We start from the raw sequence: 72,089 nt of genomic DNA, 5'->3' as shown, positions 1-72,089 counted from the left end.
TCTCTTAGTACTTGATAATACTAAGTCTTCTACTAGGTAGAGAAAAATCGTATCATGACTTGAGCCTAAGTTTAGCTGCATATGTGTCTCATCTTCTTTGCCAGATCATTAAGTTCTTGAGAGCAGGGAATGCATTTTAGTCACCTTTTTACATATCACAGAAATGAGTCCAGTGCCTAGACAACAGAAAGGCTCAGGAAATACTGAGCTGTATTAATAAAATTGATCATTTGTTTTTGAGTTTTCTGCAAGTTCTTCCACGTTTGCTAATGAAGCTTTCTTACTTTACATACATAGAATATTCTAACTTCATTTTCACCTAATTCACCATATCCTTTACTATTATATAAAGGCACTTGAATACATTTGTATTGCTATAATATAAAAGTTACATATATTTTAAATTATTATAATTTAATTTTCTATTGAAGAGATTTTATATTCCCAGATATATCTTATAGTTCTGACAGAGAAGAAAGGAGAAAAATGAAAAGATCTAAAACTCTTGGATATTTTGGCTGTAAGAAGGAAATTCTAGGAAATATTTCTGAACCACCTAGGTGACCTCAGCCACTTTGACAACACTAGCCAAAGAGCAACACTGGCTGTTTACTTCCTGTGGAAAATTGATAAATAGGAAGTCGTGGTTTGTGCTCAGCTTTGCTCCACTCAGGTTCTCATGCATTGAGCTGCTGTGGTCAGAGGTATTTCTTAGCCTCCTTCTGCAGGCAAAACCCATGCTTAAGTACAATTCTTGCTCAAGTGGCCTACACATCATTTTCTAAATGATACAATGCTCACCCCTTCTGGTATCCCACTCATCATAGCAAAATTACCTTTCTTAAATGTGACAACCACTGCAATGTTCTATTTTGGGACTTCGGGGAATTAGGCTTCACTTCCTTACTATAAGTCAAGGAACAAATGTAGCATTAATTCTCATCATTTAGTTTCATTTCATATGTATTAAATGCTTATTAAACAATGTGATTTTTAAATGCTTGCAATAATTTTATTGACTTGTCTTTCTTCTGATTGCCGTGAGGGTCATGGGCCTAGAGTCAGATACACCTGGGTTCAGGTCTCAGTTCCTCCACTGTAGAGCTGTGTGTTTCTAGGGAATGTCCTTTCATGGCTTCCTTCCTCTGTAGAGTTTTCACACAGATCTTAGAGATCCCAAATGTTGTGTTTGAGATGGAATCTTAATGGGTCATACGGAAGAGACAGAGTTGTGTAGTGTAAGCGCAGTTGAACTGGGCGTGAGGGAACAAGAGTCACACTCTGGTCTCGGGCTTTAGTTGGTCCTTTTACAGCGTAAGCTCTTTATCCCTAGTCCATCTTCCTATACTTGTCTGCATAGCACTGATGGTCAAACTTGCATTCTCAGGCCCTGCAGAGGTTTGAGTAAGGGCTACCACACAGACTTCTTAGATTCAAATCTAACTCCACTTCTTACTGAGTGATCTCGTACAAATAAATTATTTTTTCCAGACCTTACTCCTTGCCTGTACAATGGGGGTGTAGGGTTGTGTGGTCTATGGCTCTTTCTAGCTCCAACTTAAAAGACACAGAGGAAAAGTAGAGGTTAAATAAGTGGAAGCCCCAGATCCAGCCCTGCCTAGATTTATATCCATTATATTTGCTCCCTCATCTGTGTGGTGGGGATTGTATTAGTTAGGTAGGAGAACCATCAGAGCTCTCTAGATTACTTTCTGAAAATCTGTGGTGTCACACTTCCCTTCGCTGTGTAGTTAACAAAGAAATTCAGTGTTGAAGACCCACCTCCATTATTAGCTCCCCCTTCCTTCTCTCCATTCTAAGCCTCCCAGTATCCTCAGCTCACCCCAAAGTGCTCAATTTCCCTTTCAATCTCCCACCAGTGTCTGTTTTTCCCCTAACATAGTTCCTTGTTCTGGCACTTTCCACTTCAGTATGTTGTAATAATAATCATAATGATGATGATGATGATGATACTGTTCAGGCATGGTAAGCTGATAGGTGGGAGTATTCTGAAATTAAGTACTCCCCCTCCAAGAATTTCTTTCAGGAATTACTTTCAAGACTATGGAATACAAAGAAGATTTTGAATCCCAGAAGTTTAAAGGTACATTTCTACCCAACTCTTTATTTTGTTTTGCCCTTTCACTTTAAGGTTTACCTTATTTTAAAAATGCCTTCACAGGCGCCATCTTGAAAGCGAGAGCGAAACGGCTCGGGAGCCAAAAAGTGCCCAGCGGCTCTTTCTGCCGGTGCTGCCTTTTTCGGCGGTTCTCCAGCCGGTCACCCCCGGTGCGCGTCCTTGCTGGCCAGCCCCTGGGCAGTGGCGGTCTCCGCCTGCCGGGGAGCCGGCCCCCTCCGGCCCCGGAGCTCGGCAGGCGCCATCTTGAAAGCGAGGGCGGGGCCGCTCGGGAGCCAAAAAGTGCCCAGCGGCTCTTTCTGCCCCTGCTGCCTTTTTCGGCGGTTCTCCAGCCGGTGACCCCCTGGTGCGCGTTCTTGCTGGCCAGCCCTCGGGCAGTGGCGGTCTCTGCCTGCCGAGGAGCCGGTCTCCTCCAGCCCCGGAGCTCTGCAGGCGCCATCTTGAAAGCGAGGGCGAAACCGCTCGGGAGCCATAAAGTGCCGAGCGGCTCTCTCTACCCGGCGCCCTCCGCTGGTCTCTGAACCAACGCCAGGAGTACGGGATATGCCGGGGCCGCGCTCGGGGTGAAGGGGCAGAGCTGCGCTAAGGCAAAAAAAAAAAAAAAAAAAACCAACACGAACAAGAAGAATAGGCTCGCCGAACTGTATATTTTATTCTTGGTAAATTTCTTCTGGGTTTTGTTTGTTTGTGTTTGTGTTTGTTTTTGTTTTTTTTTGGGTTTTTTCTTTTTTTTCTTTCCTTTTCTTTTCTTTTTTTTTCTGGCGGCGGACAGCCTCGGCGGGCACCTTTGCCCTCTGGGCCTCTGGCTGCCGCGCCTTTTTGAGCGCGGAGGTTGGATCCCCACCACCCTCGGAGCTGTGCGGGCGCGCAGACGCCATCTTGAAATCCACTGCGAAACCGCCCGGGACCCAGCAGGGCGGGCGTGAAGGGGCGGAGCTGCGCTAAGGCGTAAAAACAAAAACATCTAATGGCCGCTCCGGACCCAGCCGAGCGGAAGTGAAGGGGCAGAGCTGTGCTAAGGCGTAAAACAAACAAACAAACAAAAAAACATTGAGTCGCTGAATTATATACTTCAGATTTGTGTATCTTTCTGCCTTGCGGTGTGGTGAAGTGCTATGTAGTTTGTTTTTGTTCATTTTTGTTGGCGTTTTTGGTGTTTTTTGGTTTGGCTTTTTGCGTTTCTTTTCTTTTTTTTTTTTTTTTTTTTCTTTTTCTTTCTTTCTTTTTCTTTTTTTCTTTTCTCTTTCGTTTTCTCCTCTTTCTTTTCTTTCTTTCCTTTTCTTTTTTTTTCTCTTCTCTTTCTCCTCTCTTTTCGCCTTCTAACTGGGGACCCACGGTGAGCTTCGGAACGGGCCAGGTCCCTGGCTCTGGTACATACTGGATCCTGAGCAGTCACCCCCAGGGCCGGAGATCTGCGGGCACGCAATCGCCACTCTAGGGCCCACAGCCAAGTCACTGCGGAGCAATAGGGTACCAAGAGGCTCCCTGGACGGCCCTCTCCCCTGGTCCACGGACCTTATATAGGATCCCTGCCCAAGTGTAAACACTGAATACTTCTCCAGAAGCGAGAGTGTGGAACCTGATCCCTGGGGACATTGGGCCAAGACAGACTTTTGCCCGTGGGAGCTACAGCAACTGGGGCGCTGAGCAAGCAAAGTCACCGTCCTCTCCCCATAGCTAGTATCTTGCCTGCACATAGAGTCAGAAACCTCCCCTATAGAGGAAGAACCAAAGGGAAACAAACAAATAAACAAACAAAGAGAATTTCGGTCTACTATTAGTGTGGACCCTGCCTGCCTTCTGAAAGACCATAACACAGTGTCCTAACTCACCAAAGCGGTCTTGGATCACTCCAATCCTCTAGGATTGGACCCATCGGAAGCAGTCCCCCAACGGAAACAGAAAAATCTCTGAACAATACACAACAGTCTCCCCCTCTTGCCAAAAGAAGCAACATACCTAGACTGTTTCACAGCCTAAGAATAGAGCACAAAGAGTCCTGTTAACCAGACTAAACCTATAAGTAAAGATCCAACGACAAATCTAGATGGGAAGGGCCCAGCGAAAAAACACGGAGAGCAAAAAGAATCAAATGGAAAGCTCATCCCCAAAGAGAAATACCAGCTCCCAACCATTTGACACAAACCAGACTCAAAACACCAACATGTCACAGGAAGAATTCCAATTATGGATTATAAACAAGCTGAATAATATACAAGAATCAATGGATAAACAACACAAGGAAAACACAAAAAAAATACAGGATTTGGAGGAAAAATTCACTAAAGAAATTGAAATATTGAAGAAAAACCAAACTGAACTCCTAGAAGTGAAGAATTCACTCAGAGAGCTACAAAACACTGTGGAAAGTCTCAAGAGCAGGGTAGATCAAACAGAGGAAAGAATCTCAGAAATTGAAGATAACTCCTTCCAACTAAATAAGTCAGTCACAGAGATAGATCGAAAAAGTAAGAGAAATGATCTGAGTCTTCAAGAAATGTGGGATTATGTGAAGAAACCTAACTTGAGAGTTATTGGCATTCCTGAGGGTGAAGAAGATAACAAGCAAGGGTTGGACAAGCTATTTGAAGACATAATCGAGGAAAATTTTCCAGGCCTTGCCAATACTCTAGACATACAGATTCAAGAAGCTCAAAGGACCCCTGGGAGATTCATAGCAAATAGGAAAACACCACGCCACGTAGTCATCAGGCTGACCAAAATATCCACTAAAGAGTCACTTCTCCGAGCTGTAAGGAGAAAGAAACAAGTAACTTACAAAGGAAAACCCATCAGAATTACGCCAGATTTCTCAGCTGAAACCTTACAAGCAAGAAGAGGTTGGGGCCCCATTTTCACACTTCTGAAACAGAATAATGCCCAGCCTAGAATCTTGTACCCAGCTAAGCTAAGTTTTCTATACGAAGGAGAAATCAAGACATTCTCAGATAAACAAAGGTTGAGGGAATTCACCAAGACAAGACCAGCCCTCCAAGAAGTACTCAAAAGAGAATTATACACGGATCAGCACAAGAAAGATCCACGAATGTAAAACTACTCAAGAGCTAAAGATGAAATTCCAGATACCACAATGGCCCAGGAGAGAAAAGATCACAATGAAGTTCTACCCAACAAGCTGAACAAAAAACTGTCTCACCTATCAGTTTTCTCAATAAATGTGAATGGCTTGAACTCCCCGCTCAAGAGACATAGACTGGCCCAATGGATAAAAAAATACAATCCAAGTATCTGCTGTCTTCAAGAAACTCACCTAACCTGCAAAGATGCATTTAGACTGAAAATAAAAGGATGGAAATCGATATTTCAAGCAAATGGTAACCAAAAGAAAGCTGGTGTGGCAATCTTAATTTCCAATAACTTAGCTTTCAAACCAACAAAAATAATAAAAGACAAAGATGGCTACTACATACTGATTAAAGGCACAATTCATCAAGAAGCCATGACTATACTCAATATATATGCACCCAACCTAGGTGCACCTAGATTCATAAAGCAAACCCTACTAGATCTCAACCAAATGATAGATAACAATACTGTAATAGCTGGAGACTTTAACACCCCACTGACAGTACAGGACAGATCCTCTAAACAGAAAATAAACAAAGACATAATGGACCTCAATAGAATGCTAGAACAAATGGGCATGGCTGACATCTATAGGACATTCTACCCAAAGTCCACAGAATATACATTCTTCTCATCAGCTCACGGGACATTCTCTAAGATTGACCATGTCCTAGGACATAAATCATGTCTTCAAAAATTCAAAAAAATAGAAATTATACCATGCATCTTCTCAGATCACAGCGGAATAAAAGTAACAATGATCACAAACAGAAACCCTCACTCTTACTCAAAGTCATGGAAGCTAAATAACCTTCTCCTGAATAATTATTCTATAAAAGAAGAAATCAAGATGGAAATCAAAAATTTCTTTGAATTAAATGACAATGGAGATACAACTTATCAAAATCTATGGGATGCAGCTAAAGCAGTCCTGAGAGGAAAATTCATATCCATAAATGCCTATATCAAAAAGACAGAAAACATGCAAATAGACAACCTAACGAATAGACTCAAAGAACTGGAGAAAGAAGAACAGAACGATCCCAAACCCAGCAGAAGGCGAGAAATTACTAAGATCAAATCAGAACTAAATGAAAAGGACAACAAAGAAACTATAAGGGAAATTAATAAAACAAAAAGTTGGTTCTTTGAAAAGATAAACAAAATAGACACACCTCTGGCTAGACTAACCAAGAGCACAAAAGTAAAATCTCTAATAACCTCCATTAGGAACATGAAAGGAGAAATCACAACCGATGCTACAGAGATACAAGATATCATCTATGAATTCTACAAAAATCTTTATGCACACAAACTGGAGAACGTGGAGGAAATGGACAAATTTTTAGAAACACATAGTCTTCCCAGGCTCAACCAGGAAGAAATAGAGTACCTGAACAGACCAATATCAAGAACTGAAATCGAAACAGCAATAAAAAACCTTCCCAAAAAGAAAAGCCCTGGTCCAGATGGGTTCACACCTGAATTTTACCATACATACAAAGAAGAACTGGTGCCCATTCTACATAAACTATTCTCCAATATTGAGAAGGATGGAGTTCTCCCTAACACGTTCTACCAAGCCAATATAACATTAATACCAAAACCTGGAAAGGACACAACAAAAATAGAGAACTACAGACCAATTTCCCTCATGAATATAGATGCAAAAATTTTCAATAAAATACTAGCAAATCGAATCCAAGTACTTATCAAAAAAGTAATCCACCACGACCAAGTGGGCTTCATCCCCGAGATGCAGGGGTGGTTCAACATACGTAAATCTATAAATGTAATTCACCACATAAATAGAAGCAAAAACAAAAACCATATGATACTCTCATTAGATGCAGAAAAAGCATTTGACAAAATTCAACACCCTTTTATGATAAAAACGCTTAACAAAATAGGCATTGATGGAACCTACCTAAAAATGATACAAGCCATATATGACAAACCCACAGCCAACATCATACTGAATGGGGAAAAACTGAAAGCACTCCCACTTAGAACTGGAACCAGACAGGGCTGCCCATTGTCTCCATTACTTTTCAACATAGTATTGGAAGTCCTTGCGAGAGCTATCAGGCAAGAGAGCAGAATCAAGGGAGTCCAAATAGGGAAGGAAGAGATCAAACTCTCACTTTTTGCTGATGATATGATGTTATATCTGGAAAACCCCCAGGATTCAACCAAGAGACTCCTGGAATTGATTAACGAATACAGCAAAGTCTCAGGCTACAAAATTAATATACACAAATCAGAGGCATTTATATATGCCAATAACAGTCAATCGGAAAACCAAATTAAAGACTCAATACCCTTCAAAATAGCAACAAAGAAAATAAAATATCTAGGTATATATCTAACTCAAGAGGTAAAGGACCTCTATAAGGAAAACTATGAAACACTGAGAAAAGAAATAGCAGAACTTGCAAATAGATGGAAAAATATACCATGCTCGTGGATCGGAAGAATCAACATTGTTAAAATGTCTATACTACCCAAAGTGATCTACAGATTCAATGCAATCCCTATTAAATTACCAACATCATTCTTTACAGACATAGAGAAAATAATTATACACTTTGTATGGAATCAAAGAAGACCCCGTATAGCAAAAGCAATTTTAAGCAACAAAAACAAAATGGGAGGTATTAATTTGCCAGACCTCAAACTATACTACAAGGCCGTGGTTCTTAAAACAGCCTGGTATTGGCACAAGTGCAGGGACACAGACCAGTGGAACACAACAGAAAATCCAAATATAGAACCATCCTCATATAGTCACCTAATTTTCGACAAAGCGGGAAAGAATATACTCTGGGGACAAGAATCCCTATTCAACAAATGGTGCTGGGAGAATTGGTTAGCCACTTGTAGAAGACTGAAACAGGACCCACAGCTTTCACCTCTCACAAAAATCAAATCACGGTGGATAACAGACTTAAACCTTAGGCGTGATACAATAAGAATTCTAGAAGAAAATGTAGGAAAGACTCTTACAGACATTGGCCTAGGCAAAGAATTTATGAAGAAGACCCCCAAGGCAATCACAGCAGCAACAAAAATAAATGAATGGGACATGATTAAATTAAAAAGCTTCTGCACAGCCAAAGAAACAGTCCAGAGAATAAACAGACCACCTACAGAATGGGAAAAAATTTTTGCATACTACACATCAGATAAAGGACTGATAACAAGAATCTATTTAGAACTCAGGAAAATCAGCAAGAAAAAATCAAGCAACCCTATCAAAAAGTGGGCAAAGGACATGAATAGAAATTTTTCAAAAGAAGATATAAAAATGGCTAACAAACATATGAAAAAGTGTTCAACATCTCTAATCATCAGGGAAATGCAAATCAAAACCACAATGAGATATCACTTAACCCCAGTGAGAATGGCCTTTATCAAAAAAACCCAAAACAACACATGTTGGCGTGGATGTGGAGAGACAGGAACACTAATACACTGCTGGTGGGACTGCAAACTAGTGCAACCTCTGTGGAAAGCATTATGGAGGTATCTTAAACAGATTCAAGTAGACCTGCCATTTGACCCAGCAATCCCATTACTGGGCATATACCCAAAGGAAAAAAGGTCATTCTGTAACAAAGGCACGTGTACCCAAATGTTTATAGCAGCACAATTCACAATAGCAAAGATGTGGAAACAACCCAAATGCCCATCAATACATGACTGGATTAGTAAACTGTGGTATATGTATACCATGGAATACTACTCAGCTATAAGGAATGATGAAGATACAACATCTCTATGGTTCTCCTGGAGAGAGTTGGAACCCATTATATTAAGTGAAGTATCCCAAGAATGGAAAAACAAGCATCACATGTACTCACCAGAAAATTGGTTTCCTTGATCATCACCTAAATACAAATCTGGAAACGACACCAATTGGACATCAGACTGAAGTGGGGGGTGGGGGAGGGGATGGGGGTATGCCTACACAATGAGTGCATTGCGCACCGTTTGGGGAGTGGTAACACTTGAAGGTGCTGACTCGGGAAAGGGGGGGTGGGGAAAAAAATATGAAACTATTGTTTTTAACTTGCACTGTTCACTTAATAATTTATCATGAACATTTCCCATATTATTTCATATCATTGTACAAGAAATAATGTATACATTATGAGGACATACTGTATCTAACAAGATATACTGTTAGACTCTTTGATTCTGTAAAATTAAATAAAAAAAATTAATAACAGAAAAAAAAAAAAAAAAAAAAAAAAATAAAAATGCCTTCATTAAGTAGTATCACATAAAAAGAAAAAAACAAATGAGAGGGCTGGAAAAACAGACTATGTTTTTTTAGAAGAGAATTGGATTAAGGACCACTAGTGATATCAGCAGGATGGCTCAGCAGGAGCCCCTAGCTCATGTCCTCCTTACAAAGACAGCCAGAGCAATGCATAAACAACTACATTTTAATGAAAATGTCTGAGGGAGAGTGCCAGAGTGCATCAGAGAAGTAACAGAAACTCTGGAGAGTGCAGAAACTCAGGATGGTGACATAGAGAACAGAAGGAAATGCTGGGCCTCCGCCACCCCATCCTTGAACTGGAATTAGCTGGGAACAAGGAAGAACTTCTCCAAGAGTAGATTTTGAATATTCTCAGCATAAATAAATTATAAATATTTGAGAGCATAGATGTAATAATTATCCTGATTTGATCATTACACATTGTATACATGTGTTGAAATATCACACTATGTTCCAAAAATATGTGTGATTATTGTGTGTCAATTAAAAATAATAATAAAAGCAAAAAATAACTTGAACAAAAAATGTAATCATAAAAAATTAAGGATCACTTAGATTTAATAAATTATTGTTAGATTTTTTTAAAACTAAAGGCAATGATAATACAGGTGAAAATGTGTAATGATTCATTCTTTTGCTCAAGGGGCTCTTGTTGAGCACCTTCTATGTACTGTTCATTTAGATAAATACAATAAGACAAAAGGACAGATAAAATATTGTCTTTATGTTTTCACAAAAGAATATGATACATATCTCTAAAAAGAATTGTGGTTATCTGAGAAAAACTAAAAGTTGTTTGGATTCCCTTCTGTTTGTTTTAGAATTTAGTAATATTTTATTTTGCATTATACATAGGGGAGGCTGCATATTTGTTTCATTGGTTGGGCCTTCAAGAGTTTAATTGAGCACTACTTGGTGGGGACAGCTAAGGAAAAGGTGAGGGAGAAGTACAGCTGAGGCTGAGATGAAGAAAGTCCTCCCAAAGGAAGTGGCATTTGAGATGTCTCAAAGGAAAAATTAAAGGTTGCCTGCCCAGTGGTGGGAAAGGAGAAGAGAAGGGAATTCCAAGTGGAGAACACAGAAGGTGCAATTTTGGAATTCTGAAAGAGTGTATGCAGCCTATTTAGTAACTACAGTAGTTTATTTCAGTATGGCTGGAACACAGGATACACTGTAGGGACCAAAGAAGAAGGGAGAAGAGAAAGGATTTCAAAGACATTCACCTTTCTTTGGTAACTGGAGACAGGGACTCTGCCCACATATAGTACACAACTGCTATGCCTACAAATAACTAGCAACTGAGAAAACCACCACACTAAGGATATCTATAACCAAAGTATCTGTCTAGGACCTAGAACCCCCCCATCCAAGTATCCACAAGCAAACCCAAAAGTTCTCACCCCACATGTGCTACAGATACACCCTTAAGAGTGAGACAGGAGAAAAAAGTCCCAAATAAACAAAAGAAAATCCAAAAACAAGAAGCAACAGCTGCTACAGATGAGAAGACATCAGTGCAAGAACTCCAGAAATATGAAAAATTAGAGTGGAAGGACACCCCCAAAGGAGCACACCACCTCTCTAGTAATGGATTCCAACCAAAATGAAAATACTGAAATGACAGATAAAGAATTCCAAATATGGATTGTAAGGAAGCTCAATGAAATCCAAGAGAAAATGGAAAAACAACTCAAAGAAATGAGAAAAACAATCCAGAAAACGAATGAAAAATTTACTAAAGATACATATATGTATATATATATATTTTTTTTTTTATTTCAGGAAATTATGGGGGTACAAACATTTTGGTTACGTGTTATGACTTTGCCACATCCCAACCATGATTTGAGACATGCCCTTTCTCCCCCTACAATGCTCACCGCGTCCATTAGTTGTGAGTTTACCCACCTCCAACCCCCCCAACCCCTAAAGAATATTACTACTATGTGACACCTTAGTGTTGATCAGTCAGTACCAGTTTGATGGCAAGTACATGTGGTGCCTATTCTTTCATTCTTGTGATACCTCACTTAGGAGGATGGGCTCAAGCTCTATCCAGGAAAATATAAAAGGTGCTACATCACCATTGTTTCTTATAATTGTGTAGTATTCCATTGTATATATACACCATATTTTATTAATCCACTTATGGATTGACAGGCACTTGGGTTGTTTCCACATCCTTGCTTTAGTGAATTGTGCTGCCATAAACATTTGAGTGCAGATGTCTTTATTAGAGAATGATTTTTGTTCCTTCGGGTAGATGCCTAATAGCAGTATTGCTGGATCATAGATATATTTTTTTTAAAAACCCAAATAGAATGTCTGGAAATGAAAAACTCATTTAGGGAAATACAAAATACAGCAGAAACTTTTAAGAAAAGACTAGACCAAAAGTAGAAAAAAATCTCAGAGCTTAGACAAGTCTTTTGAATTAACCCAGTCAGTCAAAAATAAAGAACAAAGAAATAAGACAAAGTCTATGAGAAATATGGGATTGTGTGAAATGTCCAAATATAAGAATCATAGGCTTGCAGGGGACCTGTTCTCCTTTACTGGGAACTATCCAGCTTAATTTGAAGAAGGAGAGGTCCATGGATGGTACTTTTATCTTACTCTGAAATGTTGACATGGAAGGGGAGGGGCATGTGCACTAAAAGCCTGTAGTGCAGCTGTCCTGTTTTGTCCTGTTCACCTGTCATTGCCACAGTTCAAGTCAGTGCTGGATGATCTTTGTGCAGGGTGGTTGGTTGTTCTTCAGATTGTTGTAGGATGTTTGAGTTGGGGGCAGATGAGTGAGACCCTTTCCATGGAGGCTGGGATCATGGAGATTGCTCTGCCCAGGGTCTTCCTGCAGAGGTGACAGTGGCAGCTGGGTGAGTCTATCTAGGCAGTGGACTTGAGTGCCTGGGCTGTGGGTGTGTGCTCAAATCAGGTCCAGGTGTAATAGCAGCTTTAGACTGGGGCGTCCCTGGTGGAGTATTGGATCTTGGAGTAGTTCTGCTGGAGCAGTGTCAGTGGTGGAGACTCAGGAGTATGGTGTTGGGGACCAGGTGCAGAGCTGCAATCTCAGGGGTGGTGTCCCAATCCTGGCAGGAGCTCTGGAGCCACAGGTGCAGAGCCTCAGGCTCCAGTATGAGAGCCTCAGAGCCAGAACTGGGCCTGCAGAAGCAGGACCATGCAGACAGTGGCTCAGAGAGTGTGGACGCCATGTTACATGAAGGAGGGTTAGTTCCAGGAGCCCAGAGACTGTGTTCTCCCCACCCCCCAGGTCCCACTGAGGCAGTCATACAAAGCTTCCTTGGTTAGGCCTATAGTGCCCAAGCAACTCCTCTGCTCAGATCCCACCACGCTGGAGGGGAGGGGCACATGTCTCCCAGCCACAGGGTATGGCTCAGGGGAGCATCCACTCTGTCTCCTCCCTCCCCAGCCATCTGGGGCAATGTGAAGGCTACTGCTGCAAAACTGAGTCCCTTGAAGACCTGGCACCGTGCACCTGAGTGCTCAGGATGGTGTCAGCTGCATAACCCCAGGGTTGGCAGCCACCAGATCCTTACTGCACCAATTCCCTGGAGCAGTGACTCTGCACAGACTCTAGGTAGCTTGCTGGTCAGTCCAGACAGAGGTCTGTGGTAGTGGAGGGCACTCCCTCACCACTCAGCAACAGTGCCTGTGGGAAGAGTATGGCACCTCAGCGCTCTGTCCTCCTAATCTCCCCCAGATGTATGTAGATGCCTCTCTACATATCCTTTGGATCTTGTTGAATGAATCATCCCATCACCTTCTTCTTCACTCCCAGTGTCCCATGTCATTTCTCTGGGTTTTCACAATGTTCCTTTCAAGAAGAGCTATCCATAGGCAGCCATCTGCCTGCCACTTTTGAGCCTTTCCTCGACGGCAGCATTCTTGCAGGCTGCTTCTAGTCTGCCAAGTTCTCACAACCAAAAACACAATTTATAGCTCACAGCTCTTATAACATAATAGCAAAAGAGAGAACAAAAACAATATGGCATCATTCTGCTTGCTGAAAAAAACATCATCCCACATATCAGTACTAACACTCATTGCTAATGGTCTGAATGCCCCACTTAAAAGACACAGACTGGCTAAATGGATGAAAAAACACAACCCAAGTACCTGTTGTCTCCAGGAGATACATCTAACCCAGAAGGACTCTCACAGATTCAAGGTAATGGAATGGAAAAAATATATTCCACATATATGGTTATGTACGTAAAATGTACATAACCTAAACTTTTGTACACCCACAATATGCTGAAATGATAATAAAAAAAATAAAAAATAAATTAAAAAATACAATAAAGTTCTACTATGAAATACTTGATTGACTGTAAAACTCTCATTTTTTTCTGTGTTTCCTACATCCTTTTCTAGAGCAGCTGAATGTCAATTACGTCATACTAACAAATGAGTTGAGAAGGGAATGTTAGGTTATTCCAGCCAAAGTATGTCAGGGCTCACCTGCAATAAAAGGGGCTGTTATGATAAAACATTCTCTGAAGTCACCACTAACAATCAGTATACAGGATTACTATGTGATTGGAGCCATAAACACGCAATAACCCAAAGTAAATGTATGTTTGGGTTATCTAAGGCTAAAGATTTTAAATGTTAGTGTGACAGAGGGTTGGGGGACAGAATTTCAGGAGCTAGTGAGTATAGAGCTGAAATGGGAACCACAGAGTCCAGGCCAGATTGAGATAGACACTGAGTTAGAAGTGCCTGAGAGTCAAAAGGGAAGTATCAGGGAACTCAGAACTTTTGTAGGGAAGGCACAAAGGAAGGGAAGGGAAGAAGCGACAGGAAAAGCAGAGGAAAGCAAATATTTATTGTATGCTTATTCTGGTATGAGTAACATTATCATTGTTTTACAAGTGGAAGAAATGGAGGTGTAGCAAGGTTGGGTAATTTCTGTGCAATCACAGAAGTATGAGGCCAGCATTCAAATTGAGTCTGGGAGTATATATCCATGCCCTTTCCACTACTCTCCACTGTCAAGTTAAAACGCAATTGGGAGTGAGAAAGGAAGAAAAAAAGAAGGTCATTTAAAGAGAAGCTTGAAGTCTAAGATGCCCTTAGGCCTAAAGATATTTCAAGGTGTGGCTGCCCTTGCTTTTGCTAGAGCAGAGTGGAGGGGAGCTAACCGGATGAGCATACAAGGGATATGTTTCATTCAGTTTGTGTGAGAAGGAACATAGAACTAAATAGTACAAAGACAGTATATTTCCCAGTCAATTTTCTACTTTGATTTGTTATAAAGGAGTCATTTGCCCTTGGATTCTGACCTCTGCTCCTGACCACGGCCATGATTTAACTCTGCAGAGAGAGACACTGACTATGAAATATCAGTCAATTAAGTGGAGAGACCTCTTGCTTCCTATCAAGGAAAGAACAGTTACCAGCCGTCTGACAAAGCTGCTGCTCCGTGCATGATGCAGAATAGGGAAAGATGTCTTCATCTCCATTTAGCTGTGTGGGCAGAGAGGGTGTTTTCCGTGTGCTTTTGAGCATCTGAGGTAACAACAAAGGCTCTGTGCAACACTTGTCTTAAGATCCCCTGGATCCTTCAAAGGCCCGATTGTTACGGGGTTCCTGAAATGGGGCTGTCACAAAACTCAAGGCATTTGAGGAAAAGATGAAAATACTATGACTCACACTGTCTGTACTGCTTAAGTTACTTAAATTTCACAGTCTATTTATGCTCATAAAAAATCTCTGAAAATCTATTTGCATAGCATGCACCCACAAGTCTTTAAAATAGATAGAGAAAAAACTGTCTGATAGTTGCTATACATAGATACCCTATTGTTTAATTATTTAGACGAGTGCTATTTAATTACAATTCAAATGAATCATCTTCTACAAGTTCAATTTTTAAGATAGGAAGGGACTTTCAGTTTAATGAGGTCCAAAAATGAAATTTATTCAATTTTTCTGATAAGTGCCTTATCCAATTAGCTGAATATCTGAAGCTGACACATGAAGAATATTAACTGTTGTCACATGCTTTGATTTTTAAATAATATTTAAGTGCCCACTGTGTGTTGGGTCTTTTATATATGTTATCTCATTTTATTATCACAACAGACTTATGGAATAGGGATTATAATTATCACCATTCTAAAGATGAGAAAGCTAAAATCTAGGGGGACTAAGTAGCTGTTCACATAGTAAGAGCTAGAACTGAGATTTATGTTTATACCTGAAGACAGCCCAAATTAAAATTCAGACATAAATTTGGCATATCTCCTGCACTGCATATCTTTTTAACAATAATATTTAACACAATGAGTAACATTTATTAAGTACTTGCTGTATTTTAAGAATTGCATATGAAATATTTAATCATTACAATGCTTCTATGATATGGATGCTTCATTTGATAAATGAGAAAACTGAGGCAGAGGAGTCCCACCGTTAATCAGTGATGGAGCTGGATCTGAATTCAGATATGACGCATTGCTCTTAACCACTGTTCTACCTTGTTAGTTTCAACTTGACCATTATTGAACCCATCCCTGTAGATGAGGCTGCCTTGGGCCTTATTAGAGTAAACCAGAGATGGAGATATTTTAAAAGTTCTCCTGGTCAGTTTTTATTGAACTTTGGCTTGGCATAGCCTGGAGACCAGGCTATACCTTATTAAGAATACAACTTCTTAATACATTGTGTTAATTTGTTTAGGCTTCAATAACAACATACCATAAACTGGGTAGTTTATAAACAATAGAAATTTATTTCTAAAAGTCCTAGAGACCAGGAAGTCCAAGATCGAGACACTAGCAGATTCAGTGTCTGATGAGGGCTCATTCTCTCATAGATATTACCTTCTGACTGTGTCCTCCCATAGTGGAAAAGGAACAATGCAGCTCTCTGGAGCCTACTTTATAATAGGGCACTAATCCCATTTATGAAGGTCCTTCTCTAATAATCTAATCACTTTCCAACAACCCCACCTAATACCTCACATTGGTGATTAGGGTTTCAACATAGGAATTTTCGGGGGACACAAATATTTAGACCATAGCATATACTATACTTTCTACATTGCCTCTTCCTCCTATCTTATAATCATGACCCTCTCCAAAACCTTATAATGTATCCTAATGTAGCCTACCTAGACAAACTGTAAAAATCAGTAGTGAAGACCATGGGTTCTGAAAACTCCCTTGTAGTTGTGTGTAAATGACTTCATACTCATAAATGTTCAGTGCAAGACCTGAAATATAGCAAGTGCTCAATAAATATTGGATAGTATATTTATTCCATAGCATAGCCTTCCTAAGGTGTATAGCTGCCAAAGAGAGCATCAATCTGGACAGAGGTACTGATGCCGCTGCCAGAACCTTGCCCATAACTCAATGGTGTGTTCCATGTTCTGTGGCATGAAGTTAATACATAATTGGTTTCTATAGGTAGGTATGAGAGAGAGAGTGTGTGTGTTTAATCACTTGGGTCTGCCTTTGAGGTTCTTTCAGTCCAAATGACTTTGCTTTCCAATCTTAACTCTTTGATTCACCCAGCATAGCCTCCTTCTATTTCTTTTTACTTATTCTAGTTTATTTCTAGTTTGATGATATAGAGGTCCAGCCTTCAAATACACCACCAGTGATGGTGGTAGGAACTAAGCAGGCCATACCCTAGCAGAGTCTGGGCTTCTGGCCAGGGCTCTGGATCAGCAGAAATTCAGAGCACAAGCCACATATAGAGATTAGTCCAATAAACAGTGGCATATCCTGTATCACCTGATTCTTGTCCTACTCAGGGTGGGTGCAGCAAAGCCAGAGCTAATCATACCAGTTGGTAGTTTGACCCTACTAATGACAACACATCTCAAACTTTGATGTGCATATAAATTGCCTGGTGATCTTGTTAAAATAACAGATTCTGATTGTGGGGAGATATGGAACTGGGTTCATATTCTGAATTTCTAACAAGCTCCCAGATGATGGTGATACTACTGGGCTGAGTACCATATTTTGCCCAGCAAGGCACTGGCTGCCTTGTTTGGGATACACCAAGGAAGAAGGGTGAGGACTAGAGGTGGGAAAGCTAAGTGCAGATTGAAAAAATCAGTGCCTAGAATTCAGAGAGTCTAGGGAATGCAAAGAAGTGACTTATGGTTAATGACAGTGCTGTCACTGGCAGTCAGGGGCTGACAGAGTCCCAGGAGGTGAGGCCCGGGACTGTGGGGTCACAGTGTACTAGTACAAGCATTCTCTGATCCCACTGGGCAATAATGGTGTCAAGGAAAGGGGGCAACAGAAGCCTGCTCTATTGGAATTCCTTGACCAGAAGATTTGCTCTGAGGTGATGGCTTCTCCACTGTGACAGATGCAATGACAGATGACAAGTATTAGCAGCACCTTTTCTTACAAGCCAGTCTCTGTCCTGTTCCTGTCTCAGTTATAACATTTCCCCTTTCTAGGTGGTCTAGCCAAGCACATAGTTGGAGGTAGACTGTGTTCTTTTATCACAGAAGCTATCTTAAGCTCAGAAAAGAGAAAAAAATCCTCCCATCCATGAAAAACTGGTGACCTATCTCATTGTTGCAGGAGAAAACTGAGCTCAGAGTGGTGAAAAATAACTTCAATGACAGTCTTTTTTCCCCTAAAAATATCAGTTTCCTCTGCCATGTCAGCCAACTGTCCACTTTCTGACAAACATGTCAGAATATCCCACATTTACCAACCTAAGAAGTAAAATAATAACCTAAGAATAAAGACAAGTTAGAAAAAGAAACAAATTAAAATTTATATTATGAAACTGGGCACAATTCAAGTGGTTTTATTGCAGTCAATCTAGGTTCCAAGAAAACTCAAAAGAGTTCTGAGTTCACAGAAGGTCTGATTCTAGTCCTGACTGAATACTGGTAGTCATTACCCTCAGAAATTGAATGTTTGGTAACTCCTAGAAATTGTCCAGTTATGAAGTCTGATATTATGCACCAGGAATCTTTGTATTGTCATCCACTGTGGAGGATATTCAAAAGAACAATCTATACACTTTCCATGTCAGTTTATAGCATGTTTCATCTCCTACTATCTCCAAAGATGACAGCTTGATTATAATGTAATTATCTTTTGTCGTGAAGCTAGTGCATAATTTTATTTCCAGATGGGTTTATGTTGCTTATATTTAAACTCATTACTGGAAAAATGGTCATGGAGCAAAATATAAATAAATAACCTAAAGGCAGACCATCATAAATTCCTTTAAAGAGGAGTGTTTTATAAGTTGAGGGCTGCAGGGAAAGCACTCCCGTCTGTCTTATGTCGTGCATTCCCCACTGTTTGAAAGATAAATATCTCTGTTTTAAGAGGACAGAGGCGGTTCTGAGTCAGTGGAAATGTTTCTATGGAAATGAAAATAATATGCAAATGCTGCTATAAAGAGCATGAGAGCCTTCCTGCAACAAATAATTTGACATGGGGGGAGGCCACATTACATGGTTAAGCTAGCGTCAAGGCCCATTGGAAAGTGTAATGCTAAGACAACATGTTATGTAAATGAATGAAAAAAATAATCATAGTCATCCCACAAATAATGTTCTTTATGCTTGGGGAGGAAGGGTTTATTTTCTATTTTACTCCTGCAGAATCTCCTTTGGTAGATTTAGTCCTGTTGATTCCCACTTTTGCTGAAAGAGATGGTATCTGTTTAAATTTTAAGCTCTGAAATAGTCTATAATTTGATTTAGCAAGTGACAATGTAATGAGAGTCTTGAGTTAGGTGCCCTCTGTCCAATCGTATGGCCTTCAAAGGGTACTTGACCAGGCTGACTCATTCATCTGTCACACGACTGTTGAGTACCATGTGCCAGGCACTGTAACAGACACAATGCAGTTGGGGCTATTGGAAAGATTTATGCAGGATACAATGAGAACTCTGGTGAGAAAACATTTTAACTTTGGAAAATATCTCATGATGATAGTGATGTTTGACTGAAGTCTTGCAGTAATTAGCCATGTGGATTATCATGGGGATACCATTAGCTCTGGAAAGAAGAGGAGGGACATGCCAGGAGTGTGATACTTAGCATATATGCGTGTAAATGCTTGCCAATGCAGGGATGGCTCACCTCTCTGAGCTATACTTACTTTTTGTTTTACTTTGTTTTTAAAAGAAGCTATGAGGCAGACATTTTAGGTTATCAAGAGGACTAGAGACCAATCTAGTGTTATTTTATTCCATTTTAGTCTTGACTTTTTACATTCACATATTAACACTTTGATTCCAGCAGAAGCTCAGCGTACTTCTTCCTCTTTTATATTTTGTCGCAGATATGGGCGTCCAACCTTTATAAGAAGTAGTTACAAAGTTTTCTCAAAACCAGACGTGCTTCAAAGGGAGAAAGTACATTGACTTTTGGTAAAACTGAAGGCAGGTATAATTGGTGGTGGTGACACTAATGCTAAAGCCATCATCTCATTATAGATAGATAGGAGGAATAAGCAGGTCTTCCTTTCTGTCCTCTAATAGCAATATTAAACACGAGTTTTCATAATTTTTGAATAAATAGCTATCATAGAAACTTAACAAATATTACATGTTCTATTTGCTGCAATATTATGAAATGTGTATTTTTGAGAAAGGTGTACAGAGATCTTGATGGGACTTATTTAAGTCACAATTTGTTATTCTATCATTCCAAAAACTTAGAAAAATAATTAATTTTATATTATTAGTGGGGCTATTCAGCCTGTAGAGGAGAATTTGACTCAGAGATTCTTGAGGCAGGTACTAACATCTTATCATAGTGTGGGGTGTGTGGAGGCCAGTGTGTATGGAGCTCTGATTTATAAAATAGTCAAAATATACACCTGAACAGTATCTGTGGGAAAAGGCTAGGCTACATGAGAATATTTGCAACTATAGAAGAGATCAAACTGTCCTGTTGTATTAATTAGAGAAAGAAATAAATACATTGAAACAAATGCTAATAATAATTGGTTTGTACCTCCCCTAAACTAAACCAGCCTACAGGATTATGTTGTATAGACATAATTTGTCCACGTAGATAAGGATTATTATATAAACAAAGAATAATATAGAAGATCCAGTAAAACAGAGTGTAAAATAAATCTTTCTATAGTAATTGAGCAGTCAATTCAGCTCACTGTTATTCAGAATGATAGAGGTCTCAAAGAAACTCCTTTTCATACTTCAAGTTCCAAACAATGAATCTAATATAATGGGAGGACTCCATGTAGCAGCGCATAGGCCTTTGAGCCTTCTTAGCAGAAGAATTTTGAAGAGTATAAAGTAGTAAAATAGATTAAGTTTCTGCTTAAATCTAAATGACTTTTGGATGGTTACGCCAAAGTGCTCTGAGACCCCCAAGATTAAATGACATTTCAGAAGCTCAGGCACACAGTGCAGAACAAGACACTATAGGAAGTAGGCCTTCCATTGAGCTATAACTGCTCAAAAACTTAAAGTAGAGGACTGAATAGAAATTACCATAAGAATTAAAAAATTTTCCTTTACAGGCTTGGGAAAGTGGAACTCATGTTAATGAGTTATGGTATACAAGTCTCAAGTCTATACATGAAGAATTGTTACTAGAGAGGTAATAATAGATTATAATTGTGTATTCAACTACATGGGTATAATATTTTATTTACACACTCCAAATTGTGTAAAGAATTAAGACTGGAAGTTATTAAATACAATGTCAGAAGTGTCGGTTCACTTTTCTTCTTCAATAAATTATATTATAATACATTCATAACTGTTTCATTTCTAGCTACCACTACATCAGAAGTATTCTTTTTTTATAGTTCAGCCCTGAAGTTCTATTTATTACAAGTTCTTAAAAATGTCCTCTGACACTTAAAAAAAAACCTAGACAAATTTAATACTGGTTGATAAATTACCAATGTCAGTTTAACTTAACCCAACTAATGTTATTGTTAGTATTCCTGTCAGGTATTTGGTATTTTGGTTCAAACTTGTGAAGCCTGGGATTATCATCCTTAGATCCAATGAGCTGAGATGGATCGGGACTAGGTACTTTGATACACTGTAAGAGAGCAATCCTATCTGACACAACATAAAAAATAAGTATAGGCATACCTCGGAAATATTGTGAGTTTGGTTCCAGACCACCTCAATAAAGCGAATATCACAATAAATCAGTCACACAATAAATCGAGTCATGCAAATTTTTTTGGTTTTCCAGTGCATGTAAAGTTATGTTTACATGATATTGTAGTTTATTAAGTGTGCAATAACATTATGTCTAGAAAACAATGGACATATCTTAATTAAAATACTTTATTACTAAAAAATGCTAATGACCATCTGGGCCTTCAGCAAGTCATAATCCTTTTGCTAGTAGAGGGTCTGGCCTCAATGTTGACTGAGCAGGGTGATGGTTGCTGAAGGTTGGGGTGGCTGTGGTAATTTTTGAAAATAAGACAATAATGAAGTTTGCCACATGGATTCACACTTTCTTTCATGAAAGACTTCTTTGTAGCATGCAATGCTTTTTGATAGCATTTTACCCGCAGTAGAACTTCTTTCAAAATTGGAGTTAATTCTCTCAAACTCTGCTGCTGCTCTATTAATTAAATTTATGTATTATTCTAAATCCTTTGTTCATTTTAGTAATGTTAACGGAATCTTCACCAAGAGTAGATTCCCTCTCAAGAAATCACTGTCTTTGCTTATCCGTAAGAAGTAGCTGCCTGTCCTTTGAAGCTTTGAAGCCAGGCATTGACTTTACTTCTCGAGCTATGAAAGACCTAGAATACATCTTCTTGCAATATAAGGATGTTTTGTCTACAGATTGAAATCCAGAGATCCCATCAGCAGAAAAATATGAACTTTCTCTTTTCTTTTATTAGTTCATTCTCTCGCATTCCAGATCAGAGTGCATTGCTGCCATACCACAACAGCCAAGTGTCAAAACTGCAGAACCCAAGTTATGAATATAGCTTTGACACTATATTATTAAAATACTCAGATATATTGTATGAATACACCTCTTCCAACCAGGCCTCAACAAACCTGCTTGAGGCTGAATTTCTTACTGTATAGTATCTTTTTACTGTGAGATCCTGTATATTTTCACGGTGAAGAAAAGGGACCATATTGGCTTGTTTCTAATGGGATTAGTGTCATAGTCCATTTTGTGCTGCTCTAACAGAATACCATAGATTGGGTGATTTATAATGTCCATAAATTTATTTCTCACAGCCTGAAGGCTAGAAAGTCCAGGATCAAGGTGCTGGGCCTTCTTGCTGCATCATAACATGGCTGAAGACATCACTTGATAGAAGGGTAAAGAGAGGAAGGGAGGGAAGGAGGGAGGGGGAGTGGGGGTAAGAGAGAGAGAAAGAAAACAAGAGGGAGTGAACCCACTCTCACAATAGTGAACCCACTCCCATGACAACATTAGTCCATGCATGAGGACAGAGCCCTCATGACCTAAACACCTCTTATAGGTCCCATTTCTCACTACTGTCAAATGGCAACTAAATTTCAACACAAGTTTGGGAGGGGATAAACTTTCAAACCATAGCAGTTAGTATGAAAAGTTGTCTCCCATTAGAGTGCATTTAACTGAGACCTATGCTGTTGCCTCAATTCCTTTTTGAAAGGAAGCAGGAAAATCAATAAATTTATTAATCTTTCAATTATTCAATGTTTGCTTTGGTATAACAAAAGAAAAAAATAAGTGGGGGGGAGGAGAAAGTGAATAAAAGTCTGCATTTCTCCTTATTAATTCATACCAACACCGTCCTCCCCTGAAGGCCAGACCCACACATCTGAAGACCTGGGCATATGTCCACTATACGCATCTCAACTTAATACACCTAAATCTAAATTATTGTATTTAATCTATAACCAGCTCCTTTCCCCACATAGTGTCTATGTCACTAAATTGCACTACCACATAGCCAATCACCTGAGCCATAATCCTAGGTACAATTCCTGTTTTCTCTGTTTGTCTTGCCCCTCACATTCAGTTGATCATCAAGTTCTACGAATTCCACCTCATAAGTATTTCTCCAGTAGGTTTCCTCTCTCCCCTTCCACAGCTGCTTCCTTGGTTTCAACTCTCATATTTTTCACTTGGGTTATTACAACAGCTTTATAACTGCTTTTAGTCTTATCTTTCTCTTATCTATTCTCCACATTAAAGCCAAACAAATCTGATCAAACTGAGATGCCTCAGTGGTTCCTCTCTACTAGGACCACAGTCTATTCATTAAATTATTTGACTAATATCTACTAAATGTATACACTGAGCCAACATTTTCCTAGGAAATGGTGAGTAAAAACAAATATATTCCACATATCTTATGGACTTACAGTCTCTTGGGGGAGGGATGAAGGGCAGAGAAAATCATCATTGATTCTGTGCAAAATTATAAACTAGAACATTGTGATGAAAAAATATATATTATTCAGAAAGCATGCAGCAGAAGAGCCTGACTTAGTCTGGAGAATGAGAAAGTGAGGAAAGAGGAACCCAGTACTGACCCTCGGGGAAATTCAACATTTTCGAGTTGAGTAGAGGAGTATGGTGGACTCATAAGGAAGCTTGAGTTGCAGTCAGAGAAGCACCACATTGTACCACAGAAGCTTAAGCAAGGGAGGGTTTCAAGAAGGAGAGTGGTCTTCTGCGTCAAACTCTTCTCAGAAGTCAAATAAAACAAGGTCTAGAAAATATCGCCTAGCTATAGTAGAGGTCTTCAGCAACCTTATAAAGAACTGATTGGGTGAACAAATGAAGGGAGGGCACAGATTGGACGGAGTTAAAAAGAGTACAATCTGAGGAAGAGGAGGCAGCAGAGCTAAAGCTTTCAAGGCCTTTTGTGACCTGGCTCCTGGACTCCTCTCTAGCTTTTTCTTATATCATTTCCCTACCTACTCGACCCTCCTTCCTCCCTGAAAAATGCAGTCTTTACTGCCACAAGTGACTTGCAATTTGCTCAAGGTCCCACAGTCTCCTTTGCTCCAAGGCCTTGGAGTATGCTATGCTCTCTGCTGAAGAGCCTTCAACTTCCTCTCACCTGGACAGTTCCTATTTCTCATTCAAGAGTGGGCTCAAGTGTCACTGCCTCAGAAAGCCTTTTCTTATACCCACCCCACCCTCACACTACCAGCATCACCACCACAAGCCCATTTTTTTTGTCAATTTGTACATAATATCCCATGGATATCCCTGAAGTTATCCTTAGGAAAGACTCAACTTTGAATTTCCTTGTCTGTTTTTCCCACAAGATTATAAGTTGCAAGATAATACGAGTTCCATATCATCTTCATATACTCAGAATATGTTTGAAGAATGAATGAATGGTCACTTCAGTCTGCTTTCTCTGATGTTAGAAACTTCATCCATAGCATGGCTGAATTCTAATGGTATAGGTACCCCTGGGTGCAGCAGTGGTTTCTCCCTGGAATATTGACACCTTGGGGCCACAACGCCCCTGTACAGGTTCAGAAAAAAGGTTCTGGAGTCAGACAGATATAAGATTAATCTCAGCTCTTCTCTGAGTCTCAGTTTTCTCACCATAAAGTAAGAATAATTTTAATACCTACCTTACACTGCTTTGTTAATATAAAAAAAATCCATGTATAATACTTGTATAGTTTTTGATTAGTAAGTAAAAGAACAAATGGTTAATACATGTTAGCTTTTATTGATACCACTTAGGTTAGTTTCCTATGGCTGCCACAACAAATTACCATAAACTTGTTGGCTAAAAACAAAACAAATTTATTCTCTTATATCTTTGTCCAAAATGGATTTCACTGGGCTGAAATCAAGGCATTGGTAGGTTTCACACTCTCTGGAGGCTGTAATTGAGAATCTATGTCCTTATCTTTTCCAGCTTCTAGTGACTGGTTGTATTTCTAGGCTTGTAGCTCCTTCCTCCATCTTCAAAGCCAGTGGCTTAGCATCCCTCTTTCTCTGCTTCCCTCTGCTGTTTCTTATGGCCTTCTCTTCTGTGTCAAATCTCCCTTTGCCTGCTTCTTATAAGGACACTTCTTACTGCATTTATGGTCCACCTAAATAAACCAGAATAATCTCCCAATCTCAAGGTCATTAACTTAATCACATCTGCAAAGTCTCTTTTGCCATATCAAGTAACATTCCTGGTTCCAGGAATTAGAATCTGGACATTCTGGGGAGCCATTTTTCGGCCTACCACACCATCATTATTATTATTGTTGGAACTGATGGAGTGGCATAGGTAATTGGTAGTTACATACAACATAAATACCCAAAGTGTATGGTATCTCTCCAAAATGCATATCGCTTACAATCTATTACGACAGATCAAGAAATCCTAATAGCTAAGCTTCTACTAAAGTTATACACTTGATCAAAAAAAGGACTATAGAATTCTAGCTTCCTCCCACTTAACGCATACGGGAAAGAATCCATTGTGCTTTCCGAGAAACAAGATGAGTCAGATATATTTTCTGAACATCAGCGGAAGTGCTCAGGAAGGTCAGGAGATAGTAGCTCACCCTACAAAAGTTAGCAGCTATTGATGCTTTACTTGACATAGTCAGACAGGCTACATCCTCTCTCTCTTGCAAAATCACAGCAAGATCTATCTGTGCCTCAAACTACCAATAAAGAGAAATTGTGAGGCATTAGGTTTCTTTCGGACCTAGATGTCTTCCCTTACACTTGTCAATGTGTTCTATTGAACAAAACAGAAAAGGTTTGCTGTTGTATTAGGGATCTTTGCAGGTCTCTGTGTTATGCATTTGCTTGCACATTTAGCAATTTGTTCTCCATCCAACATGCTTTCTTTGATAGAGGGACATATGAATTGGGAAAGAACTCCTAAACATAACAAAAATTAATGAAAGAAAAAACATTTTGCAAAGTGCATTTCCTCTAAGTCATCAAAGGGGATTTTATATAAAGATTGTTATATTCTATCTTTTTGTTATAGTTCAATGAAAAAAATCAAATGAAAATGGAAGGGAAACCTTACCATTCTGAATCTCTAAAATAAGTCCGGACAGTTTTCTTCATCATGGTGTGCAGATTATCGTTTGTCCAAATTATAAACTCCAAAATTGGGGATATTGACATGTGAGATAATCAGAATAAGGAAAAAAAAGTCAATGGTGGGTGTGTGTGTATGAGAGAGAGAGAGAAAGAGAGATAAGGAAAGCGGTGAAAAGGTAGGGAGACTGGGGGGAAATTACTAAAAAGCAAAATCTTTTTAAAAACTGTTTTCTTCCCAACTGATTTAGTGAATATGATAATTGTAATTAAAGTAGCAAACAAAGGAGGAAATCAGAATCAGCTTCCAAAGTGTTTTGTTTCCAATCTAGGCAACTCTGATATAGCAGACTATTAATACAACTTAACGCTAAAACAATGCTCTTTTATGAGAGTCTCAAACACAAACAAGTGTAGCTGTCTTCATTATGTGGGAAGCAAAACACTGAGTGAATAATTTAGTATGTGGTTCATGTGTTGTTGAATTAGGATTGAGACTGCATCTTGAGTTTTGACATAAACTTAGACCAATCCAGAGCAGCACATGACATTTGTCCTCATACTCTGCCCCACATTCTATCCCAAGGCAGTGGAGGGGGCAAGCTCAGCACAGGGTCTAGGGGTGGAAGGAGAATTCACCCAACTCAGTGTAATGAGATGAGGATAGAAAAAAAGGATGCTTCACTTCCCACTGTTAAACCTTTATATTTTACTTCTGAAGATTACCCTGCTCTGCTTTATGCTGATTTCAAAGAAAAAGGAACCTCGGGGAAGAAGCTTTACAGGCTTGTCCAAAAGTATCGTGAAGCACAATTAACAAACAACAGTATCGTTTTCTTCCTCTGTAGCATAGCCACATAATAATCCAAGGCTTGAGGATGGTGGCACCCAAGGAAGGTAAGTGTTATCCTCTTTCAGGTGCAGGTTCCTAAACAACTGGCACCCTCTGAGCTGTGGAATGCCTTGTTGCACCTCTCCAGGTTGGGCATTTATGGCTACAGCTGATTGTAAGGTGGAATGCCCAAGTACTTCTTAAAAGGTCAGTAAACAAGAGAAATGAGTGCTGAGCCTCTCACCTGCTCAGGAGCCTGAAGGTTCCACAAAACTGCCCTTGAATAAAGACCAAGTTATCATGTCCCAGTGTCTTATGAAATTATTAAACTGAACTACAATTACTACAGCTAATAAAGTGCTAGTGCAGAGCACAATGGCAGCGGTAATTGTGTGGCAGAATGATTAAAGAGCAGGCTGCAATAATTATTCCACTCTATCTTCAGAGATGGAGTTGAAGCTCTAACAATCAAATCAATCAATTAATGAAGAAGAGCACTGAGGGAGAAAAAAATCAATGAAAAACAAGTTTTCACAACAAAGCAATAAATCAATCCCAAATAATCATGCTGCATCATTTTGCAAAAAAAAAAAAAATAGTGGGATGATCCTAGTTATTGCAATTAAATACCAAAGCAATGGTTTCATTGTCTATTACATTAGCTTACGCTGCAGAGGATACAATTTTTGACAGCCTTTGTGGGGTCTAAATAAATAGCCAGCATTCAATATTTTTAAGACTAGTGCCATACCAAGAAATCTTCTTTGTCAATAGGTCTCAGAGACTTATTGATTGGAAATCGCACACTACAATACAGAGAACCCCTAAAGAACTGCTCTGATTTTTTTCTAGGATGGCCATAAAGATCCTTATCCAAGGTTGTTTGAGTGTTTGGCAGAAGAAAGTAATAGTACTTTCTTGGCTAATGGTCTGAAATTTCCAGAGCATTTTTGCCATATTATCTGAAGTTTTTCTCAACGAATGTCAAGTGAGGTGGCAGAGAACAGATATTTTTAATTAATCTGTTTTATAGAGAGGCATACTGAGGCTCAGGGAGGTGACTTTTCCCAGGCCATGTGGATGGTGAATCAAGCAGAGATAGAGCCATATGCCTTCCTAGATGTATCACTCTATACTTCCTGGGTGACTGCACTATTAAAGTTCAGAGGAAAGGATTTAAGGAAACCCCAAAGTCCCCTTCCCCCTGAAGGTAGTAGCTACAAGAGACTGGGGTCAGGATGGAGAGATCGTGGGCTGTCACAGGGAGGGCTCAGTGCAGATCTCGGGTGTAGGCTCATCCCCGGCGTAGGCTACGACGGTCTCAAAATGACATCAGTTGGGGCTGCTCTATATGTGACTGTAGCCCCAAGGCCCAGTCTGCTACAGGCCTCTGCTTCTCAGATTGCCCCAAAAGTGATCTTGACAGCATCTTTGAGCTATTCCTGTGCTCATTAACAACGACTACTTATACTAATGATCGAACACTTAGCTAATCTCTGTGCTAAGTGTGTAACATACATTATCTCAAGTCAATTCCCCAAACTACACCCACAAATGAATACTACCACTCCCTTTTTATGGATATTTTTTAAGAACTTATGCTCAGAAAAGTTAAGTTGTACAAAGTCACAGAGCAATTAAGTGGTAATGTCAAACCTCACACTCAAGTTTTTGACTCTCCTCCAACCTGCTTCTCACTTGGCACTTCACTTCCAAAATTTTGGTTGTAAATCATTGAACTAGTTATGTATAATCTAAAGAACATTAACATTCCTCATTGGCCTCACCTTCCAAACATTTTAAAAGTCAGTATTCATTTTGATATCAGTTTTCAATCAAACTCAGAATTATTAGGTACAGAAAAGATGAATCAAAATTTCTCTCTGGTAGTGTATAAAGTCAACAGATATTTTTGAAAATCAGAGTTATTAAATGATGGCAGAAAAGTGATGTATCACAGGTACCCAAGACCACAGCCAGATTCAGGGATCTGCTAGTACTCGCAGGACTCAACATGTAGTTGTACTCATAGCTATGATTTATTACAGGGAAAGAAGACAAAAAATCAGCCAAGGGTAAATGTGAATGGGGTGGAGTCCAGAGGAAGCCAGGTGCGAGCTTCCAAAAGTCTCCTCCCAGTGGAGTGATGCTGGGCACACTTAATTCCTCCAAAAACAAATTCTGACAACACATGTGAAATGTTTTCTCCCAGGGAAGCTCATTAGAGATCTAGTACCCAAAGTTTTTATTGGGTGCTGGCCAGGTAGGCTCCCTATATTAAACACATACCAAATTCCAGACTCCCAGAAGGCACACAGGCATTCAACATAAACCATATTATTTGCACAAACAGTTTAGGCACAGTGAGGCTTTATTCTCAGGAAATGATGGGACTCTTCCCAAAATCTGTTTCCAGATTCCAGCCAAAGCTAACCTTGCAAGCAGGACTTTGAATCGAAAGTGTGCTATGCTAGCACTTTTCTGGACAGTTGAAGTTTGTCATATCTTTTCATTTATTTCCTTCATTTTCCTTTCCTTCCTTCCTTCCCTTCTTCTCATTACAGAACTGGAAACCAAGACTCCTGTGACCCATTTTAGCTAATGCATTAGGCCAGTGATAATGCCTTTCCATCTCGTATTTCCTTTATTAGAAAGGTCTTGTCATGATTCCTTCTGAAACTCAGGCTCTCTGGGATCTCAGCCTCATGGTTTCTCTCATAACAGTAGCTTCCAGGCTTTGATGAATCCTGTTTTGAACCTTCTAACCTAGACATGCCTCTGAGTGGGAAGACCAAATTATATCTGCTCTTGATGATTCACAGGACTCACTGTTCACTCCACATGGAGGGATTTCCCAGGAATGCAGCCCTGCTCGTGAAGGAGTCCAGGTGTACATATCCTCCTGCAAAACTATCAGGCCCTTCTGAGGCCTTAGGCAGGAGCACTAGGTGGCAGCTCTAGATTAGCCTTTTAAAATACATTCAAAGAAGTCAAGAAGTGTTGCTTCCAGGGAGGAGCAGATAATGTGAAGGAGAAGGACAGACTGGAGAGCAAGGAAGAATGAGAGAAAGCAGTTTAAAGAAAGAGAAGGAAACAGACCCAAGAGGCAGGAGACCCCAGGTCAGAGAAGACTCTGAGCTGAAATGGTGATAGAACCCAAAAATGTCCAGAAAGAGAGAGAAAGAGAGAGCAAGAGAGACTGACTTTTTATGGAGAACTACACTTTGTGGAGACATTAAAAAAAAATCAAACATTACTTCACAGCTCTGTCTTCATTAAATATTTCACACATTCAACCAGTCTGATTATACTGCGTAGGGGGAATAAATGATTAACTAAGGGGGTAGCTACATATAAACCTGTTGACAACACCACACACATACTAATCATTAACCTGTTGTTTGAATTGAAATACATTTTTATTTACCATCAATTCAGTTTGATTTGTTATGTTTATTTGTTTTCTTGAGAAGGATTTGCTGCTTAACCCAGGAGAAACAGTAGCCTCACTTTCAACGCCCCTCCCTAAATCTCTCCTTCTTCCCTCCCCAGGGTCTGTCCCTTGCCACCTCCTACAGTCTACCTACTCTTTGCACTCCCCTTCTCTTTCCCTTGACTCCAAGTGCCTCCAATCCCTGGTGACTTCTGCTGCCTTCTGTCTTCCAGCCACATTCTCTGTTCCTAAGTCCTTGAAATAAATAGTATTTCTTCATTAGCTGTTGGATCTTAGGTCCTTGTTGGAAATACTTTGTTCTAAACGTGGTGAGGAGCCTCTGTAGAATCAGGCAAATGCCGCTCAGCTATGTCAGCTGGATATCGTCTTTGACTTACTGTCATTAAAAAATGATTGTTTTTTTATAATTTAAAATTAGTGAAATTAAAAGAAAACAACACTGCAAATCCATGTTTAAAGATTTAAAGATGACCATGTAGTGTTACCTGCTCAAAGAGTGTTCAGAGACAAAAGGCTGGGAACCAAGAGGGGGTCCAAAAGGAGCTGAAAGCTGCTGATCCAGTTCAGAGGGGACAGAGAGAATTTTTAAACAACTTATATGCAAAATAAAAATCATAGCAGCGAGAAACTTAAAAAGCAGGACTCTAACTGGCTTTTCATGAAGCAGCCAGGCTCTCTCCCATTTTTTGGTAGTGAGCTTACTAGATGACAATGCTGCTTTTTTAGTGTGGTTTTGACCCACAAGGAAGAAAGGTAGAAATGAAGAAGGGAAGAGCCAGTATTTTGATGTCTGTCCACAAAGGGAAACGGAGCTGCCTCATTCTGATAAGGAAGCTGCTAAATGAAGACAGCTGCAGGGTCGATTTAAACTCAGACACACGTTTAGCCCAGAAAGAGGTGAAGCACGCCAGTTAGTTGGCGAAAGCTGTGCAAATCAAGGCAATGTAGTCTTTGCCCCTCCCTTGCTCAGCTGCTTTGTTCCCCCAGAGTTTCTGAGGCTAAGAAAAGTGGAGAATCACTTTGCATCTCAAAATCATATAACAAATGACGCAAACTATTAACTCCGTCAACTCTCTTTATAAGCACCTAAGGACGCCTCATAGAAAAATCTGTTTACTAAACTTTGAAGATTTATATAATTCATAACTATTTTGAAATAGCAAAATTTAAGGTGACCATGTATAGTTATCTATATTCCCGGTAAGAACTGACAAAGTTTTAAACGTAGTTGATTATCAGTATCACTGGGAAGTTTTAACAGAGATTCCTAGGCTTACCCCCAGGGACTCTTCTCCAGTAAGTCACAGGTCTCTGTGTTTTTAAAAAGCTAAGCTATTAACTTTCATACTCAGTCAGGTTTGGAATTCTCTGAATATCACTACCAGTATTCCAATCTACCAAACTTGCAATTATGGTTTATTATAGAGATTCTGAAATTAATATGCACATCAATCATCCAGGAATCTCGTTAATATGTAGATTCTGGTTAGTATCTTTGGGGCAGAGGAAGATGTTCTGCATTTCTGAAGAGTATTTAGGGGATTCTGATACTGCTGGTCCTTAACTACACTTTGAGGGTAGCTGCAATAGGCTAACCCCTCAAATCTCAGTGGCTGGGCACACTCAATGTTTGCTGCTCACTCATGGAAAGCCCAACGTGGATTAGATGCCCCTTTTGCACTAATAGCTGTGTAATTTGGAACTTTTGGCCTCCAAAGTTACGAGAATAGGAGGTGAAAGGGATGGAGGGGGCTCCATGGCTCTTAAATACCTCAGTCTAGAAGCAATGCATGGCATTGGCCAGGACGAGGCATATGGCCTCAATCTAATTGCAAGGGAGGCCAGGAAATGCAGAGGAGCATGTGAAAATCTGGTGAGTGTTAGTGGTCTTTGCCACAGGGATCTACAGTTAGACCTGAATGGTTAACAAATTTTAATATCTATTGGATAAATGCCTGAATTTTATTAAGCCTTGGTTTCATAAGTACAAACATTATAAATATAGGAAATGTTAAGACAGTTGTGAAATCTTCCACCTGCATTCAGGTAGAAGGCAGGGAGAGCCTCATTTATTTATTTGCTAATTTTATTTTAATCTAAACTACACTATTCAACCAGAATAAAATCATTCCCTCTTTGATTCCCTTGCCTCTATAGAGTGATTATCTTGTCAAATATTGAAAGCCCAGGAAACATCATGATAATATGGTCCATTATTGCATAAAATGGATAATTTTATGTCCATTACTGTACAGAAAATGGATAATTTTATGTCCATTATTGTACATAAAATTATATTGTGTCGAATTATAGCATCTGTATTCAATAACATATTTTTACATGAAATAAAAAATACCAAAAACAGCAAATTCATGATTTTTGCATAATGGGAATAATGGTGAGCTCATTAGAATACCTGCAAATCCAGAGAGCAGGTAAGTAGGATCACCAAAGGTAACAGAACTCTCTTCAAGTCCCTTTACTTCAGTGCATGCTCCTGCTCCCATCCGCCTTTGACAGCCAGCACTCAGAAAGTCCTTTCTAGTTTTCATGACTTAGGTAAATAATTGGCTTTGTTGAGTCTCAGTATCTTCATGTGTAAAATGGGAATTATAAAACTATGCCTCATAGAATTGTCATAATGACAAAATAGTCAATAAATATTCTTCTCTTAGAAACAGATTTTAAAGAAAATGTAAAAGAATTAAAATTAGGAGAAAGGGTAGATTTGAGCTTATGTTGGTAACTGCTCTGAATTTTATGAAGCCTTGGTTTCGTGAGTTAAGGTTTATAAGTATGAACATTATAAATATAGGAAATGTTGAGACAGTTGTGAAATCTTGTACCTGGATTCAGGTAGAAGGCAGGGAGATCCTCACTGGTGAGTGGAAGATCAGTTTTGTTGGAAAAGAAATCTCCCAGTGCCCCTTCAGTAGTATGATTCCATGATGAATACATTAATCACACATAGTCCCACTTTTTCCCTCCAGAGCTTGAGATTATTTTCACACAAGCCTAGTGCCTCTCCTTGCTTTTTCTTTCTAATGACTCTGCAGAAAGTTGATTCTCACTGTATGTTTATTGATTACAATGAGTTATGTTATTTTGGATGAACATTCTGATTTCTCTATGACAGAGGATTTTAACTTTGAGGAGGTCATAGAACATTTGTATATTTGAAGGAAAAAAAAAACTATAAACCCCTCTTCCCTAGAAAAGTTCACATTGTCTATACACATAATTTTTCATATATAATTTCCAGAAGCTCACAGACTCCAATGCCATGTATAGATTCCCTGCTCCATAGTGAGAACTTCGTTAACTTTCTAAAATTGACCAATAAATGCTACTGACATGCAGGAAATACAACAGTGTTTCCTACAGAATGAAGCAAGTAATCCCACAAATGCACATGGGATGACCAGAAAGTCTAGAAAAATCCCACAGTAGTAGGCTACCTCTTACACTTTCCCAAAATTTCTAGTTCCTGATACACTTTCTCCAAAAAGGAGATTTTCTGTTTCCATCACCTCTTCTGTGAAGCCTTCCTTGCTGCTACCAAATAAAATGACCATTTCCCCCATTGTATCTCTCCTATCAGAGAGTTGGCACTTTGGGGCAATGGTTTATTCATTTCTACATCTTCAGCATCTGGTCCAGCAGATGATGTGGAGTGAGCATTGAGTAAGTATTTATTTAACTGTGCTGAATGGCAAGCTACACTGATCTTTTTTGAGATTTTTGTATAATCATTGTCCATCAGAGGCAGAATAAGCAGAACATTTCTGACAGACCACCTCACCAGCCCCTCTCCTTCCAGATCATGCCTGGATCAGCATGGGACAAATATTAGTCAAATTAAAGTAAATTTTATTCCATGTTCTTGTCTCAGTTCCTCTGACAGAGCAGTTAATTATAAGAAATGTAAAACAAAAAAAAGGTTTTTTAAATTTATATTAAAATTGGAGTGAGCAGAAAAAAGTCAGCAGCATTATGCAGAGAATCAAACCCAGTTATGCAACTGAGACCCTATGGCCGAAGTTTCCCATTTATCTCAAAAGCTTAGAATAAAATTTCATGTGGCAAGGAAGTGTCACTGTTGATCTCAGGAGAATGGGAATCAGAAAGGGAAACAGAGTGTTGGATTTGAAAGCACATAGTCAGAAAAATACAAAACACCCAGTTAAATCTGCATTTCAGATAACACAACAAATAACTTTTTAGTCATAGTATGTCCCAAATATTGCAAGGTACATACCTATAAAAAAAATTGTTATTCACTTCAAGTTAAAATTTAATGGGCATCCTCCTCTATTTTTATTTGTGTAATCAGCAACTCTAATTTGGGAGCCAAAAACTTCCCCCCAAAAAAGCCATGTAGCATCAGCATTTTCAGACCTTTCTTATGAGAACCATTTTTGAACAACTTTGATTTGCATTTTCATTTACCATGTGCCAAAGACGTTACCTTTACCTCTAAGCAATCGGGTTTTCCTGATGGCAGCCTGTAACTTCCCAAATCTTTTACATTTGTAGTAATTGCATTTATTTAAAAAACTGTAAGAAACATAAGATTCTTAGCAATTCTGTTTTTCTCTTTTTTTCCTAATGGGTGGTTTACAAGGAGGAGCGGCTGGTACCATGTATTCTGGGCTGTCGTATCTGAGCTTTCCTTCTTGCCGGCATGTGTTGTGAGAGGATGCCAGCTGTCATTCTGTGGTGTCAGCTTGTGGGGCTATCCCTTTGGGAAGAGCAGACAGTCCCCTCTCAGAGAAGGGAAAGGCCCCCAGAGGTCAGCAAAGGCTGACACCTGTTAGGTTTTGATGGTGTTCCAAAGTGAAGTCAAAAGGCCTTGCCTTGCTATTTATATTAGCAAAGGACAAAAGGGCCTTAAAATCTCGAGACAGCTGATCAAGCCAGAGCACAGAGACATCTTGGCGAAAGAGAACAGATGCAGCTTCTGATGAACTATGTATAGGATCAACCCAGGAGTTCTCCTCCATCATTTTGACGAGTGCAGGGCATCAACACATGTGTCACCTCTCCATGGGTCATTGCAAGGATGTCTCTCTGATTTTTTGGTTTCCATATGAACCAAATATTCTGGGTTTATTGTGCCCTGGTGCAGTGAACAATATGACATTTTAGTGGTATTCCATTCTAAATTTGAATCTTGCTAGACTATTATCACTTTCCCTGACAGTGGTGGTGGTCTTAGTGGTGTTTTGAGAAAATAAACAAAGGTCTAAGAGCGCATAAGGTATTGTGACCAAAATTATAATATTTTAATAAAATAATTACCAAGGTGTTTAATTTTTTCAATGTCTGCTTATCTCTCCCAAGTATGATTAATATCACATCAAGACCAATGTATCTGATACAATGCCTAGGGGAAGTTTTAGACTTGGAAAATTATTAGGACTTTTTCATTCTTGAGAATCCTCAGAACGTAAATCATGGGTTGCATCTGCTTCCAAGCAGAATCTGGTGCCAGTAAGATCAAGGGTTCATCTTGCACAGGGCTTTATTGCAAGCTGAATTGTACTCATGGCCTTAAAACATATAGAAGAACAATCGATATTATTCCACTGAAGGAGCCATTGTAAATGGCTTTTCAACCTCACTCCCAACTATTCCCTGGCATATGTCTGATATTGTTGCATGTCTTTGCACCACTCTCCTTAATGTTCTCACTGCTTGGAAACCACACTTGCCACCACCATAAATGTTTTCCCCAACTTTTTCACTTGACAAACTCTTACTTTTTCCTTAGGGAACAACTCAAATATCACCTCTATTCAGTGTAACCACACCCTTGGGTTTACCCTACAGAAGCCCTGACCCCAAGATGGGCTGATATTCAGGTACAGGCATGAGTCATGGCAGACTGAGGCAGTATGAATGGAAGGGTTGAAAGATTAATCTAAAGTTGAGATTGGGGAGATAACTCACAATGTCAAATAGCAAAGCAAGAATAGAATAAGTTGTAATATCATTAGCTGAGAGCATACAAGACAAATTTTGAAGGGTGAATTATTCATGTCTAAAACTGTTATTGTTTCACATGTTGATTTTGTCTTCACTCTGAGTTGTCACCTCTAGGTCCAGAGTCCTTGTCTTTTCTATATTCTCACAATATCTACCATAATACAACGCATGTAGTTAGTTCAGTCTTTGTTGATCGATTCATTACCAATGAACCTGCAACTTTTTCAAGGGGGAAGTGTAGATTTCTGACTTGTCCTTTAGGTATAGTTTTTAATTTTTACAGTGGTGGTGACTAACTTCCTAGCAATCTATGTCCTTGGACAATGCCATTTTATAGACTGTCATTATGCCTTCTGCTCAAATATGTTTTATTACTAAAGACAGTGGAATCAAGTATCTACCTCATATAAGACCTGTGTATATAAGCAGCCAGTTCCAAGGAAGTATGGAACACTTCAAATTATATGAAACTCTTATTCCTGCTTCAACATCGGTAATAGGCTGAAACAAGATTCATCTGAAGATTGAAGGGATTGTTGATGGGTAAATATGTCAAAGGGGTATGTTAGAGCCTAAGACAGGAGAAGTTGAAAATAAAAGGGCTAGATTCTATAGTTTTACACTGGTAGGGGAGAAAAGGAGATTAAGTTGTGAGCCCCAAGAAACTTGTGATGTTTTATTGCCTCCATGAAGCATCCTCTCCTCCTCCCATGGATCTTCCCTAATTTACCACCCATTTTCCAAAGGCCAAAGACAGAAAAATTCCAGTTTAGGTGGCATCAGAATTGCTCTCGATTTTCCATAACTCAGGGCTTGCTACTCACTGTGTTCCAAAGTCCAGTGACATGGGCATCACCTGGGAGCTTGTTAAAGATGCAACCTCTCTGGCCCCACCCTAGACCTACTGAATGAGAATCTGTATTTTAATAAGATCCCCAGGCAATTCACATGCATTCATTAAAATGTGGGAAGCTCTGGCCTACGGTAATCAACACATAGAGTGTCAACCTTCAAGAGAATCCACACTAACACATTTCAAAATCACTCCAGAAAGTAATTGCCCACTCCCTCTTTTTCCCACATGAGTTCTGGCTTGAACCTTCTATCATTATGTCCTTTTCAGCAAAGTTTCTCCCATCCTTTGCACTATTCCTGTAGCCACTCAGGTGATCAGCTGCCTATTCATTTTTTCAGTCCTCCTTTACCAACCATCTTGGTCAGCAAGAATGGCCAACTGACCTGCTGGTCACTATCTCATTTATCATTACCTGTTGCCTTATAGTCTTTCTCCCTTGGGAGTCTGTAGTGTGTTCTCAGGCAACAGGTAGATGGATAATATTCGGATTTTCTGTGTCAACATTATTAAGATTTCCATTGTATACTTTATTTGGGGAGAAAAAATGAGAGTATAACTTTTGACCTAACCCACTCTGCCCAGTACCTGAACAATGAACGGCTCTTTTGAGGGAGAGTGCCCCAGAAGGCTGACTTCTGGGGGCTGTATCAGGTAGGTTTCCTACCTTCAGCCTTCTAGGTGGGTTTGGCCAGTGGAAGGCACATGTGGACACTAAAGGGTGAGAAGAAAAAGAAGTCTGGTTTGTTTTTCCCTCCACTTCCCTACAGCTCCTCCCCTTGCACTTTAGGCCTAGGGGTGGTAACGGCTTTCTGTTTGGGTTTGGTTTGGTTTGTTTGTTTATTTTCCATGATCCTTAATTACACTTTATTATAGATTTTCATAATTACTTTTTTGTTACTGTTCTTAATACCTAAGTGCTTCACCATCCATTATAGATTAGTTTGATCCTGCCCAGACTTTTGCAAATAGTGTCTTCATTAAAGTCTCTTCAGTTTCTTCTGAGTCCCCTTTTTGAGTAGATCCTAACTGATTTAGTCATCTTATTTTCTGTACTCTCTCAGCTTAGTCCAAAGAAGCACAATGGAGCACACTTGGATGTTCCAGTTACTTTTAATTAGATCATTTTTCACTTAACACCTCTCTGGCCTATTCTACAAGAGACCACTCTCAGTGCTCCAAGTCAACACTTCTTTAATTTTAATGACTGTGCACAAATCACCTGAAAGATCTTACTGCAATGCAGCTTCTGACTCAGAGATCACGGGTGAGGCCTGAACTCCTTGATTTCTAATAAGGTGCCAATGCTGGGGGCCCACAGGTCACATATGCTTTGGGCTCCAATTCTAACACTGAAGACCATGAGATATGAAGGAGCACAGTGATTCTCCAGGTGCAGTTGGTTCTCGACTAGCAGCATCAGCATCACCTGCAAACAAGCATGTTAGAAATGCAAATGCTGGGTGCCCAACCCAGGCCTACTGGAATCAGAAGCTCTGGGGTGAGGCTCAGCAATCTAGGGTTTAGTAAGCCCTCCCAGTGATTCTGATTCTTGCCTTAATATGAGAACCACTGAAATAGAAGGTAGTGCACTTGCAATAATTATTTTTGAGTTATCATTATTTGAGTGACTTCACATAAAACAATGCATGCATTCCTCAGAATAAGTTTACACAACATAGAGATAGAGTAGCTATGAAATTTAGGAAGTTGACATCAGCTACACTGACAGAATTTTAAATTTCTGTTATTGTCATATAAAATACTATGAAGGAAAAAAAATTACCAATTAACATGTTTTGAAGATAATAAAGTCCCTCAAGATTCAGTTCATTTGAGTCATACTTATAACTTGCAAATCTATGCTAAGTGCCATAAGAGACACAAAGATCAGTTATCAATCTTTGTCTTATGTAACTTACAGTCTCATGGAGAAAAAAATCAAGCATTGGCTGGAACCACTGCAGGGCTACTCTCTAGGATTTAAACTATAAATTCAGCACATAAGGAATTATCAGAAGTCTGTAAAAAAGGCAGCTTGGAGAGAGCATGTTTCCTGGATTTGAAGAAAGGTGGACAAAAATCAGGTGACTCTTGGATAAAGGACAGCCACAGAGATAAACACTATTGAGTTCTATTGTCTGGTTTAGCCCTGCTGTGAAGGTGCTTTTGACAAGCGTACCTTTTATACTGAGCTTTTGAATCACAGCATTGCTCTGATTACATGCCCACCAAGTAAATTTCTAGCTTTTGCTATTCCACTTGGTATATACCCAGAAGAGGACCATGCACTAGTATGACCAGTCCATTAGACAGTTGGTCTCAATCTAAATTAACATAATGGTATTTCAGGCTCACGTTCATACTCTTGTGAGTTTAGGAATTGTGAGCAAAGTTTGATTGGGTATGGAACACTGACAAGATAAAATTTCTGGATAGTGAGGCTAGAATCACTGGTTGAATCATAGCAAATTCTCCACCATAATGTTACCTGTACAGTTCCTTTGTGGATAACAAACTAGTCTCTACAGGTAATATCCATTGCAATATACAGCTCCTTCAAACCTTTGAAAACCACACAAATAATTGTATGACAAGACCATGGGAGTTGCTATAAAAGTGTTCTGCCTAAAAGATAAATATTCAAAGGAAGACTTGAACACATCAGGTTGGGATGGATATTCAATATCCAGGAAGATCAATAACACTTAGAAAATAGGTAGAATTTTTTAAATTGAAATACAATTCATATACCATAAAATCCACTCTTTTTAAAGTGTACAATTTGGTGGTTTTTCATACACAAAATTGTGCAAGCATCACCACTATAATGCAATGCCAAGACCATTCAATGGGTAAAGAATAGTCTTTTCAACAAATGGTGTTAGGATAATTGGACAGCCACATGCAAAAGAATAAAGACAGACTTCTACCTAACACACTGTACAAAAATAACTAAAAATGGATCAAAGATCTTGATTCAAGAGCTATAACTATAAAACTCTGAAAAGAAAATATAGGAGTAAATCTTTCTGACAGATTTGGCAATTAAGATTCTTAGGACAGGCTGGGCGTGGTGGCTCACGCCTGTAATTCTAGCACTCTGGGAGGCCAAGGTGGGCGGATCATTTGAGCTCAGGAGTTTGAAACCAGCCTGAGCAACAGCGAGACCCTGTCTCTACTAAAAAATAGAAAGAAATTAGCTGGACAACTAAAAATATATAGAAAAAATTAGCCCGGCATGGTGGCGCATGCCTGTAGTCCCAGCTACTTGGAGGCTGAGGCAGAAGGATTGCTTGAGCCCAGGAGTTTGAGGATGCTGTGAGCTAGGCTGATGCCATGGTACTCTAGCCAGGGTGACAGAGTGAGACTCTGCCTCCAAAAAAAAAAAAAAAAATTAAGATTCTTAGGACACTAAAAGCACAAGTGACAAAAAGGATAAATTGGACTTCATCAAAATTAAAAACTTTGATGTTTCAAAAGATACTAACACAAAAATAGAAAGACAACCTATAGAAGAAAATATTTGCAAATTATGTATCTGATAAGGAACTTGTACCCTGAACATGTAAAGAACAGTCATAACTCAATAATAAAATGACAAATAATTGAATTTAGAAATGTGCAAATGATCTGAATAAACATATCTCCAAAGAAGATATACAAAGGGCCAATAAATGCATGAAAAAAATGCTCACATCATTAGTTATTAGAAAAATGCAAATAAAAACCTCAATGAGATACCACTTTACAGCTACTAGGATGGCTATAATCAAAATGATAGACAATAACAATTATTTGTGAGGATGTAGAGACATTGAAACCCTCTTAACCTGCTGGTGGGGATGTAAAATGGTGCAGCTACTTTGGAAAACAATCTGGCATTCCTTCAAAAAGTTAAACATAGAGTTATCATATGGCACAGTAATTTCATTCCAAGACAATTGAAAACATGTTCACACAAAACCTTATACACAAATGTTCACAGCAGCATTATTCATAATAGCTCAAAAATGTAACAACCCAAATGTCCATCAGCTAATTAATGGATAAACAAAATGTGATGTAGTCGTATAATGGAATGTTATTCAGCCATAAAAACAATGAAATATTGACATATGCTGTAACGTTGGTGAACCTTAAAAATATTATAGTAAGGGAAAGAAGCCAATCACAAAAGACTACATGTTATATGATTTTATTTGCATGAAATGTCCAGAATAGGCACATTTAGAGATGCAGGAAGTATTGAATAGATTAGTGGTTGCTCAGGGCTGTGGGAGCTGGGGGATGGAGATACTAGGGGGTAATATCTAAAGGGTGTGGGGTTTCTTTTTGAGGTGAGGAAAAATGGTCTAAAATTGATTGTGATGATGGTTGCTCAACTCTGTGAATACACTAAAAACCATTGAATTGTATACTTTTATAGGTGAATTTTATGTTACGTGATACATATCTCAATTAAGCTGTTTTTTTAAATAAAGTCAGAAAGACAGAAAACAAGTTCTTGGCATTGTTGAAACCACTGGAACATGCTTTTTCTAAAGTCATTCCTACTACAAAACTTCAGTTACATGAACTAGAAAAATCTCTTCCATGTTTAAATGAGTTCGAGTTGAGGTTTTGACCACTTGCAACATGGATTCATAACAAACACATAACGTGACAATGGCTCATTAGGAACAATTGAGTGAAGACAGCAGTTGGAGGTCAGAGAAGCCAAATAGAGGCTATTGCCATAGTTGAGAGGATGACAGGCAGTGAAAAGGAGATGACAATTTGAATGTTGAATCCAGAAATTGAATTGAATTCTGACTGAATATAGGATGCAGTAGAAAAGGAAAAATTGGAAATGTCCGAAGAGACAAATCTCAGTGAATTGGAGACCCTCTACTGAACTCTGGGCCCTGGATGGCAAGGACAGTATTTCATTAATCATCACTGCATTAGTCAGTTTAGCTGCCATAATAACTCCAAAGCACCATTTGCTTTCAACAATCACTTCTTTCTTGCTCACACTATATGCAGACTGTGAGTCAGCTACAGCTCATTCCAGAATATAGGCTGAAGGGGCAGGCCTTCCCTGGAAATATTACTCTCAGGCAAGAAAGCAGAGGCCAGAGTGCTGGCCAAACTTGCAGTGCTTGTGGAAGCTTTTGTTCTCTCGTGGTATATTAATACATCAGATCTCATTCCTTTGTTCAAAACATGTCACGTAGTCAACCAAACCCAAAGTCAGTGAAGCAGAACGGTATTATTTTCCACACAGAAGACATACTATAAATCATACAGCAATGAGCAGGGATGTGTGACCTTCTTAAGGAGAAGGATGGAGTGAATAATTGATAACAATAATGTAATTTTCCTCAGTTGCTTCCTCAGACCTATCACTGTGCCTGGTATATTATCGATAATAAATACTTATTTATCATTTGAAAAAATTAATTTATAAATTAACAACCACATGCATTAATAAATGGAAAAAGAACCTTTGGTGGAGATGGGAAAGAAAGAGAAGAAAGATGAATTTACATTGATTTTGAAGAACTAAGGGAGGTAAGGATGGAGATTATCCAACCAATAATTGTAAAGTTGAACAGAGAGAGTGAAAGTGAGAGTTAAGAGTGACAGAGAGACATGAGATGTAAGCTGTGCAGTGAGATCACGAAGGAAGAGTGTGTGCAGTGAGAAGAGATATGGCTTAGTAGAACTGGGGGAGAAACAGGTGCCAATAAAGATCAGCCGGAATATGGTCAGAGACTGAAAACAATGCAATGTCAAGGACTTAGAAAGAAAAGGGGGTCAATACTGTCAAAGATATTTTTATAATCAGTAAACGTGCCTCTTCCAAAACTCCAAATAGAGTTATGTCACTCTTGTTTTCTACACAGGTCTATTTAAAACAGGAAAATGAGTTTATTGAAGGCTACATGTATCAACAACCTAATTAATTTAACGGAGGGTGAAGAAGAGATAATCTGAAGGAGAGAAAAAAAGATTGAAATCACCTGAATTAAAAATCAAGACCAAGCAGCAAACAAAATTAATACATATAATACACTTATAACAAATATTTAACAACAAATTTTAATTGCATATTATAGCCAGTTAACAGGAAGGCAGTAAAAATAATGGGAATAAGGAAGAGAGAAAATGAAAAGAGATGCAGACGTGGAAAAAAGTGAGGGTAAAAACAAAACTAAAACTAAAAACAAGCAAACAGTCTCAACCTAGTGGTTCTTAATGCTGGTTACACATTAGAATCACCTGGTGGGATTTTTACAATGTTGATGCCTGTGCTCAACTCTCAGAGATTATTGACTAATAGGCCTAGATCGAGACCTGGTATTGGTTTGGTTTTTTTTCCCCTAAAACTCCCAGGTGGTTCTAATGTGCAGCTTGGACTGAGAACTGCTGTCTTAGAGGTACAGAGGAGAGATGGAGAGGCATGTGGAATGAGGTAAGTTACTTTTGTCCCATCTCATGGTCCCCTTGGACTATAGGCTCCAACAAATCTTGGAGATGCAAGTTAGCTGTCCAACCAGGCACAGGTCAGCTGTTTTTTACCTTTAAGACAGTGAGAGTGATGAAAAGAATAGGAGTTTAGGAGTCAAATGCCTGAAGACCTAGTTATCATTCTAACCATAAAAGCCTTAAGCAAATATTTATTATCTCTGGGTCTGTTTCCATATCTGCAAAATGAAAAAGTTTAGGCAAGATAATTCCTAAGGCCACTACCACAGCTCTGGTTTGAAGAGTCTTAGAAGGGGAGGGGGTAGGGAGGCCAGGGAACACTGGCTCTCTTCCAGACCTGTGCTGAAGGATCCATTGCACTTGTGTACACTTCTGTAGCACACGTTTTGAGGAAAAGCAAAAAGAGGATGGGGATAGAAAGTCAGAAAAGTGTGAAAGAAAAAGCTCTTTTAATTTCAGCATACAAGACAGTTTTGTGCTAGGGGTTTTGAAAAATAAATATTAGAGGGTGGGCACTGTGTTTTTCATGCTTTGGGCCCTCAATTTATTATTATGGCCCAGCTTTTCCCATTATCTACAAATAATCTGAAGTACCTTGAGAGTTGGACAAACTTAGCAGAGCAAGATAGCAAGGCTTGTGTGGAACATGGATGAGAGTGAGAACTATTTGGCTATTGAAAAGCAAAGAGTGCCTTAAGAGAGCTTCAGATTCTAATCCTATTTGTATTTCTACATGCAGACAGGGAGGGAGAGGCAAGAAGGGAAACATGAAGGCAGAAATAGGATGAGGATAGGACATCTTCACTGGGCTCCAGCCCCATTATATCACTGCTATATACAGATGGCAGTTGCCAGTCTGCCCTGGCCTTGGAGTTTCTAGGCCGCCTTCTGTGCCAAGGGGAAGAAAGGCTAATGGTTTGCCTGTACTAGAGGCTGGAAGTCACACTGACTCTTTACTGAAGCTGCTCTAGTTTGCCCCATTGCAGATACTCAAGGCCCGAAAGGCTCTGGAAGAATTAAGCCTTCTCATTGCATTTCTTAGACTCATGAATCTGCCTGTGTGAGCATAGCTCAGGAGCCACATGATACATTTTTAAGGTGAAGAAGACGCATACCTTATGGGAATGTTCACATTAATGGATTTGACTTACCTCTAACTCCCTTTCCAAAAAATCCAATTTATAGCAGCACCCTCTTTCAAGAAATAAATATGAATGAAAGAGGAGCCAATTAAAATATCACATCCTCTTGCTTTTCCAGGTAGGATTAGTTGTTTTTATCTGTGCTCCTCAGTTATTACAACAATAGTTACCTTTCATCAGATGTTAGATACAGCAGTGGGCTAAGTGTTTTACATGCACATAATGCTTACAAAGCCCTAGACTGTAAGAATTGTTATTTCTCCATTTTTCGGATACAAAAACTCAGGCTGAAAGAGGTCAATCCATGTGACCAAGATTGCTCAGCTAATAAATGGCTGAACCAAAATACAAACACGGAATGATTAACTACAGAGTTTCAACCACTGCAAATACTGCCTCTATCAAGCGTATCTTCTTTAACATAATCCAAATTTCTGATTATGAAAGTCACGCATGGCCGGGCGCGGTGGCTCACGCCTGTAATCCTAGCACTCTGGGAGGCCGAGGTGGGCGGATCGTTTGAGCTCAGGAGTTCGAGACCAGCCTGAGCAAGAGTGAGACCCCGTCTCTACTAAAAATAGAAAGAAATTATATGGACAGCTAAAAATATATATAGAAAAAATTAGCCGGGCATGGTGTCGCATGCCTGTAGTCCCAGCTACTCGGGAGGCTGAGACAGGAGGATCGCTTGAGCTCAGGAGTTTGAGGTTGCTGTGAGCTAGGCTGATGCCACGGCACTCACTCTAGCCTGGGCAACAGAGTGAGACTCTGTCTCAAAAAAAAAAAAAAAAAAGAAAGTCACGCATGACCATTGTAAGGAATCTGCATAAATTAAAAAAAGTATTAAAGTACTAACCCTCCATAATCTTCCCTAGCAATCACATTAGACCTCAATTAATATTTTGATGTTCTTTGTGGTATTTTTAAATTTTTTATTAAAAATGTTTCATAAAATTTATTATTTGAACTTCTCTCACATCACTGAATTCTTCATGAATGTAATTTTAACTGGCTTAATAGTTCATCATAATTTACATAAAAAATCCCTGGACATTAAGCTTTCTTTTTTTCAGCTGTTATAAATAATACTAAGATGAGCATCTTAAACATAAATCTTCATTCCCACTTCTGATCATTTCCTTAGGGTACATATCAAGTGGCCTATTCAACATCTCTTCTCTGGGAACAACCTGCTCCACCCACAGGTGTCTCCTATATTTATTAATATATTTAAGCTGTGGAATTCTGCCTTTCTGACCATACAAAGCTAATTGGTTCCATGTTGTATGCCAGACCCAAACTTGTCTATTTATTTTTGGAATTTGGAATTTTTTTTTATTTCAGCATATTATGGGGGTACAAATGTTTAGGTTACATATATTGCCTTTGCCCCACCCAAGTCAGAGTTTTAAGAGTGTCCATCCCCAAGACTGTGCACACCACCCCCAATAGGTGTAAATACACCCATTCCCTCCTCCCTCCTCTCACCTGCCCGACACCCCATGAATGTTACTACTATATGTGCACCTGAGTATTGATCAGTTAATACCAATTTGATGGTGAGTACATGTGGTGCTTGTTGCACCATTCTTGTGATATTTCACTTAGTAGAATGGGCTCCAGCTCTATCCAGGATAATACAAGAGGTGCTAGGTCATCGTTGTTTTTCTGTGGCTGAATAGAACTCCAAGGTATACATATACCATGTTTTATTAATCCACTCATGTATTGATGGCCACTTGGGTTGTTTTCACATCTTTGCAATTATGAATTGTGCCGCTATAAACATTCTAGTGCAAATGTCTTTTTTATAGAATGTCTTTTTTTTCTTTTGGGTAGATGCCCAGTAATGGGATTCCTGGGTACTTCTACTTGTAGCTCTTTGAGGTATCTCCATATTACCTTCCACAGAGGTTGTACTAGTTTGCAGTCCCACCAACAGTGTATGAGTGTTCCTATCTCTCTGTATCCATACCAACATTTATTGTTTTGAGACTTTTTGATAAAAGCCATTCTCACTGGAGGTAAGTGATATCTCACTGTGGTTTTGATTTGCACTTCCCTGATGATTAGAGATGTTGAGCATTTTTTTGTATATTTGTTGACCATTAGTCTGTCTTCTTTTGAAAAGTTTCTGTTCATGTCCTTTCCCCACTTTTTAATGGGGTTGTTTGATTTTCTCTTGCTGATTTTTCTGAGTTCTATATAGATTGTTGTTATCAGCCCTTTATCAGATATGTAGCATGCAAATATTTTCTCCCATTTTGTAGGTTGTCTATTTCCTCTCATGATAGTTTCCTTGGCTGTGCAGAAGCTTAAGTCTATTATCCACCGTGAGTTGATTTTTGTGAGAGATGAGAGGTGTGGATCCTGTTTCAACCTTCTACATGTGGCTATCCAATTTTCTCAGCACCATTTAATGAATAAGGATTCTTTTCCCCAGTGTATGTTTTTGCCTGCTTTGTCAAAGAGTAGATGGCTATATGAGGATGGTTTTGTATTGGTGTTCTCAGTTCCATTCCATTGGTCTATGTCTCTGTTCTTGTTCCAGTACCATGCTATTTTAGTTACTATAACCTTGTAGTACAGCCTGAGGTCTGGCAAATTGATGTCTCCCAATTTTTTCTATTTGCTTAAGATTGCTTTTGCTATACAGGGTCTTCTTTGGTTCCATACGAAGCATAGAATTATTTTTTCTAGATCTGTGAAAAATGATGTTGGTATTTTAATAGGGATTGTATTGAACCTGTAGATCACTTTGGGTAGTATAGCCATTTTTACAATGTTGATTCTGCAGACCTGTGAACATGGTATGGTTTTCCACCTGTTTACATTCTCTGCTACTGTCTTCGTCAGTGTTTCATAGTTCTCCTTGTAGAGGTCTTTCACCTCCTTAGTTAAATATAATCCTAGGTATTTTATTTTCTTTTTTGCTATTGTGAAAGGTATTGAGTCTTTGATTTAGTTCTCAATTTGACTGTTGTTGCCGTATAGGAATGCTGCTGATTTCTGTACATTGATTTTGTAACCTGAGACTTTGCTGAATTTGTTTATCAATTCCAGTAGTCTCATGGCAGAATCTCTGGAGTTTTCTAGATATAAGAACATATCATCAGCAAAGAGTGATAATTTGACCTCTTTGCTCCCATTTGGGTGCCCTTGATTTCCTTCTCTTGTCTGATTGCTCTGGCTGGGACTTCCAGCACTATGTTGAATAGCAGTGGGGACAGAGGGCAACCTTGTCTGGTTCCACTTCTAAGTGGGAATGCTTTCAATTTTTCCCCGTTCAGTATGATGTTGGCCGTGGGTTTGTCATACATGGCTTGTATCATTTTTAGATAAGTTCCATCTATGCCTATTTTGTTAAGGCTTCTTATCATGAAACGGTGCTCAATTTTTTCAATGCTTTTTCTGTGTCTATTGAGAGGATCATATGGTCTTTGTTTTTACTACCATTTATTTGTTCAATTTCATTTATAGATTTGCATATTTTGAACCATCCCTGCATCTCTGGGATGAAGCCCACTTGGTTGTGATGAATTATTTTTTTGATAAGCACCCGAATTCAGTTTGCTAGGATTTTGCTGAGAATTTTTGCATCTAGATTCATAAAGGATATTGGTCTGCAGTTTTCTTTTTTTCTTATGTCTTTTCCTGGTTTTGGTATCAGGGTGGTGTTGGCTTCATAAATATGTTTATTAGCCAGTTATATTTTGTCAATCTCTGTACCTATTCTTTTTCTGTTTATCTATTGTGGTCTAAGAATTTCTATTGTTGATCTATATACGATGTTTTTATATTGAAAATGTTAGCCTTGATTAGGCATTTCTTACACATTGCTGTAATTATATAATTATGCATCTACCACTACTCTCCCACCACTGCCTTTCCCATATCCAAAGCTTCTGCCAGATGCACTGTACACATTCTTTATATTAGGATATACTAGTGTATACTGTGGTAACAAATAGCCCAATATCTCAGTGGTTTAACACACACGCAAAAGGAATATCTTTGTTAAGTTTTGTCATGGGTGGGAGGATCCTGCTCATTTTAAAAGCTCAGTGGCCCAGGTTGATGGAAGATGCTTCCATGAGCCCTGTGGCAGGTCAGGCAATTAGGTGATTTGGGTGCTCACTTTGTCAAGAAATAATGCACATCCCTTCTGTTCATATTTCTTTGTCCAAAGCCTGCCATGTGGCCATGACAAAATTCAAGTAGCAGGGATGTACAATCCTACCACGTGCCTAGGAGGAGGTGAGAAACAAAATATATGTGATGGTCCAATGGCTACCACACCCCGGTACATTCTCGCTATTTCTCACGGTCCCACCCCACTGCAAGGCCCTGCCTCTGCTTCTCCATGTTCAAACTCCACCAATGCTTCAAAGGCCATGTCCCTTCTCAAGTCTTTTCTTATCTCTTCCAGATGGAATTGATCTTACCCTCCTCTGAGCCACCTTAAAATCTTAACTTAAAAGAGTCATTTCTTTCTATCTTGAATTGTAGTCACTTATATACATTTTTCCTCCCTTTCACTTGGACTGTGAGCCTCTGTATCTATTTGTGTTCAGATACTTTACCTGGCTTAGGCCTTGCCTGGTATATTAGGTTCACTATAAATGTTGCTTGAATGAAAAAATATGTAGTTCATAACTTACAGACATTCATAATGATTTCTGACATTCAACATTTTTGCATAATATTAAGATTTACTTCTAACTCATTAATTGTGTTAACAGTAATTGCATTTTTAATACATTGACTGTCACACAAAAAAAACTGGAAACTTTTCCTTGGGGCCACAGTGTTTTATTACAAAAATAGAATAAAAACGTTGAGTATAATTTAAAGGTAAACATAAATAGAAAAATGAAATTTATTGACTTCTATTCATTTAATCCACAATTTTAGAATTAAATTGTCACTATTAATTGTAACAATCAGAACATCAACATATAAGACTTTATATATACTTCATGCAGCCCTGGGGTCAAAACTAGAGTAAGTTAAATACAACTCTCATAGCAGTTAATGTGTTAAACATGTTAAAACCAGCATGTTCCTGAACTTTACCAATGTCTCTCAATTCAGTGATTGAGAAAACTGGTAGCTGTAAAGTGCTTGATGAAACTACAAAACTCTTCCTCTTCAGGTGCACATGCTGATGGTGAGACTTAGAGCACTTTTCAGAAAAGATTCTTATTAATAAGTAAGTTACTAATGTGGTCTTGAGTTGGCCATGGTTTAAAATTGTTGCTATTCCTACTTTTCAATATAAATCACTATTAATTTACCTTCATCTTTTCCCATTATGTAAATATTTGTTTATGTAACCCTGTATACACTTTTTATATTTTTATTTAGTCCTTTTTACAGTACTTTTGAACTCCAGTTTTGGACATACACACACACACACATATGTAAATACAGACATACACACATATGTGTGTGTATATATATAATATATGCACACATGTACTTATATGTACATATAAGTATAAACCTATATAAATAACGTATATAAAATATATTTATATACACATATGTATGTGTATATACACATACACATATATATGTGATATGTATATACATGTATTAAATGTATATGTAACATAAATATATTTATATGCACATGTGTGTATATATACACATACCTATGTGTGTATGTATACATGTATAAATATATACATGTATGTGAGTATATGTATATACATACACACAGTGCACAGACACAGATACACATATATAAAGTTTTTGTATTTAATGTTCTTTCAAATCTTCCTGTGGAAGTAGATTCTCATCATTTACTCAAATATCAGCTCCTCAACTTCTTTCTCTGACAGCCCTGGCTACAGTAGCTTCTGACTAGTCCCCCACACTCGCACCCTCTATTTTATTCACTGTTCTTTTTACATCTTATTACTTGATATTTTCTTCTTTGTGTACCTATTTTATTTGACTTTTCATTGTTATTCTTACCACACTTATGGTCAATCTCTTCCCACTAAAATGCACTGTCCTGAGGATGGGGATTTTATTTTTTAACTGCTATATTGACAATAAGCCAACACTGCCTGGTACAGAGTATGCAGTAAAATAAATATATTGCAGATCAATGAGTGAATGAAGCTGCTTTCTAGTGTGACTGGGTAGATCATGCTGCTGTTCGCTTGTAAAGGAAATGCAAAGGCAGGAATAAGTTCAGAGGAAGGATGAGTTTGTCTTTGAACACGTGGAGTTTGAGGTTCCTGTGTGATATTCAGATGAAGATGTCAAGTAGAAGTTTGGTCACATAGGTCTGAAGCATAGGTCAGGGGACATAGATGTAGAGGTCGTTTGCTTTTGGGGGTTGGCTGAAATCATGGAAATGGCTAAGATTCCTGGGTAGGTGTAGCATAAGAACAGAAAAGGGCAGACTTTGGTGCCCCAGATCTTCTTCTCTCTGATGTCTGCTCCTCCCAGCAGCCTCAATAGGCAGGAGTCCCAGAAACCTTCCACTCTGGACAGTGCAATGACCTTGCCTGTTTAATCTCATTGGCTTCCCTATCAACGGAGACAGCTCAGCTCGGGAGAGCTGGCCCTGCATAGCCGATTTATCCAGGGCTGTTAGACGCATGTTCGTCCCTGCTGTTACAGATGTAGGAGAATCAATACATCCCACGGGGCCTTACAGAAGCAGACAGCAGACCCCGCTTGCTTACCCAAACACTTGCTCTCAGTTCTTCTGGCAAATTTCCCAGGAAGGAGAGACTGGGATATGCGAAGAGTGTTTTATCGGTGGTGCACAGCAGCAGCCAGCTGTCTCCCTAATGATTATTTGTATTCATACAGAGATCTGTTCAACAAAGGAATTCGAGCTCAGAAGGAACTCCTCCTTAGTAATACACACCACAGTCGTGCAAAGTGTTTTTGTAATTTACTGTATCTCTGCCCTGGGGCTGTTAAAAGCATAACATGAAACTCAAAGTCTCTAAGAATAAATAAAAGTTGAATCCTGTTCTATAGTTAAGGATGCTTGAGTCATAACACCCTGCCTGGTGATTCCCAAAGATTAATTCCAACACCAAAAATCACACTCCTGCTTCCTAATTCTCATGCCAGAACTCTTCCTATGTCCCAGCAGTAGTTTCCTAAAACACTTATTCTACTGTCTAAAGGTTTTATTGGCCTCAGCCCATAAACAATGTAATACTATTGAAGAACAGGAATTGATAGTAAGAAAATGTGTGCTCTCTTTGATTTTAACTGATGCTATTTGTTTCTGTGACTGTGCTTGCTTTTAGTTGTTTGATAAATATAGTTAATCAGAATGAAAAACAGGTATAAGAGCAAGGGTAACTCCATGATAGGCTAGGCTTCCTGGATGTGAGAAGCTAACAGCCTAGTTCTGCTTCTGTATATGTGGCCTGCTGGCTTGGTGCTTAGCATAAGTGGAGCCATGGCAGGCTTCACTAAAGTTAAGGAAAATAAGGCCCTGGGGAGGTAACCACAAGTTACTTCCTGATAAAGGGCTGGAGAGTCCAGGGGCCTTCCAACCAACTAAGTAGATAAGAAGGGCAAGACATGATCAGCACATGAACAGCTTGTGCAGGGCGTGTGTTCCCAGTATCACTTGTAACCAAAAACTAAAAGGTATGCAACAACAGCCCCCGCCCCCGTCGGAGACCCTCCTCTTCCCCTAAATGACATTAACTACAACTGGCACCAGCCCGAAAAGCCCGAAGCTTAGAGTCAACCAATCAGGAGCCAACGCGATCAGCCACTTCTAAAAGAACGAATGAACTAAAGGGGGATGGAGTGCGGACCAGTATGTCGTGTGCAGACTAACGTGTCGTGTGCAGACTAGTGTGTCATGTGCAGACCAGTATGTCATGTGCAGACTAGTATGTCATGTGCAGACTAGTGTGTCGTGTGAAAACTAGCATACAGAAAAGTATAAAAGCTTAACCTTTACCCCAGGGTGGGGTCCTAGTTTGTGGAGAGGCCACTGCGTTGGTGCTCTGGGACTTGGACCCTAGCTCGAGCTAGCCAATAAACTCCTTTGCCTTTTTGCAGCCTCGATGACTCTGCCTCTCTGTTCCTGGGGCCAAGGGGAACCGGCTCTAACACTATTATCCAACAAGATGAAACAAATTCAAGGGTGATTTTGTCCAAAACTAATTTCAGACTAAACTAGCTCTTATACACTATCCATTGTACACTGAATGCCAAGTTTAGACATTAAGTATCATCTACCCATATAATGCTTTAATTCCCTCCTACAAGGCTAAAACAGCATTCCTTGGTTTCTGCTTGGACACCCAGATATGGAAAATTCACTACCTCCTAGGCTAGTGCATTTAAATTTGAGGTAGATCATTAGGCAATTCTCCCATGTGCTGGGCTGCAAACCATCACAGTGTATTTTTTCCTTATTAGCTTTAGTCCTGCACTCTGGAGCCACCCTGAATAAGTCTGAAAATGCTCTTCCACAGTAATCACTGCAGATTTGATGAGAGAATTATTCACCCCCCCCCCAGTCTTCTCCTAATATGACATAAATCCTCTCAATTCCTTCAATGTGTCCATACACATTTCCACTTTGTCAGCTTCTGCCATTCAACCTGGGCCCCTAAACAGCCCACTCCTCCCCAAGTATGCTCTGTCCAGCACAGACTGCAGGTTCTGTTAGTGCTGTCCTGAAGCTCATTAGCCTTTTTGGCAGTCATATTACACTGTTGATTCAAACTGAGAGTACAACCCACTGCAATAGGATGTTAAAGTGTTTAACACCCTGCTGTTAAATGATGCCTCCTTTATGCTGTTCATAGGCAGCTAATATCCTGATCCCAAGTGCAGGGCTTTGCATTTACTTCTATAAAAGTTCATCTCACTGGATTTGACTCATATTTGCAGTTTGCTATTGGATATTCTCACCCAAGTTATTAATAAAAATTACAAACAGGACAGGGTCAAAGATAAAACCCTGAGGCAAGGAGACTAGATTAACACTGATCCATTAATTAATCATTTTGGTCTCATTCAACCAGTTACTATATCAGCCCAGCTACATCCATGCTGGCCCACAGCACTGCATCTTGCCTCCCAAGTAACACAAAAGACCTTGCCAAATACCTGGCTGAAACCCAGAACCCATTCTCTTCATAGCCATCTGCAATTAGTCAGTTGAGTAATTTTATCAATTTAGCCCCTATTTAACAGCTTAAAAACTACATTAAATATATAATTTTTCAGTATCAAAATGATCCACAGTAACTTGACCTTTTGGAAGAGATGCAGGCAGCCTCAAATGTGCTCCATGTTTGTAAACATGTGCTTAGGTGCCACTTCACGTTTCTATCAGAACTCATTCTGCACCATTCTCATTTCTGCCCCCGGGTTCTGCATTTCACCTTCAGCCTCAGATGCCTGAGAGTTAATAGACATTCCTCAGTTCTCTTTGAAACATTACTTACTTAGCTGAAGAAAAGATAGCCTGGAGTTTTAACACTTTTCAAGAGGTTGGGAGGGTGAAGGTTCAAATAGCTGTAGCGGCTGCTCTGAAAGCAATCTTGCCACCTCACATCACAGGAATTGCTCCTGACTGCCCTCCCCAAGGTCTGTGGAACACTAGAAACGAGGCATATTACTCTGCAGGTCATCAGAAAAATTTCCAATTACCCTCTGATCTAGACTAATGGTTTACATAACCCTTTAACTTCTTGGTTAAAGAAGTCAAGACACCTACTCCTTTTGCCTCTACAAAATGCTCAAAGGCAAACCCCGGTCTCCTTCCTCCAAACTACCATCTTTAAACATGTACTAAAATATTTCACCCAGGAAGTGGCTCCCTGCAGGATATTACATTGTCCAGACCCAATCATGACTTCTTGGCGGCAGGAGAAGTCACCAGCAGACTTTACAACAATATTAGAGTTGCAAGTCATTCCAGAAATTCCTTGATTTCTCCTCTTCATTTTACAGATGAGGAAATTCCCAGAAATGTTGAGCAAGCTACCTAAGGACACAAAGCTAGCTAAACACAGAGGTAGAATAAGAATTTGGCTCTTTTGACTCAGCATACAATTTCGTTTCTACTGTTACAAAGAAGTGGAACAAGAGAAAGGAAGAGGTAAGAGTGTATTCTGACCGTGCAAGAAATCTCCAAAGCCATCGTTGTTTGTGTATCATTTCCATGCCTGAGAAACAAAGAAGAGCATCTCCGATACTCTCATTCTGCAGGGTCAGAGACCAACCTCTTCCTCTTCTGGAACTGACTGGGGGTAATGGCCATGTGTGTGCCTGTCCCATCTTTCCTAGTTCACTAGTGACTAAACATCAACATCCTATCAGCTCAGCATTGGCCCTTGTATAGCACTGGATGAGAAAGGAGCGGTTTTCTCACAAATATAGCCAATCTCTTTTCCTTTCCCTGAGTGTGCCACTAGCAAGGCTCTCCAGGTTTGTAGCTTGGCTCCAGTAATGTTAGCTGCTTACACATTTACACCTCTTTGTATGCTCACATAAAGAGAACCCCAAACCTCAGAAATTTGTTTTATTTTTCAAAAACAGGCCAGTACCACTTTAATTATTTAGCTATCAGAGAACTCACAGGCTTATGTAATAGATAAGAGCAGAACAAGGAGCTATTCAGTCATTCAATCAGATAAAAGGAGGGAGAGAGTTCTCCTGCCTGATTCCAGGAGGAAATACCAGGCAAAAAACCCTTGTGTCTCTAAGCTCTGATATCATGTGGATCCTCAAAGTCTTATGTAATCAACCCAAAGGTGCTAACTTAAAGTTTGGACAGAGGAGGCCAACACAGTCTCCTTGAACAGTGATCCCCACACCAGACCAATCATCAAGGTCATCGTGGGTGACAGACTTCAATTAAGTCTAATCTCCAAAAGTGTATCCCAGCCTGAGTATTTAAACAAAGTAACATAACTTGATTCCTCTGTAAAGTCACCTTGAAATCATCTCCTAGGGATGATGAGCTATAATCTTTCTGATTTTAGATTATTAAAACCTCACATCTATTGCTATATAAGTATCTATAAGAACAAGGAGATAGTAGTGACTTTTGTGTAAACCATTATGGCATGGAGAAAACAGGGAGGGGTGTGTATGCACAGAGGCTGATTTCCAGGAGGAACTTTAGAAGGAACTACTGTTAGAGTCAGTTCCCCTCTAGAAAGCCAAACCAATCATACCTACTTCTTCAGAATAAGACTTAAACCATTGTTGAATGCTGAAAATATGACAGTGTATCTTGCATTTAGTGACCTTCCAAGATTCATGGATTTTATTCAATACACAATATGGGGGCAGAGGGAATCGATCTGTTATCTCAAGGGCACTGACCTGTGTCCATGCAGAGATACTCCTTGCACCATTTTACACTCTATCTCAGGTGCTGTCAAATGCTACAGCTCATGGCATCTGAGGGAGGAGATAGTATTGTGGAGATGTTTCCTCTTATTCCTGGCCACACAACTAGACTTCATTTTCCACCTTGCTTTGCAGTTCAATGTGGCCTCTGATGAGCTTTGGTCACCAGAATGTAGATGATGTGATTTGCTTCCAGGTAGTCTGAGACCTGAAACAGAAAATCTACCAGTGGACTGAAGACAGAAGCATAAGAGAGGAGGAACTGGGTTCCTGTGTGCCTGTATAGACAGGAGTCCTTCCCTATGCCTGCTGCCAATCACAATTTGCATGAAGAAGAAATAAATTTTTATTGTGTTAGCTATTGATATTTTGGGGTTATTGGTTCCAGCAGTTAACCTTCTCTGTCTAATAGAAGTCAGGAAAGACAGAAAGGGGAATAACTTAGTGAAAGCCCAAGATGTGTGCTATTGTTTTAGTTGTCAGATAGCAGACAGTCAGGAAATAATAAAAACAGCAAGCTACAGAGTTATAGAGCCTTGTTATTCTCTGGCCAAACCTTTCATGTAAGTGTTATCTGCATTAACTTGAGAAAGGAAATGCATGCCTCTGATCCTAAGTTATAAGAAAAGTGGTTGGAGAGAGTGAAAGTGTGTTGGTTACTCATAAATGCCTTTAGTATAGGAGCTCAGACAAGAAAGAAGTGTTTTTCATGCAGAAATTGAAGGAGATGGAGAAAGTACAAAAATCAAGAGTCTTCCAAGTTTGGAAGAGCCAACTGCTCTGGACTCTAAATCTTAAGAGATAAGACTGGAAAATGTCCTGAGCTACAAAGACCCATCAAGACTTCTTGCTTAAACACAGTGGCCTGGCTTCACAGCAAAGATCAGAATAAGGCGGCTACCTTGGCATTCAGGTCTAAGTCAGTGAGCCTCAAGTTAGCTGCCAGGAGGTTGAGAGAGAAATGCATGGAGATGAAAAAAAAAAAAAGAAAAGAAAAGAACAAAATTAGGCTTGGGAATTATGTCTAGCAAAGAACTTGAGCATGATTACTGGTGCATGGTACTGATTAGAAGCAAATAGATCAGAAGCCTATTGAGTCTTTGAGGAAGTTATATTGCTGAACTAATCACAAGTTTGTTATAACAAGGCTTCTGTTTGTTTAAGGCTTAAAACAATTCTTGAGTCCCCAAATTTGCATGAGCAAGAGGCAGGCTGTGAAAGCTGTACAGCTCCCAAGGAGGTCGTATTTCTTGTGCTCACTTCAGACATGGCCATGGAAGAAAATAGAGAAGGAAGAAACTCACAGTGGGTGGAGCAGGGGCCACAAAGAATGAAGGCCAGGGAAGCTTCTCCCAGGGCACAGACTTTGGGTCTGCCCACGTAACTACTCCACTGCTAGGGCAGGGCCCTTCAAACTACCTGGCCAGGAGGGTTCCAGAAGTACAATGGACCTGTGGCTGCTTTGTGTCTCTCATTCTGCCCTTTTCCATATTGCTTGAGCATTGTCTGGTGGGGCATGTAATAATGCAAGATTGAAGAGTAGGAAGTAATAACTTATTTTTTCACTGCATAAGTCAGCAGAGGCTCCGCATCCAAGCCTGGTAAAGACGTTGCTTTGCCTGTAGATCCTGGATTTTTAGCTGGATGCGGGAACAGGTTGGGACTTAGAGTTGTCTTCCTTCAGGAGAGAAAGGAGGGGTTCTACACATGGAAGGAAGAGTGAAATTAATATTTAGTGACCAGAAGGGTAAACTGTGTCATGGACTATAGTCACAAAACCTATTTTCCTCTTGTACACTCAACTAAGCTATTTTTTCAATCTCTTTTGCATGTAACCAAGTTCTAGTGATTAGAGATATGGGCAGAGGTACGTCCACCTCCAAGCCTGGCCCATAAGTAGTCCAAATGTGCCAAACTCACCTTTTTCCCTTATTTGCCAGAAGCAGACTCAGGATTCAATAGAGGACTCCACAAGTGACAAGAAGGAAAAAACCTAGGTCCCTAAATGTATAAGGCCCATGCTTACCCCATCCTCCAACACTGATTAGACTCACTGTGAACACAATAAACTATTGTGAGAAGCCACTGAAATCTGGGAGTGGTTTCCTCCAGCAACAAGCTTTCCCTTACTAACACAGGTGCACAGGGTGCCAACCACCTATATTTGGATCATCTTTAATTGAAGGAGAACCTGACAGCTCATTAGCTCTCAGAGACAGGGGGTTCTAAAATAAATATCTATCATTTCTTTTCTTCTTTTGTATCAAACACTCAATCACATGACAGAAAGTAACCTATCACGAAATAAAGGTGGCCTGATATTTAAATCTAGGATATGCCATAGATTAGCTGCTTGCTCTTGGGTAAGACATTTAATTATTCTAATTAGTTGCTTTATAGACTTGTTATGAGGAGGAAATATGGAAACGTGAAAGTGCTTAGCAAAATTCTTGGCACGTGGTATGTACTCAATAAGTGCTGTTTCCTTTTTTTCCTATAATAAAAAGTAATAATTACTGAGTTCTCACTATGTGCAAGATACTCTAAGTGTGTGCATGTGTGCATGTAATCTCACAACATTTAATCTCACAACCACCTTATGATGTTGGTTGGTACTACTATTATCCAAATTTTACTGACGTTGAATGTAATGCACGGGGAGATTCGGGATTGTCCAAAGGCACACCATCAAGTAAATGGGTTGAAATATAGGAGTCTGACTGTACCTTCTAAAGCATTGCCTGTCCTGCAATGCACAGTCAGAGGCTTAGGAATAAGGACAGAGAATATTCCTTGCAGGTTCTGCAAATGCACAAAGGTCTCACATCAGGGAGGCTGGTAACGCGTCTCCTACACTGCTTTCTATGATTCACTTGTGTTTTGCCATATTCCTTTTCTATCCCCTCCTTTTAACTCTTATCTATACAGCTCCTCATTGGTGGAACTACACAGAAAATGCAAGGGTAGCTGTTTCTTTGGTCTTGCCTGTTGGGTGGATTGAACGGAAAGTTAAACAGAAGCAGATTACTGAGGTCTCTATTTTCTCTTCTATGACATTTGCTGAAGTGGCCTCCCTGCCCCCTCAACAGAAACATGTAGGGGGAACAGTAATGGTTTCCATGCCTCCTTTTGGGTGACTTGGGAACAGAGATTCAGGAATACAAGTGTAAACCATTTACTCAACATCAAGCATGGAAACTTAAACTCATCACTGGTCATTCTTTGGCAAATCTCAAAGTGGAATACCCCTCCTGGAGCATGTGGTACCTACAAAAGGAGAAGATTCACCTGTGAGCTGAAAGTTTGCACTGAGCTGTCAGGGACACAGTTTCCACCTGGTCAATGGCATGGAGCCCACATGTCTAATTGACAGGTTTCCATGTGTCAACCTACTTAGGAGAAATGCATTTCCTCCTCTCTTCCTGCTTTTATTCTATCTGTAATGGTAATCTTATTGTGGTACCATTGTCAACACCAAAAGAAGGCTTATTAAGTCTTGACTTTTTGGCATTTTATGTTCTATTGTGGTTTTCTGTATCCTTTACTGATCCAAAATCATCTTTCAGCTAAACATTTTTCTTAGTATGAAAGTCAGTAGCAGCAAAGGCAAACCTTAGGTAAATGTAAGAGATCCAATTAAGTTGATAGTTCAGCCTTCAAAATAGATCCTAGAATTCTTCCCTCTACACACACATACACACAAACATACGATATCATATTTCATATCCATCCTGACCCCTATTATGACTTTCAATTCATAAATGATACAATTAAAATTTTCAAATGACATAAAATATTCCTCAGCCTTTGCCTTAAGAAAGCTCTTACTCGAGTTTCTTAAAAGCAGTTTTAACAGACGATGATTATTAAATTTGTATGTGTATTTTGTAGACAAGTGCTTCATTTGCAATGTTCATTAGTGCCTCCTAGAAGTGAATCAAAGAGCAGTAGTGTGTTCTGTCAACTCCTGGAGAGTTACAAGTTAGTCCTTTGGAGGGAATCTGCCCCATGTTCTTTAAAGGAAAGTGGGAGCAACACCTTAGCTGGACAGAGGAGAGGTCACCCTATGTATGGATAGAAAAAATCAGTGTCAATGTCTCTCACTCATTGTTAACACAAAAAGGTAGTATTTTCACTTTGTAAAATACTATGTGGCTTTTGGGAAGGTCACTCATGATTGATTCTTGCCCCTGTTGAAATGACAATAAGACATTAGAGTGATAAAGAGTGGGACAATCTTTAAAAGGAAACTCCTGACCTAAGAGTTAGGAAAATAGTGTGTATTTGAGAGCAGACATGGAATAAGGAGAACTTAGTTGACAAAACTGTAAAGTAGCCCCTAACACCACTGTTGGGGATTTCTGACTTATAGTTCCCATAAAGTGGGTGATTCATCATTCCTAATCACATTACAGACTCCTCCTGCAGTCCCTAGAAATCCAAACATATGGTCATCTTCTCTCTATCTATCCCTTCAGCTCTCTGTTGAGCAGGGCCTTATAGAAGCCCATTCTGGCTCTCTTTTGAATAGGAAATAAACATCTGTTTTTCACCTTTCACACACTCTGGAAACATAAGATAATCCTAAGTGGCCACTTTCAATTCAGGTCATCCATCAGGGTCTAGACTGTCCATCTCTCTCCTTTGATTTTTCAGATGGGAGTCAGACACATCTGCAGGGGAATATATAAATATTCCATTCATCCTCTTGAAATCCTTTCTTTTTTTTTTGTCTAAAAAGAAAAGAGAAGAGAAGCAGGAGAAGCCTTTTCACCTCCTTTCCTCCTTGGCAGGGCCATGACTCACATTACAACTCTTTTCAAAGAAATAGTCCTACCCTACTGAACATCAACCACCTGAAACTTTATACATTCAATGTGGCAGAGGGGTTTAAAAATTGTAAAACCGTGTTTTTGGAATTAATTTTCAAATTTTGCAACTTAGTCCAGAACCTCACTTAGGAATGTCACACCCAGTATATCTTGGTGCTTCCGTAGAGACTTCTAATTTAACACCCTAATATATTTATTATTGAAAATTTGGAATCTATAAGATGACATAATGAAGAAAACAAAAGACACTCATAATCTCACTTCCCACACAAATATTTGTTAAGTCTTTCTCCTTTGCCTAGGAACACATTTAAAAATATATACTTTTATAAAATGGAGTTATGTGTACATACTATTTGTAAACTGTTATCTTTTTTCTTTTAAAATATTATGAACAGCTTTCTAAATCAACAAATGTATGACTACACATTTTTGAATGACTGAGATAAACAACATTAGGTTGTTTTTCAATGATTTCACTACATAAAAATCACTCTCATGAACATCTTTATGAACACATTTTTGTGTTCATAGTAAAATATAAATAATACTTATATAATAATTTATATTAATACTAATACATTTGTTCTAAATTTATACAAATAAAATATAAATAATATAAATATGAAATAAATAATAAAATTAAATATATAAATACTAAAAATAAAAAGCAAAATATAAGTCCCACCATTCAGGAGTAATATTTCAAGCTGTAATTAGTGACCACTAATTTCACATTAATGTGAACTAAGGGTCTATGAACTTTGACTGAATGTCTATGGAGAAGGGCCAAAGCCCAGAAAGTGGATTCCAGAGTACTGAAAGCAAATTTTATCCATTTTTTTCTAACACCAGCTCTTATTCTCATCATCTACCTAAGAAGGTCATCAAATACTATTAATTCTACTTTGGAAATATCTCCTGGATGTAGCTCCTCCTTTCCATCTCCACTATCATTAATTCATGCCTTCACCAGTTTTCACCTAAATTGCTATAATCACCTCCATGCCCCGCCCCCCTTACCCTTCATCCACACTGATATAAGAATGGGCTCCCTTAAAAGATAATATACTCCTGTATCACTTCCCTGATTGAAGTTCTGTGCCTGCTTCAAACGGCTAAGGGGTAAGTCCAAACGCTCTTTGCAGTGGCTCAAGCCCTTCCTTGTGTCATCTCCTGTGTTTGCAGTTTATCCACCCAACCCTCCCACAGTTCCACCCTGCACTTAATGCTTCAGCCATGCTCATTTCTCCTGCTCCCTGTGGGGACATATTGCGCTATTCCTAGTGGTTTCTGTGCAGATGTTCTTTCCTTTGTTGGGAGTGTCCTGGCCTTGATCCTTATTTGTTTTTCAATTAGGCCCTACTGTTTGTTTCCTGTCTGTTCTCCCTATGTGCCTAGGTGGAATCCATCACCCCATCTTCTGGCAGTTTACAGTTCAGGTCTCTTAGTCTAATGCTTGCCCATATCACAATGTATTGTTTTTTACATATCAGTCTACGTGCCCATCTGTCTGTCTCATTAGATTGAGAGCTGCTCAGGGGCAGAACTTGGTCTCCCCTGTACCTAGACATATGGTGTTAAACATGCCGAATATGTTCAATAAATTAGAATTATCCTTTAGATATCTCTTTAACATGAATAAAGTACTTCTGAACTTGCCCAAAACATAATATAGACATGTCTTCTTTCTTCCTACCTTTTTATAGATCAAAAAATAAAGGTAAGGGAGAAGGAAGTCATAATTTCAAGTCTGGACAAAGGAGGCTGAAAATGCCACTCAGCTCTCTGGTTTACTAGACAACAGCAGTTCCAACTTGGCACCAGCAGGATACATTACAGAAAACTCACAGATTACCAGATTAAAATTGAAGTCTAAAGATTTAAAAATATATTTCCCCTCCCACTGTGCTGGTTGTGTACCATGACAACATGCATAATATGTCAAAAATACAAGCCCAGATAAGCATTTCTGGGTGCATGGAATAGTGCTCCAACTCAAGTAAACATCATTTTTAAAGCATACACTAAATGATAGATTTAAATTAGAATAAAAAGACAGAAAACAGCATGTGAAACACTTCATTACCTTTTACATTTTTATGAAGCCTAGGGTAAAGGCAAGTATTAAAATAACAAGATTGAAAAGTGGCTGGTGAAAAGGTCTTTAGCGCTTCTTGGCTGACATTTTTAAAGGGGCTTATTAATGCAAAAACCCTGCGGCTTTCATCATGCACACATAGAAACTGAATCTCTAAGGCATAGACAGACAGGAAGAGAAGTCTGCCCTGTTTGAGATGTTTAACAGAAAAGGGTGAATGGAGGCTATGGCTTCTACTCCTTCAACGTCCCCACATCCACCACCTTCCATCACCCCCTTCCCAAAAGTCAGACGGAAAAATGTGGTTTCAGTCCTCATCCCAAGCTCTGCTGGCTGACAGGCCCCTGCCTGGAACCACTCCAGGTTGCAGTTACACAATGATAGTCATTTGCTGCTCGGGGAACAGAAGTGGGCAGTCAACCTGATCTTCTGGTATTTGGACAGTGTGTGGGAAACCCCCTCTGCAGAAGCTAATCAGTCCTCCTCCTTTTCAAAGCCAAAGGGAACCAATAGTCTCTGCTATCTGAGGAATTCTGCCCAGTACCCAGGAATAAGATGTAAAGGACTGCCTTCTATCATTAGTCACATTGGGCCCATATTCTAGAACCCTGTTCCCTGCTTTTATGCCCCATCAATATCCTGTTAAACCACGTGATGTACTCATGGTCTCAACGTGCACAGTGGGAGCCATCCCCCATTCTGCCCCCCATGTCCTTGGATCTCCAGGCAATCAGAAATTATACTGGAGATGTCAAATTCCTATATTCTTGTTAAATGCCTCTAAAGCACTCCCTGAGACTTCTGCCTTCTTGTTTATTCTATACAACTATTAAAATTTCTCTCCTCTCCTCCCAATTGATTCTAACTCCACCCTCTCTGAGCATTTGAACCCCTCATAATGTCAACATGTAACAGGCCTTGGAGAACCAACCTCACAGGAGATAGCAAGAGCTTCCTATCACCACCTACACCAACCCAGACTGAGCCTTTGCATATTGACTTGGTCAAAGAGAGAGAGAGAGAGGGAACTAGGTGGAGGCAACCCCTACATTTTCAAATTCGCTATTCATGGGGAAGAAGAGCATTTCAAAATAGTTAAAATTCCAGTGATACTTCAATGGCCCAAATTAAAAATATGACAATTCTTTTGAAAGTCTTTATCATGTTCATATAACTGAAACTCGTTTTTCATGCCTGTGCCTTTTAAAGCACTCTTGAGTCTTTTTGCTCAGTAAATCAAACATTATCATGGCTAAAATCACCCTGATCTTTCCCCTGTGTCCCTGACTATATTTGCAAAACCAAAGAACCATAGTGCTTAATGGTGATCTGTAGATCAGCTCATAAAAATTCCCCTACACTCATTCCCACCATTTCAGAGAGGAGAAACTGAGGCCAAAATAAAAGAGATTTGTCAGAATTAGAAGCAGAATCAATGTTTATTGCATTTAGGTCCCCTGACTACTAACCCACTGCTTTTTTTTTTGCTATCCCTGAGAAGTGACACTTAATTTACCAAAGATCACCTCACAGTGCTCTTCCATGGCTACAGAAATGGGATGCCTATCAAAGGACTTTGTACTTAGCAACCATTAATAAATAAATGGCATTCCCAATGGCACAAGTTTCTAGATAGAAAAGGCCTGAGGCAGTGTCTTGTTTTTTGTTTTCCTTTTCCTAACCAAGAACTGATTCACTTCTGTCTCAAGACCTTAAAGGATGCTCTACTGCAAACATCAGGGCAGGGGTATCTTTTGGACTGGTGTTGTAACAGCAGTGTTCAAATCTGTAACCTTGAAACTCAAGGGCACACAAAAGGGGCAGAGTAGCTGAGAGGCCAGTAAACCCATAGGCATAATCACTCTGGAGAGTCATCAGAGATGAGGGGCTGACTGCAACAAAAAATAACGGATGTTTAGCAAACACGATGAAACTGGCTCGTACAATTTAGTTTTCTCTTTTTACCCCCAAGTAGTCATTCTGTAAGAATATATAATTTATCCTAGCACACAGTCATTTCATAAAATATTTTCAAACTTCTATTTGGAAATTGCTATCAAAGCCTGTGTAACATTCTTTTGAATGTCATCAGTGTTCATAGATGCTTTTTCTTCAAGGTTGATTTGATTATTAGAAACAACCAAAAGTCACTCTCAGCTAACTAGAAAGAACAAAGCAGGTAAAATTATATTTTTGTTTAAAAAATTGTATACAGATAATGACACCAATTTTCTGAGTTACTTTGAAGGTGCTTCCAAAATCACCACCTCAAAAATAATCTAAGGCATGGTAAATGTCATTGGAATAAGAATATAATTTTCCCAGGTGATTAAATCTGGGTCAGCATCCATTCCTTAAAATAAGCTTTGGTATTATGGTTCAAATACCAACTGTAAGTATAACACATTGTCACAATGAAATACATGCCGTTATTTATGTGGATGCTTGAAAAAAAATTATAGCTTAGAAAATGCTTTTGTTATAATGTTAAACCAAAAAAATCAAGGTATGAAATTATACATGAAGGATTATCACAATTACACACAAATATTCATAGATAAAGATTGGAGGAATAGAAGCCAAAATGCTAAAAGTAATAGTCTTTGGTTGGTAGAACAGCCTGTGATTATAGTTTTGCTTTTTAGTATTTTCTAAATTTTTTTTCTAATGAACAATACAATCTGTATAATGGAGAAAAACATTCTTTTATTTTAAAAATAAATTACATGCAAGCATTTTGTCATAACCAATAAAAGAATTGCTTATATTGGCCTCAAACTATGACTACTTTCCCGCGTTTTCCTTCATTTCTAACACAGAGTGGTTGGATAGTTACTGTCACTATGAAGGCTTTGAAAAAAGACCAATATGCAGCAACCACAGATCCTAAAGAATACAAATCTACAAAAGTCACAGAATAAAAAAATAGTATAATTTGGTTCTATTAAAGGAATATTTTATTTACTTGAATATCTTACACTGTTAATTAGATTAATTTTTTTTTAACCAAATACTCATTGTTGATTAAAAAGCTTAAACATAACCACACAGAAATAGAGCTAGACTTTACCTAAAGACACGGTAGTCTCTAACTGAATAACAAGTTGATGTACTACTCCATTCGTTCTTTCAGTCGTCATTTATCAAGTGCCTAAAAGCACCCTGCACCCAGCACCAAGCAACTGTATAAGCAACTATATCTTACATATTTATGATACTTTCCATGTTCACAAAATATGCTGATTTATGTTACCTCATTTGATTTTAACACAAATCTATGTCCACATTACAGCTATTATTACTGTTCATCACAATGAATTAGGAATAGTTTCAAGCTTGTTCACTGCTTGAGGACAGGAAACTTGTTTTGTTTGTTTGAGGGCAGGGAACTTGCTTTATTTGTCTTAACAATCAACAGGTTCGCCAAATTAAAGTCCCATTATGCAGATTAAGAAACAGAGGCTTTGGGATTCGCTCATGGTCATAAAGCCAGTGACCTTGAGCCAACGACCTTGCCCATGGTCATTTAGCCAATGAGTGGCTCAAGACAATCCACTTCTGTGCCTTTTCTTTCATAATACCTGCACCTCTACACCTATGGGATCATTTAGCCGTGGCTAACAAAAAATTATTTAAATACTCAAATATCTAATTCCCAGAAGAGATAAAATTGATAATTAAGAGATTGATTGCTTATGAAAATACCTATAATTATCATATAAACAACTAAATACATTTACAGCTAGGCAATTACAAACAAAAGGTGCTATCAGAATGTAAGTGATAATGAACCAAGCAAATTGAGTTTATCCTCCCTGGGAAAGGTAAGACCTTGAGCTGTGACCTAATAGAAGTTCTTAAAATCCTAAAAGAAATCAATAGAGGTTGAGAGAGATAAATCATCCATATAGGTGAGGCGCTAACAAAATTGTCCAGAGACCATCATCTGAGAATAAGAAATGAGAACACAAAGGATTTAGGACAGCATATTTTCTCACAAAGAGTAATAAACACAGGCTCCCTGGATTCAGCCAGGTACCAGCCCAAAGGCTACCACTGTCTTCCCTAATATACCTAAAACAAAGCCCCGTACCCAGTGTTGTGCTGGTTAATAGTCACAACTGGATCTCTGGGAAGAAACTATGTGCATGTGTATGCATACTTATGTCTATTATAAATTTTACTAAAATTTACAAATAAGAGCATATGCATTATTCATTATAGTAAATTCTATGTAGTCAATTAATTCTCATAGAATGCTTTCATTGATTTTTGCCATACTTTTATATCCATAGCCAACTTATGGTTGCAATTGAATGAATATAGTTCAGACTCATCAAGGTCACTGAATGTAGAATTAGAAAGGGATGTATAGTAGCGCACAATAATGTAGTATTTCTACTTTACAGAAGCAATAGATGTACATAACAACAAAAGCATATATAACAGCAACATGTAGTAAAATGAGAAAGTAATTAGTTTTCAGTATGTATTACTTTTGCTCCTAATATGATTTATTTGATTTTAATTTATATAATTTAATTTTCAATAATGGTTCTGCTTAGCAACTGGCTTGCAAAATTTCTGTGGATTTAAAAATCAGTTCTCATGAGCCAGGACAAGATAGTTCTAGTACATCACCAACCCACCTTACCCCTAAATTTGTCTGATCTCTTACCCTGGTTTATAGTTCTAAATGGCTTTTATCACCACCTAGTATTAAGCTAAATGAGGGCAGGCATTTCATCTGTCTTGATCATTACAGCCATGGTGTCTGGTGCATGGTGTGAGGAGGGCAGCCTCAGTCTGAATGGGCATGGAGAGCTGAGGTCAAACAGTTCTTGCTGCGTCATTTTTTGCTGGGTAAGCAGATACTGAAATGGAGATTAGAGTGATGGAGTTCATTAGGAAGTGCTCTTACTGTCAACACCTGTGGAGGAAGGGAAAGGAAGACGTGCTGGTGTTACAGTCCTGACCAAGACCTCAGCTTATACCACAGGGCTCCGGAGCTTAAACAGCCCATCAGGGTTGCCCCAAGTTGGGCAAAGTGTGAGCCTTTATATCCTCACATCAGTCATTAGCTATGGGCTGCCCCTAAAAGGGCAGTGACCTTGGGTGAGACAATTCTCTTCAGCTGAGGCAATCCCTAAAGGAAGTTGATTCCTAAAGAGTGCCTGCCAGCAGGTGGGGGAACACATCCTATGCAGGGTTAGATTCATGACAGGGTGGCAGAGCCAGCAGGAAATTGAAGTTCAATTAGAAAACGAAGAGTAGAGCCAGTCATAGGCATCATGGGCAGCGAGCACATCTGGTGGAGACTGAGAGAAAGACTGCGGCTTGGAAGGCACTCAAGTCCCCAGGACTTGCCCCAGGATCATAGGTTTTTGGTGTTAGGAAGCAACAGTAGAATGAGAGGAGGCATACACTGCCTGCCTCTCTAATTTACCTTGGTATACTCCATAAACCCTCACAGAGGCCCCAGCCCATTAGGATCTACCCAGGATTCTTACAAAGTACAAGTTATTCAAAAATATTTATGGAATACCTTTTCTGTCAGGTCTTGTGACATATTCTAGAAATATAAGGGTGAGTGATACAGACATAGTCCTTGCCCTAATGGAGCTTATATCTTGTGTTGTGGTGCTTAACCCTCACATTAAAATCACCTGCAGAACTACTTTAAAATGCTAGAGATTCTGATACAATTGCCAACAAAGGCAGCCTTAGCTTTAGGATTTTCTAATTGATTTTTAGGTAGCCAGGGTTGAGGACCACCACTTAAAGACATTGAATGAAAAGATAGTAAACAGGTGCACACAACCAATGCTCTCAAGTTTGAACAAACAAAATAAACACCCTGGACACAAACAAAAATCTAAACATTGCCCTGATCCAAAAATATGATTTCACTTATCCTCTGTATCCCGGTCTGAACCAACACTCATGACTAGATTAAGTCATTGACACCATATCTCTGGAATAGATGCTAACTCTTTTTGATGATCAGTTGGGATTACCATCTGTATCCCCTGCATTGTGTTTGATGGCGCAACTGGAAGTTCTTTGCACACATCAATAGACATCAGGAAAACCCAAACGCGATCTAAATCACTCCTGCTGAAAACTGGCAGCACCTTGGGCTTTTGGCTCCTGATGTTGTCGACAGTAAGTCAGCCTTTGTCTCTCAATTTCTGACTCTGGTGCCCAGACACAGCATTTAATTAGTGTTTCAATTATCATATAAATGTTTGCACATCAAGTTCAATAAGATCAGGCAAATGAATTTTGGGACAAGTGGTTGTATCATCATTGATTTCCCCAGAGACAGCTCATTTGAAGGTTAACAATTCAAGTAGAGGGTCTTAAAAAGTTGTTAATTGCTGTAAATAGTTTTTCCGCTGCAGAAATCAGCACTGTGAACAAGTGACTAACTCCTTTAATCTTAATGATCTAAGATGTTTTTCACGCACCACAGCGGCTGGTTGGGTCCTCAGCTGCAGTTACCAAGAGCACAGAGGTCATCTCTTTCTAAACAATCCTTTGTATTGGCTAAATTGTAATTACCCTATACACAATTAGCCCTGGACTCACTAGAACAGCTTTATGGCCTGGAAGGTTTTTTTTAATTATACAAATAATAAAATTTGAATGGAATATGTTTTAGAGTAGAGAAGGCAGTTTTATATCACTCTCAAAAATGACAGAGAAACGGAGGATAGGATACCTGTGATCAGATTGACCGTTAATATTACCTTATCTACTTTTGTGCTTAAAGGGTGACAACATTGCCTGTGATCAAAAGAAACGTAGAGGAAGGAAGGAAAAAGAAAACAAGTGGCATACCTGCACACAGCGCTTCATCAGGACCGAAACAACTTTCAACGCTATCGAGATTGAGCACATGTCAAGACCTCTACCCATGTTTAGGGAATACAGCTGGATTTTTGTTTAATTCTGAGTTTTCCTGCCTAGAGGCCTGAATAGTGTTATGGTTTGTTTTCAACTCAAGTATGGAAAAGGGAATGTTTAATAACCCACTTCAAAATGAGACAAAAGGATTTCAGAAACCTGAAGATCCCAGAACTAACGCAGATTACCTGGAAATCTCTTGAAGTGGAATCTCTTGTATTTTTGCCCAGCTTTAGCCTTTTCTTCTGAGCACCCAATTATTAAGGAGGGAAAAGAAACCACACAATGTGTTTCAATCCCCCATGAGTCATTTCTCCAAAATGAAGATTCACCCTTCCATTTTCAAGGCATATCAACATCCAATATCTTAGAACTCTTTCTAGGATTCTTCTAGGACTTAACTACTCTGTCCTTGTTGCTGGATTCCCCTCCTCCCCACAAAGGAATTTTTCTGTTCTCTAAGGCTGGCTTTTCCCAAGGCCAGGGAGCACATATCCTTCTTTTGTGTTGTGTCGCCTCTTTATACTCCATTCTTCGGAAGTAAAGTTGGATAGGATCTTGGAGTGGGAAGCAACCTTATGAATGATCAAGGCCAGATTCCTTATTTTATAGCCCAGTGAGGCTCAAAGTTGTTGGTTGTATCTTCCAAGGCCCAACACTCTTTGGGTGAGCAGTGATTAAGAGCCCCAGCTCTAGAGTCCCACATGCTGGCTTAGATACCAGCACCGATACCTGTTAGCTGTGGGACCCTGGGCAAACTTCTTAACCTCCCTGAGCTTCAGCTTCTGCATCTGTTAAAACAGAAATAAGAATTTCTCTTGGAAATGTGATAAAGATGAAATGAGATAATGCATGAAAAGCACTTAGTCCAGTGTCTGACACAGTGAGTACTTGATAAACAGTGACTGTTACATTAGAGACAGAACTCAGACTACAACCAAAGACTGACTTTCAGTCCCAGGTTCATTCATTTTTCAGTTAGAATAACTGAATAAATCAAATCACTTTTGAATCACATTGAATCACTTTTTCAGTTAGAATTCTATTGTCTAAACTCTAAGCCTTCTTGCTCTAGAAAGACATGTTTTCCTCTTTCGGTATTTGAAAGTGGATGCCAAATTCCCTTGAAAGAGTTAGGAAGTGATCATTCCTTTAAGGTGGCTCTTTGAAAACGTTCCAGCAAAGGCAAAGTGAAGTGTTGGTGCCATGTTGGTGTAACTTTCCTCTCTAATTTCTTGTCTATTTTCTTCTTAACTACACAGCCACAGTTTGTACCTCTGCCCCCAAGAGCATCTATTTCATAAATTAATTATGCTCTCTTAAAAGGCAACTGGCACCTATGGCAAAGATAGGTACTACCACATAAAGTGGGAATGCCGTCCTGCCTTCTTCTGAAAAATGACATTGCCATTCCAAAAGGTTATTTTGGGGATCATTCATTTAGAAAATGCAACAACATCTTCATAATAAAGAAGGCAAAACAAAACACTAAGCCCACCGCTAACCTTGATTAGGTTGTCAGAAAGAATAGCTCCTGAAGTGTGTCAAGCATGAAAAGCAGTTAAGGTGGAACATTTTCAATTTTCGACCCTGGTTCATACAAAATGAGTTTTC

The sequence above is a fragment of the Eulemur rufifrons genome, chromosome 7 (genome assembly GCF_041146395.1).
Source record: "Eulemur rufifrons isolate Redbay chromosome 7, OSU_ERuf_1, whole genome shotgun sequence".
NCBI classification, from domain to species: Eukaryota; Metazoa; Chordata; class Mammalia; order Primates; family Lemuridae; genus Eulemur; species Eulemur rufifrons.
The sequence above is the reverse complement of the archived record's forward strand: the minus strand, read 5'-3'. Positions refer to the sequence as shown.